Source organism: Tenrec ecaudatus, chromosome 1 (genome assembly GCF_050624435.1).
Source record: "Tenrec ecaudatus isolate mTenEca1 chromosome 1, mTenEca1.hap1, whole genome shotgun sequence".
NCBI classification, from domain to species: Eukaryota; Metazoa; Chordata; class Mammalia; order Afrosoricida; family Tenrecidae; genus Tenrec; species Tenrec ecaudatus.
In genome coordinates, this window is record NC_134530.1 from 56,351,809 (window position 1) to 56,423,603 (window position 71,795).

Consider the following 71,795-nt stretch of genomic DNA (forward strand, 5'->3'; position numbering starts at 1 on the left):
TCACGCTCTTGACCGCACAGGACCGCCGAGGACAGCTCCCATTTGCAGGTCATGCGCCCGCGTAAACTGCCTGGGCGACTTCATTTTTCACTCACTAGTATCAGGGCTTCAGGCGCAGATTTCTGAGCCAAACAAGCTGGGGAGCTGGGCCCAAGTGCCAGCATTTCAGCACTCACTGCGTGACCTCTAGGATTCGGTTCCTCATCTGCAAGTTGGGGATGAGAATAGCACCAAGCTCAGCGAGCACTGGCAGGAGGAATTGAGATCATGCCTACAAAGGGCTTAGCATGAAGTCTGGCACGTGGGAAATGCACACTACGTCGTCCTGGGCTGCCTGCCCGAGTCCTTCCCTGCCTCTGGCTCAAACCGGTCCCCTTCTGCGGGGTTTGGCTCAGCCTCCTTCAGGAAGCCACCCTCCTCTAGTTGTGTAACCATCTCCTTGTTTCTCTCTTAACTCTTACAGCCATGGTCTATGTTGCACAATTCAGTGCATTCAATTGAGCTGGGTAGTTGTTGATTGCCTCCCTAGAATCCAGAATGCACCCCTTTCCCCAAAACCTAGATGCCCATTGGGAATCCACATGGTTTCAGGGAAGCTAATTCTTTCTATTTCTTCCACCGTCTACAATTCCATTCAAAGATTAGTTGTATGATCTAGGCTAAGCCAGTAACCAACCCCTGGCTATACTGGCAAGCTCGTTTATAGGCCTGTGATCTTCTTCAGTCCAGAGTGAAGATCCTGCCTTGTGGGGTGGATTCGCTCTCGCTCTAGATGCTGTGGAGTGCAAGTGTGAGGTCTGTAACTGCTACTGTCGCTTCCTACCACAAGAGAGGCCAGTCTGAGGATGACACAGAGTCAGGGAGGAGCAGTCCTCAGCAAACCAGGCCAGATGGCCAGGATCCTGCTAGATTTTGCAGTTACATCAGCCAAAAATTTTTCCCATTATAGCTGAACAAGTTTAAGTTTGGATTTCTGTTATCGGGAACTAAAAGCATCCTAGTTCAAATATCATCTAGCTAATTTTTTGTCAAGAGCTAAACATTCATTTATATATTGATTATATCCCTGTTACATACAATGGTCACTCATCTAAGTTGAAAAAAAATTTTGAAAGACAACTACCCGGTCGGCCAACTGAAAGAGATTCATCTTTATGTTCATGCCAAAGAAAGGTGACCCCACAGCAAATAGAAATTATCCAACAATATCATTACTATCACATGCAAGTCAAGTCTTGCTGAAGATCATTCAAACACCAGTGTCATAGAACATCCGGAGGGAACCGCCAGAAACTGCAGCTGCGTTCAGATGAGACACACAATGAGGTGTCGAACACCGGAAAGGTGTCGACCTGTGTCTTATGCAAGGACTAGGCAAAGGCATTCAACTGTGTAGAGGAGAATAAATGATGTGTAACATTGCAAAGAATGGGAATTCCAGGTTCACAGAGAACCTGTATACATCAGCAAGAGGCAATTGTCCCAACAGAACAGGGGATATTGGATGGTTTAAAACCAGGGTTGCATAGTTAAACCATATTTGTTCAGTCTGTATGCTGAGGAGCTGCACTATCTGAAGAAGAACATGGCATCGGGATCGAAGGGAGAGTCATGAACATCCTGTGAGGCGCAAGTGACACGGCCAGGCTTGCGGAAAGTGAAGCACTTACTGATGAAGGTCAAGGACGACAGCCTTGAGGATGGATTGCACCTCAACGTAAAGCAAACACCAATCTTCACCACTGGACCAATAAGCAATATCACGGTAAACGGGGAAATGTTGAATGGTAAGGATTTCATTTTACTTAGATCTACAATGAACACTCATGGAAGCAACAGCCAGGAAACCCGACAATGTGTTGCACTGGGGAGAGCTGCTGAATGCACTCTCTAAAGAGAGCGCAAAGATGCTACACGGAGCACTGACCAGCACCTGCGCCAAGCCAGGCCGCTTTCAGTTACCTCGTGCGCACGTGAAAGCGAGACAAGGGAGAAGCGAGACAAAGAAGAACGGGTGCCTTTCCACTGTGGTGGTGGCGCAGAATACGGAGTGTTCATGGACTGCCCGAGAATGAACAGATCTGTGTGCAAAGAGTACAGCCAGAAGACGCCTTGGAAACAAGGGTGGTGAGATGTATTTTGGACGAGTTATTAGGCGGAACCAGTCCTTGGAGAAGGGCACAAGGTTTGGACAAGTAGGGAGTTGGCAAAAAAAGAAGACCATCAACATGAAATGGGCTCAAACACAGCAGTGGTGCTCGGGCCCAGGCAATGTTTCGTCCTGTTGTAACTAAGGTCACTAAGAGTCTGAGCCAACTTGACGGCACTTAACAACAACAAGCTCAGCACTGTGCTAGGGACGCAGCAAGGACTAGCACTGATGGTCTTCCTCTGCGCGGTGTACAGTCTGGGAGAAAACACTAGGATGAAACCAACGCCTGCTTTAGGAGTTGGCTCTGATGTGACCCGCTGCCACCACCGTCCAGTTGATTCTGACTCACAGTCAACCAGCTCACTGCCCTTGAAGCCAGCCCCGCTCATAGTGACCCCACAGGACAGAGCAGAACGGCCCCTGTGGGATTCTGAGACTTTCAACTGTCTGTGGGAGTGGAAAGTCTCATCTTTCTCCCGCAGTGGCCCTACAAGGGGGTTCTGAGGTTTTGTAAGTACTCACGGAAGCACTTTCCATCTCCTCCCGAGGAAGGGCTGGTGGGTTTGAACTGACGACCTTGAAGCTAGCATTCCAACACTTATCTGACATGCCACCATGGCTGCTTTTCCTGGTGGTCTGGTGGGTACTCATTATTTAACTGGTTCAGCATCTGGATTGGACAGGGTTCTCTAGAGAGACAAACCAGATTGCTAGTAATTATATATAAATATATTTATAAACATAGATATATAATTCAAGAAATGAACCGTTAAATTATATACAGATAGATAATACAAGAAATTAACAGTTAAATTATAAAGCAGTGAGACACTAGCAGTCCTTCAAGGCTTGAGAGCCGCCAGTTGCCAGTCCCCTTCTGTAGAGAGAGCTGGGCTATATATACCCAGGCAGCAAACAGCAAGGCAGGTCCCCAACTGTCATCAACTGTCAGTTCCCAGCTCCAGAGATGAACATTCCAATCGTGTGGGCTTAAAGGGACCTCAACTTACAGCGACACAGTCCACAGGCTAGGCATCCCACAGGTAGTGTACCCCTTTAAACTGAGGCACAGAACAAGCAAGGTGAGGCTCACCGAGCCATTTATCCCTCTGCCCTTCAGTTAATCCTACTTGTGTTTATCGGCCAGGCTGGCACAATAAACTAGAGCAGCATCCACCCCCGCTCCCCACCCACTTTGGGTAGGAACTCTGACAATTCTTTAGGAGAGCTCTGCTCGCCTGCTATCAGCCCATGCGGTTATTGGGCAACTCAGACCCCATCCAGACGAGGCCAATCAGCCCCTGGTCTCAGACGCTCATGCGATAATGGAATGAGACTTTAGCTGCCAGCTTGACAACCATGTTTTATCTTTCTGTCGGGCCCGCCAGGCCTGTGGGCTCCTGGGCTTCCAAAGAGCGCTCCGGCTAGCCAGTCATGGAGAGGTGACCGCAGGCCCGAGCAATGTCCCCTCCCCTGTCTGGCCCTGCGCAGCCTGCCACAGAGAGGGATGAAAGGGACATGATCCTTTGAGCTCAGTCTGAAAGGAAGAACAGAGGACAGCAGCTCTCACACAGCACAGCCATACCGGGGATGACCCCAGAGGACACAGCCTAACCCCGAGCACGAAGAGTAGTTCTGAAGGCTAGATGACACATATTCAACACTGAAAAATTAGAAATGAAAAATGAAAAACCGCCCATACTTCCACTACTCGGCTATGATTACAGTAAACACTTTTTGATTGAATTGTATGGTTCATGAATTATATGCCAATAAAACTGTTAAAACAAAAGATTGAGACTCATATACATATATATATTGTGAAATATTTATTATTTTTAAAAATCATTTTATTGGGACTCATACAACTCCCATCACAATCCGTACATACATCAATTGAGTAAAGCACCCTTATACATTCGTTGCCCCCATCATTCTCAAAGTTCGCCTTCCGCTTGGGTTCCTGGAATAAGGTTGAGACTCTTAAAAGAAAAAGCCCCAAATGCTAAATGCAATGTGGTATATTAGCTTGGGTTCAAGGTTGGGGATGAGGACATGTGAAAACCAAATGAAGGTAGGAATTTATTTCATAGGAATGCCCCATGTTGTGATAAATGTTATCAGTGAAGATGTTTACATTAGGGAGAAGAAGATGACATAAATGCAGGAATTCTCTAGACTCTTTTGGGGATTTTTATGTAAATATAAAATTGTTCCAAAATAAAGTTTGCTTTTAAAAAGGGACTCTTTCAGTATTGTTTTACAACCTTTTAACCCAATGCTTATCATGAATTTTTTCCTGACTTGAAATGACTTCACATCCCATGAATGAATCATAGCCAGATCTCTTGTTATTAGAAAGTTAGGTTGTTTCCAATTATTATCATTATAAAAAAATGCTGTGCTGAACATCCTTGTGGCTAAATCTTTCTGCACATACCTAGTCGTGACATTAGGAGGCATTACTCACGTGGAATTGCTGGGGATAGCAAGGGGACACTAATGTGCACTCACTGTTTTAAAGCACCTGAGAGATATTAACTGGTCAAGAGAGAGGTATTATTCTTATTCTTATACAAGGTTTTATGTTTCCGAAGTTTTCAATAGATGAGCCAACAAATTCCCATCAAAGACCCTTAACCCACTCTAGTAACCTTGCTGGTGTTTGATGAAAACCTTTCCTGATTTTAAAACATGCAATATACCCTTGTTCTGCTTACACAAATGCTTCTTGATCCATATACAAATTCCACACAAATCTTCTGGAATCCCCGTTCTTTTTTAAGGCTATCCATAGTTTGTTCTGATCCACAGTCATAGGCCTTTGCAGAGTCTAGAAAGCACCAGGAAACATCTTTCTGGTATTCCCTGATTTCAGACACGCTCCATCTGATGTCAGTAATGCTCTCTTGGGCCAGGCCCTCTTCTGAACCCAGTCTGAACCTCTGGAAGCTCCCTGTCAATGTACTGCTACAACCGTTGGATGATCTTCGGCAACATTTTACTTGAGTGTGATATCAATGATATTGTTCTGTAGTTTGAGCATTCTGTTGGGCCACCTTTCTTTGGGATGGGCACAAATGTGGCTCTCCTCCAGCCAATCGGCAAAGTAGCCGTCTTACAAATGTCTTGGCCTAGACGAGGGAGTGCTTGCAGTGCATGTCCGTTGGTGTTCCATCGAGTCTTGGAGCCTTGTCTGAGGAGCCCTGGTGGTGTAGGGTTATGAGTTGGACCGCTCACTGCAAGGTCAGCAGTTCAAAGCCAGGAGCCATCTGAGGGGTCAAGATGGGGCTGTCAACGCCTGTGAAGAGTTATACTCGTGGAAACTCACGGGGCAGTTCTCCCCGTCCTATAGCATCAGCCCAACAGCGGTGAATGAAATGACGTGTTTGGGGGCTAATACTCCAGTGCAGCTCGGACTTCTTCCTTCCTTACCGTTGGTGCTGGCTCATATGCCTGAAACGGTGGAATGTGGCCTGGTTCCTTTTGGCGCAGTGACTCTGTGTGCCTTTCATCTTATTTGGATGCCTCCTGCATCGTCCACTGTTTGGTCCATAGATTCTTTCTAGATGGCAGTTCGAGGCTTGGCTTTTTTCTCCAGTTCTTTCAGCTTAAGCTGTACTGATCATGGTTTTTTTTCTTCTTTTCTCACTCCAGGTCTTTGCCCATTTCATTGCATTTGACGTTGGTTTCTCAGGCTGCCTTTTGGAACTTTCGATTCTATTCTGAAGCTTTCGTTGACTTCATCATTTCTTCCATTTACAGCTTAGCTACTCTGTGATTAAGAGCAAGTTTCAGAGTCTCTTCTGACATCCGCTTTGGTCTTTGCTTTCTTTCCTGTCTTTGAAGTGACTCTTTGCTTTCATGTATGATGTTCATGGTGTCTCCCCCTCAGGTCTTCTGTAATTAGCGCTTACTGCATATCAAGCCTGTTCTTGAGACGTTCTCTAAACCAGCTAGGAGAATACTCAACATTGTCTTTTGGCTTTCGTGGACTTGTTTTCATTTTCTTAAACTTCAGCGTGAACGTCCACTTGAGCAACGTGATGGTCAGTTCCACCGTCGGCCCCTGGCCTGGTTTTAGCTGCTGACACGGAGCTCCTCCATGAGCTCTTACCACACAGGTAGGAAATTTGGTTTCTGTGTATTCCATCTGGAGAAATCCACATATTTTTGTTATTGAAAAAGTATCTGCGGTAAAGTTGCCCTTGGCGTTACAAAATTCTATCAGGCGATCTCCAGCTTCATTGCTATCACCAAGACCATGTTTTCCAACTATCGTTCCTCTTTGTTTCCAACTTTTGCATTCCAGTCACTGATAATTATCAATGTATCTTGATTGCATGTTTGGTCAATTTCAGATCGAAGACCTTAGTAGAATTCTTCCATTTCTTTGTCACTAGCGTTAGTGGTTGGTGCATAAATTTGAATAATGCAAAGCCATTTCTTTTGATTGTGTCATTCCTAGTATCTAAAGCCTATGATTTTTTATTCAAAGTGGCCAGTACCAGTCCATTTTAGCTCACTAACAACTACAATATCGATTTCTATGCGTTCAACTTCATTTTTAATGTCTTCCAATTTTCCTAGATTCATACTTCATAGATTCCATGTTTCAGCTATTAATTAATCTTTGCAACTTAATATTCGAACTTCAGCAAATGAAGGTCCTGAACGAAGGCTTTACTGAGTGTGTGGGAGTGGAGCAGCCCAGAACCTGCTCTCAGCAGAGGCACCTTTTCCTCCTCTTAGCCCACTCTCGTGAGCCTCGGGCTTGGCGGGAGCCTTGACTAGAACGACCTGGTTGGTTGCCAAGCCAGGAGTAGAATCAGCATCCCTGGGGAAGAGCACGCTCGTTGGTACCCTTACCCAGGCGTACACCTGGCATCTCAGGACACGCCCTTGGAAGAACCATCTGTTTTGTTTTAGTACAGTATCCCAAGGAGGGTGGAGCTTGGCACTGGGGAATACGGATAGGTGAAGACACAAACCTAAAGCATCTGGCAGCCACAGTAAGGCCTTCTTTCCCCAGCAAGTGGCCATGAAAAGGAGAAAGGATCATTTATTGAGCACCTACTATTTTTTCAATTTACAGTCTACCGATCCCACCACTTGTTATTACGCCTTTTTTATTGTGAATTGGGTGAAGGTTTACAGAGCAGATGATCAGTTTTACATCCTGTGATTCTTACAGCCTGTTTCATCTCATTCATTGTGATTCCCTCCATGTGACATCACCTGTCCTACCTTCTCCCTCTTCATTCCTCTTTCTTTCCTAACCCTTTCGAACTTACTGCCACCTAGATCTCAAACTGTTCTGTGTGTGTCACCTCCATCATGTTATTGTTCCCCTGAAAGACCAATCATTTGGCTGAAAATTGAGCCAAAGGGGTGAGTTTCCTCCCAGCCCCAAAAGATGACCTACGGCCATAGGTGCAGTGGCCTCACCAGTCTCTATCCAACCCACAAGTCTGTTCTCTTTTACGGTTTTGAGGTTGGCCTCACAGCTTTCTTACTCTATCCCTTTCAGAACACTTGGCAGGTGAAAATCTGGCACTGTCTAGTTCTGGGTTCTGGAGACCTTTGTCCTTGCGGTCCATTCGTCCATTGGACTCTTTAGCTGCGCCTTCAGTGTCCATCACTCTTCCTCCCTCCAAACATGCGTTCTCAACACCCTCACTTTTCACCGAAGTAGGTTGTATACTTTGTGTCCTGTGTGATGTCAATTCCCCCAGACTGGTCCTGAGCCCTCCAGCCCAGTGACTCGCTCTCTCAAGGTGTTTGGTTATGTCTGATAAGTTTTCAAAACTTTGCCTCCTTATGTTCCACTACATTCATGGGTATACAAACAAAAACTCAATTCCACCGAGCTGATGCTGACACATAGCAGAAAAGGTAAATACTCATATGCAAATATCCTGTCAATATATGGATAGACTGGATTCCATCACTCTTCCAGATGGGTTCTATGATCCTCATTTAACAGATTAGTTCTTTGAGGCCCAGAGTTAACTATCACCCCCAAACCCATAGAGAGGTATTGCAAACATGAAGACCTGACCAGGATCGTCTGCCAGCCTATGCGGCTGGGGCACAGAGAACCAGCTTCATGACTGCGATACAGAGCTTACAACATAAATGGAGGGAGTTGCCTCTCTTCAATCCCAGGGCAGCACAGGAATTCAGGGTGGTGTTTGTTTGGCTGGGGGTGTGGGAGAAATGTTGGCACATTGGCTAAGCTAGAAGGGGCCTGCCAACTCTTGGCACACATAGCTTTGTCTCCTGCTCTTCTGGGTTTTCAATATTATCCATGCTCTACCAAAAAAAAAAAAAATCCCTTCTACGGACCCTGTGCTCTGCTTGAAAGCATTTTCAGCCCGATTTCGATTTCCCCAGCTCTCTAGGAGGTTAACCAGTAAGAGCAGTCGTGAGCCCAGGGCCCCTGCTTGGGATGCTCCCCACCTTCTGCCTGGAGCCATGTGGACCCTACATCCTCCCCAAAGCTACCTTCTCTGCAGGTTAACCACCTATATCTCACCATTTGCCCTTTCTTTAAATGCGGCATTTCTTATGTATTGGAATACAGACCTGGTAAATAGGAAGCAGAAGTATCTCTTCGATTGATCCATCTAAGCTCAGAGGAATTTATCCCAAAGGTCTTTAGCTAAGGGGCACTGTACGATGTCATGATTTTCTCCAGAGCTGTTTAACTCCGAAGTGTTGATGGATTCATCAGCCTGAGGGTGACCTGCACAGGATCTGTGCTTACGGCTTGTTTTATTTCCTGACATATCTTTCTGCTCCGTTTGTTCTCTGCTGGAGCACCTCACCCTTGCTGCCTCCTGTCCGGGGCCTTTGGGAGGGAGCCTCCACAGCACCCTGCCCTGGAGGGCCCTCAAGCAGAGCTGGTGCATTCCTGAGGTGTCTAGGCAGCTCAGCGCTCCCCCTGGGATTCTGAATAACACAGCACCATCAGCCAGCACACCCTCTCACCCTCTTGGTGCACTCCTTCCAGAACCACAGGGGGAATTGGGCTCCTCTCACCAGCAGGGAATGTATGCTGCTCCCCCCACCCCACCCCCGAAAAAGCTCTTCTGGATGAAGTGAGCTCCCAAGTCCTTGCCATCGCAGTTAACGGGGGCCATGTTACTTATTTTCCTCTTACTGGGGATGCTTGCAGCTCGTCACAGTCCATACATGGCTTGCGTCAGGCGAATTTGTACAGCTGTTGCCTCCATTCTTTTCTAGACATTTCCGCTCTATTGAGCCCTTGGTATCAGTTCCTCCTCCCCTCCCCCACGCCGTTATTTGTTGGAGCCACAGTAGAGGAAGCCCTGGCAGCAACTGAGAGGGACAGTAAAACGGCCTCATTTGCGGCAGTACTCCCTGCCCAGGGCCTGCCGGTGACAGAGCCCACCTGCGCACCTGGAGACCCCAGTCTAGCCGCCTTTCCGGTACCACTGCTGACGGAGGGGCAGGCACCTTGGCGGCCTCGTGGGCTACAAGTCGGGCTGCTACCCACCAGGCCAGCGGTTTGAAAGCACCAGCTGCTCCCAGGGAGAAAGGAGGCTGCCCATTCCTGTACCGTCATCCTACCGTCTCCGAAACCCACAAGGGCGAGCCTGCCCTGTGCTACTGACTCGATGGCTGTACCGCTGGCTTTTTGGTTGTTGATAGGGGCTGTGGCGCCGTTCTGACTCACTGCAATGCTGTGCCCACAGCAGGACACCCTGCTCGGCCGGCACCATCCTCAGTGGCGATGCCCGAGCCCACCAGCAACGGTCGCAATCCAGCTTGCAGAGGGCCTCTCTCTACCAAGCATGATGTCCTTCTCTAAGGGCCCGCCTCCCCTGATAACATGTCCCAAGTACGTGTCACGCGTGCCTTTTAAAATCTCTCCACTCGTGATCATCACATAATTTCATGTCAACTTGAAGCGCAGGGGCCGATCCGGGCGCAGAGTGATGGCCGCATTTGGAGGTGCTGAGATAAATGGCTCTCGGAGGCGGGTCGCTCTCTCTGCCTTCATCTTGCTGATGGTGAGCCACGCTGAGAGTGTGAGCGCTGGCTATGCGTCCACTGCTGTTAGATCCATAACACTTTGCTGTGACCCTCCTGCACTCTGCACCCGTGCGTGCGGCTGCGTGAGTCTCAACAGGGATTTACGGACTAGTACTGGGCTTGTGGACTTGTGTTGGACTCTTCCCGATATACGATCACTTCTTCATATAAAGCTTTCTTACACATCTATGAGCGTCACTGGGTTTCTCAAGACACCCCGGATCCAAGCCAAGGGTCAGTTAGCACAGCGTGAGCTGGGCTGCGCTGCCAGTCACGCAGGATCCTGCTGCGACTGTCATGCCTGGATCTACGACCCTTAAGTCCACACATGCACCAGGGGTACAACACTGCTTACCTCCACAGGTCACCTGGGAAGAATGAGATGATGTGCGCAGACCCTACCACACAGCAGGCAAGCACATGTTCCTAGAAACAACAACATGCCATTTACGGGTTCTACAGATGTCCAAGGATACTCAGGCTTGTGTGTGGGAGTCCTGCAGACACCAGCTGCCACCCAAGCCTTTTGCTGTGGACCCTGTCAGCATTGGAGCACCCGGAGTCCAGGGAACCTTCAGCACAAGAATCCATGGAGCACCAGTGCTGCCGGCACCCCCAAGGGTAGTACTCCCCTCCATCTACCGACGGAGTGAGTCCTCAGGACGGCAGAGTGGCTGCGGAAATGTCTTTTCCTGCGGTTGTCCACCTCTGAGACTTGTGAGGCTTCCCAAGGTGGCTCTTTGCTCAGTTCTGTTGTCTGCAACGCTTCGTGCACACACCTGGAGCTCCCCCACCCTGACCCGGAAGGGCGCCTCCTGCCTGTCAGGGTGTGCAAGTCACTGTCACTTGAGCCACAGAACGAGGCCACTAGTGTCAGAAACTGTAAGCCCCACCTCTGCCTTTTGTCCGGCTTTAGGAAATTGAGAATTTTATTTCCTGTCCTTACCTGTGGCGCATGAGGTCAGGGGTGCACAGCAGTTGGCGCGCCTGCCCTCCAGGAAAAGCAGCGATTCTTGGTTTACAGGTGAGATTCAAGGTCCACAGAACAGCTGACATCTTCCAGTTAATTACAACCTCCCCCCTTCTTCCTGCACATGCCACCTGCCTCCAACCAGGTCTGGCCAATTATCCCCATCTGGCAGAGGGGTAGCTTTCATGTGGTATTTGAGTAGCACAGGGATGTTAAGGGTCAAACAAGTCATGTTGGCACCTGAAGACGACGCTGCAGATGTGGTGCAGCAGCAGCAGCTGGCCCCGGGCGGACGCTTCTCCAACAGAGGCCCGAAGAGGAGTGGAGGGCCCTTAGTTCCCTCTGGTTTCAGGAAAAAGTCCTTTCTCAGAAACCTCACCAGCAAAGGTATCCACCCCCTCCCCATACCAAAGTGCTTTAGTTTGGTCAGATGATCTCAGCTCACGTTTGCCAGGAGGGTGGATTAAACTAGGGCAGACAGAGAAGCCACCAAAGGTGTTAAAAAGAGGCAGCGGAAAAGCAGCCAAAACTCTGGCTTGGGGATTAGCAGCACTGGCTTTTTGGGGTGTGGACAACTGTCTGTACCCCAGCTGTCCAGCCCGACAGGAAGCAGCTATTTTTACGTGTGATTCAACAACCATTTCCCCAGTCTGTTGGAGCTCCAGACACCAAGCAAAGCCTCTCCTGATAAATGTCACTTGGCAACAGAAGTCTGAGAAAATGGCATTCACAGCCTCCTTTTCCACGAGGGCAGCAGAGGGAACGGCTGTCTGGAAGGTGCCTCGTTGCTGTCGGTCGAGGCTGTGAGCAGGCTCAACTTGTGGGGGCCCCTTGTACCCACAGCAGAAAAGGACCAGGCCTGGGCTCGCGCACTCCTCAGGGTCGGCATGGTGGCACCCGTGATTACCGCCACTCAGTCCAGCGCATTGAGGGTGCTCCTCTCACGGACCCTCTACCAATTGGGATGTCCTTCCCCAGGGATTGATCCCTCTTCGATTCCAAGCACAGTGCTCTCTCCAGCAGATCAAGCCGCTTGAGTGTGGATAAGCTGAAGGTCAAGAGGGCCAAGGCGCACCTTAGGACTCCCTACGCTGATCTCGTTCACAGGCTTTTCCAGTAACCGAGAGAGAGGGCTTTCAAGGCAGGTCCAGAATTCAATGTCATCTTTCCAGCCCAAGTCCCGGGGGGACAGGGAGTGGGGAGAGGAAAAAAGCCACAACAGGGAATACAAACTGTTTACACATTTTATTGACTCGGAGGCAAACATGGCAGCAATTGGTCACTTTGAGAAAGGCACCTCATTGACAACAGTACATCACAGTGCTGTCGTGTGAGCCCAGGCACAGCATGTGAGCACGGAAGACAGTCTTTGGATGATATTGCTCAGGATACTTGCATACACACTAAGAGGGTTTCTTCACACACTGGAGAAGGGCAGAGGGCAGGATCGTGGCGCGTGCTGGATGTCTGGGAGCTAATCCATGACCAGAGCGGGCAGACAGGTCAATCTGTGGACAGCTTGGGGAAGTGAGAGCGTAGTGCCCGCCCCTCCCCACCAGGACTTGAGGCTGGGTCACCCTCCCCATGAACACTCCACCTCTCTCACGCGTGGAGAGGATTTCTGATGTCCTGGCGGGGGAATCGGGTTCAGTAGTCAGTCTCCCCGTGCCACGCGTTAGGGCAGACAGTATAGTAGTTCATTTTTCTGCATTCTTGGCTGGAAGCCATGAGGTTCTGAGATAAAAGCTGACGTCTTAAGGTACTGGCTTTATAAAAAAAATATTGTTACCAGTACTAAGTAACTGAAAACTGGATTCTGTAGAAATTACAATACTGTACCTCTCTATTTCTACCCACACCACCCAATCACAGTTTGTTTTTTAAATTAATTTCCACCTTTATACTTTTACAAACTCCCACTGCTGTGAAGAAGAAACCAGCTCATTACAGTAACATGGCTGCTCTCCCAGACCCTCCTCTGGAGCCCTTGACCACCCTCCCTCTGCCCAGCACCGAAGAGCAGGGGTCACGCAGGGGTGAGGAGCAGCGGTGCAGTCTCGCCTGGCTTCTGTTACTAGGCTGAAATAGAGAGGAGACAAGAGAGAAAATGGGTTTTTAAAAACCAAATCAATTCAGAGAGGGCTGGCATGCATGCCCCAGCAACCAGATGCATTCAACTCTGGTCATTTCTCACCAGGTGAAAGCTCTCCTGCCCGCTGAGGTTAGCACTCTGGAATTAAATGAAGCAGAGATAAAACCCTACCCACCCTGAGAAGGACTTAGTTCTCTTTCCTGGCAGCCCACCACATGTATGTGCACGCGCATGTGGATGAATGACAGGTACTTGAGCAGTAAGCATGCACATTGCAGTAAGCATGCACAAGCAAACACTCAGGGGCCTGTTTAGAGGCCAACTGCCTGCAGCTGTCTTCTGTCCAAGAGTCGACTCCCAGATTCAAGAGGCCGTCCCCATCCAGAGACGGAGTCTAATTCCCTTCAGGCACAGCTGGCAGTTTGTTTACCTTCTTCCCTTGCCCACACCCAGAAGTCACATGACTCCCAGAAACCCCCAGCACCAGACTGTATTTCCATTCAGAATCAGTGGGGTTAGTTTACAGCGAGAGAAATAAGGCAGAAAAGAGCCAGCAGACACGCCCTTGGAGCAGAGAATGAAGAAAGCAAGGAGGCCACGTACCCATGGCCAACTGTGTATGGACAGGAGCAAGCTCTTTGGTAGCCTCCTGGACAGCTGGAGAGCTCAAGTCGGAGGGGGACAGGGCACTTGAGAGTCCGTTCCATCGAGTCAGCAGATGACACTGAGGCAGGTGCATTATTTACTGGACCTGCTACTGGCTCCTAAGGGCAACCCCAGGGTTGCTTTTATGGGGTCTCTCACAGCAGGCTACAAACTCATCTGTCTGCCACACATCAAAGTCAGGACACAACGGCATAGCACGGACTCCAGGAGACGTACTGGCTGGAGCTGAGGGTATGACTAGAAGTTGCTCACTGTCACAGGGCGTGTCTGTGCCACCGCCACCGTAAAGGAAGGCAAGGGGCGAAGCACTGTGTCTGCGAAGGGGTGGATTTGAAAGAGCCCCAATGATTTGGGATTCACATCCTGGAGGCTGGGATTGAACAAATTCTGATCAAAATGAATCCAAGAATACGTTTCCTCCAGACCCCGGCCTTGTTCAATCATTTGGAGATGGAGGCAAACCTGAAAATTCCGACAAACAAACCTGCGCTGCTCTCCTTGAGGAAGGGGATTTGGCTGTTCCGATGACCAGCCCAGGATTCAGATGATCATCTGAATTCAAAAGAACTTTCTACCTGGTTTAATTTTTTGGCCATAATTCTGCTTTCCCACACTGGCCCCAAATGATCAGGACATGGATCTCAAAAAACCTGCAACTTGGCCTGGCTCTCTCTGCGGTGAACCCCCCCACCCCACCCCCCATGATTTCTGCAGCAAGGGATTGTCTCCTTCCGTTTAAGGGGTGATGATGAGGATCCCTGTGCACACACTGAGCCACATGGGTTTCACGGTGGGCTAGCACACTGGTGGAATTTGATTCCAATAACCCAGCACCAAGACCCTTGGCCTTGCCTGCTTTTACGGAATTCTGGGCTTTTTGTCATTGGCTGGTGGGGAAGCAATACGCTGAGGTTTTATCTTAGGATCCTGACAGATTGGGAGCCGAGCCCGGGTGTAGTGGGTTCCACCGCAGTCAGCAGTTAAGAAATCACCAGCTGCTCTGGATGGGAAAGAGGCAGTTTACTGCTCCCATCAAGAAGTAGTCTCAGGAGCCCCAAAGGGCTGTTCTACCCGGCTCTAAAGGGTCGTTATGAGTCAGAACGTACTCGGTGGCAGTGAGCAATAGATACCTGGGCTAACATTAAGCCAAGGGCGTGGCACAATGACCGAAATGGCTGGTAAAGAAACCCAGCTGTAACGTAGCAAGGAGAGCACACACGTACTTAGATGGACACACGGGGGCCACACACACAGGTGAGATGAGAGTTCACACACACCAGGGAAACATCAAATAAGTGCTCCTTTAATCAGTACATCAAATGGTATCCTTGCTGGCCTGAGACAGCCTTCCTGTGCCTGTGCTGTCCCCTCCCGCCACCCCTCCCCCCCCGCAGGGAAAAGAAAAAGAAATGAGTCATTTTCGGACTCGACATTAAATAAACATAACCAAGTCTTTACATGTGGCTTTGGAGAAGGCTGCTAGGATGCTTGCGAACACGACGTCGGGGGTCTGGGAGGCATCGATGGCACAGTGGATGCCCCGTTTCTGGTAGTAGTCCACGAGCGGGGTGGTCTGAGTGTGGTAGGACTCCAGGCGGATCTTCAGGGCCTTCTCGTTGTCATCCGATCGGCGGACCAGAGGCTCCCCAGTGATCTGGAGAGAGGACGAGGGAATGGAAGGCAGGGCCATGAGCAGGCAGCTGAGTCTAGACACACATTTGAGAAGGGACCACTTTGCTCAGGTTTTTCCTGACTCCAAGGTCCACAAGGGGACAGCGAGGATCTGGACCCTCTCCAACAAGGAATCCTGCTAATCTTGGAAGCAGACAGCTGGTCCCGGGAAGCCAGTCTGTCGGAGATTGTAACTGTGAAGAAAGGGGCTCGAGAGCGAGCTGGCAATATCTCTCTCTCGCAGCTCTGTGCTCGGGCGGTTTAGCCTGCAGTAGGAACATGTCCAGGGTCAGCAGCAGGGAGGGAGGCAGAGATCCCGAGGGAGGCGCGGAGGACGCGCTGACATGAGAGCTGCGTGAGCGGCCGTGACCTCAGTACTGAGTGGACTGACTAGCGTGTCACTCACGAATGGTCTCAGAGTGGCAAGTGAAGTGAGAATGCCGAGAAGGGTAGAGCTCTCAATTTTGTAAGATGTGAACAAGCAGAGACGATGACTTTGGGACTTGCACTTAATGAACCACAATAACCTGATGGAGTAAACTTATGGTAAAAATAGATCCAGGAAATTCTTCCCAGTAACCTTAGCTCTTCTTTTTTAAAACCTCACTTCTAAGGAGCATTCTAAGCTGTATTTTTTTCAGACAGCTGTTGGCTCCCGGGTAGATTTAGTATTCTTTGCCAACACCCTAACTCACATGCATCAATTTATCTTGGGTCTTCCTTAGTCACTGTCCCGTTTTTACAGTGAGCATGTAAAATTGTATGAGACCCCACCCTTAAGTTTGTAAAAGGAACCCAAGATGATCACAGAGCTCGGCACTGTGACTCTAGCAAGAGGTTCTGAACCCACAGAGTCCAGCAGAGAAGTTAGATGCTGAGGGGCCTCTTCTGGGACGGACCTGCCCAATCTCTTCAGCATGATCCCACCCCCCCCGTTCTGGGGTTCTAAGCAGGCTTCTCCTCACTAGTTGACCACTTAGGCAACCACAAGGCTGGAGAGAGGGTGCTCTGGAGCGGGGCATTCTGGGCCTTGGGAGGGTTGTCAGCTGGTGTGAAGCAATCAAGCACCTGGGAGCAGGGGCACAGATCAGCCACAGCTGAGGTACTTGGCGGCAGCACAGCTCAGTGTTAAGGTTGTGATGTTGGTGGAAGTAAAGGGAAGATGGATGAAAAAAAGAAAGAAAGAGAGAGAAAGAAAGAGAGAGAGAAAGAAAGAGACATAGCAAAGGAAGAAGAGGGAGGCAGGAACAGAACCTCCCGTCCCGAGTGCACGTACGTCATCTTTCATGGGCTCCTTTGGAGGGTTGAACTCCTCGTGGTAGGAGCGGCCACTCACCGGGTGAATCAGCCTAAAAGACAACAAAGGAACATAAGCCAAGTTGCCTGAAAGTATTGCCCCAGGGTCACCTAGGTGACAAGCAGACAGAGAAAGCAGACTGAAGGGCTTTCACTCAGCAGAGAACTCTGATAAAGGCATTTCTTGCTCATAACAGCTTCTAGGAGAGCTTACACCAGAGTCACTATGTTTTCCACGTGGCCAAACACTGGCTCCGGAGGCCACCCGTGGACACAGCTACCTAATTCAGGGCTCGAGAGAAGGAACTCCGGGGCTGGTCTCACAGTCAGTCATTCGATGGATTTGCTCATTCAGCAAACGGTAAGCGGTTAGTCATTCGGGCTCTAGATCAAAATCCAGTAGCCACAGAGAAATGAGTCAAGACCCTGGTTCACAGGCAGTGCTTAATGAAATGGGAGAACTCGACATCTGTACAAAGTGCTAAATGTGGGTAACAGAGGACAGAGAACTGAACTCTGTTGTCTAACCTTGTTTGGCTGTAAAGCAAGAAAGATGCCACAAGAAGAACACGTGGATGTCCCACACCACCAGCCGCGTAGCACCCCTCTGAGGGCAGACCAACGATACAGGGCCGCCTTCAACAGACCATGGAAGAAGAGCCTGAGGTCCAGCAGTTCTTTGGCAATAGATGTGTAACTGATCTTGGCACCGGCTGAACTGTCTTGGGCAGCACCTCCATGCTCCTGACTGGGAGTGGCCACACCACAGGCTAACCGCAGCTCAGCAGCCAGGGCTCACTTGAGTCCACACCTTTGCCCAATTCTGAGTCAACCAAGGTTTGCTTATTTCCCTGACTGCTGCACTCCTCACGGAGGTCCGTGAGACCAGCGTGTCCCAACTTTCCCACCTCGTGGCACATGCAAAACGCCTCCTTGCACTACAAGCCTACGGGTAACGGGGAGGTTCTCTGCGTCTCCTGGGGAAGCCACCCCCGCTCACACTCTGCTCTGCCCACTGCTCCGGCGGCTGAGGGGTCAATACCTTGGGTTACAGTGGGGCCCTGTGTTGGGAGGCGGATGGTCTGTGTGGCGCCCGGTGGGAGCGGGTGGAGGGTGCGCTGGGGGAGGGTGCCTGTGACTGCCGCCAGGTATGCGAAGCCCGGCCCTTTGCACTCGCGGCTTGGAGGGGCTCCTCTGGTGCAGAGCGGATGCCCACCTCCTTCCTGCCTTTGCTCCCTCCGGGGAGAGCCTGCGTGGAGCCGTCCCCCCCAGGAAGGCAGACTTCGACAGTATATCTTCCCCTCTGCCCATTTCCCTTCTTGGACTTGCCACTGCAGCCTAGAAGAGCGCAGGGCCAGAAGACGCCACGGCCCCTGGTTTCAGCTGCTTCTGCGAGCATCTCCCCCTCCCCAGGCCTTGCCCGCAGAGAACCCAGCTCTGGGGATGTCCCTTACGTCAACTCTCTCTCTGCTTGAGGAGTCTGTGCTCAAAGGGAGGCAAAGAAGGAAAAGATAAAAACCCCGCACTGGAGGCATCTGTGGAATAAAAGGAAGCATAAAATCTACACAAAAGATTAATATAACACGAGGACACCTCCCCATCTTGTGCAACCTTCTATGTAACACCGTGAATGGTTGCTTTGCTGTCTCTTTGGGGAAATACAGTCTTTCAACATGGTCCAATGTTGAATTTCATTTAAAAAGAAATCAAATAAAATATTTTGAAACAAAAACACATTTCCTCTCTAATTAAATCCAAATATTTCTAGAAGGCACAAAGAAGGCAGAAGGAAGATTAGCAAAGACAGACACTACTAGTACAATAACGGCCTTTCAGAACAAACCCAGAGTTTCTGTGTTTCATGTTGACGACCACAGAGAAACTCTTTAGACAAAAACACAAAAGAAAATAACAGTGGTCTTGGCTAAGGTAATTGGACTGTGAGAAATTTTTCCCTTCCATTTCCCAAATTTAATGTAGGTGATTATTTTTATAATTATTAAATGCCCAGAGCAAGAGATGGTAACGCCAACTGAAATCCGATTCAAGAAACCCACAATAGCAATACACATGTAAAGAAATTAGCATGTTTTGGGGTTTGAACTCTGTCTCCCATGCATAAAACAAGCACCATTCCCCCTACTTTACAGAGTAGGAAACAGTCTTTGAAAATTAAGATTTGCCTATAGCCCAAGGTGAAGGCGGCCACACCACAGTTATCCGACTCCACTTGCTGGCACTTCTTATCACAAGCCCGCTCTGTGGCACCACTTCAGCTGCCATCACCAAACAAGCCCAATCCGTGTCGAAACGCCACTGACTCTCCCAGCTAGGTTAGGCAACAGCAGTTCTCTTCATTGGGCAAAGTCTAACAAAACACGAGAAGAAGGCACCTTCTGATTGGAAGTTCAAGAGACAAATACCTTCCTGTGATCCTCCGGATGAGCAGAGAGTCGGGGATACGGAACTCAACCACAGAGTCAAGCTTCTCTCTCCTCTTCACCATGAGGTCGTCGAGCTGTAAGACAGTGTGCGGCCACCTAAGCAAAACCCACCCCTCAAAGGGACGAAGAGCTACAGGGTCAGAGGCGATCTCCATGCACGGCGAGGCAAAAGCTGACACCCACCATCTCGGCCTGCCTCACGGTGCGGGGGAAGCCGTCTAAAAGAAAGCCGTTCTTGCACGACGGGGTCTCCAAATTCTTCTCAATGAGCTCCACCACCATTTCGTCGCTCACCTACAAGCCAAGAACAAAACAGCCGTGGGTTCGTGGGTTCAAATAAATTAGCTGGATGACATTAGAGTGAAAAGTCTGCTTTTACACGACATGATAACGAACCGGCAAGTCTTCCTGGCCCCAGCGAAGCAAATAGCAGCGCAAAGGTGGAGTTCATCCATTTGAAAATCTAGATTCAATGGTTACTTCTGGGGCTGCCTTAGACATCATCTTCCCCCCCCTGAAATTCCATGTCTTAATACTCCAGGTGAGAACAGAGTCTCTGCCTGTCAGCCTCAGAAGCCACCTTCATCCATGTCTTAGGTCTTGAACATTTCTTTTGCCACTAGAATCAATGTCCTACCCATTAGGTAAAGGTTTGTTAGCGATCACCTGTTTTCAAAGTATAAGAAAGGCAGGCTATGACTGAGCGGTCACTAGAGGAAGGCTACGAAAGAATGGGAGTTGGAGGGGATACAGAAAGGCACCAACTGTTCCTGTTGCAGAATTTTGCTTAGGTCCATAGTGATGTGACTATGAGTTTGATCTCTATCTGCTGCCATCATGTGACAACAGAGAAGTTCACGGAAATGGCAAGGGCAGAACCCAGAAATTGAGGAGCCAACCTAACACATCTCTGAACGTCTCTCTAAAAATCCCTGTGAAGGCCCTTTCCTGCTTTCAAATCTTTCAAATCTGGTCATTTTCCTGCCTGAATAGGAAGAAAGGAAGCCAGGTGGCACCCTAATTAAATACAGGGCTGCTAACGGAAATGGTGGTTCGAGTCTCCCCGCTGCTCTGCGTCCATCGAGACGGGCAGTCTGAGAATGCCTGTCCTACAGGATTGCCACGAGTCAGAATGGACTAGGAGGGCTTATTTTTCAGTGAGAAAAGTTTCCTGCCACCATTACAGTGAAGGCTGCCTGACTTGGCAATTAATGTTCTTATCTCCCTGGACCAGCTGTGAACTTAGGGACAAAGTACATGTGAATGCCAGTGTGCCAGTGATAGGTAATCTCACTGCCACATCCTAGTTTTTCTCAGTACAGGATCTTCTGCCAAGACCCAAAGTCCAAAACATCTGGCTTTCTGGATTCACTTGGGGTCTCATGACGACCAAGGGAGAACGAGCAGGCAGGAGGTGGCCGGGCTTCATTGGAACCATCTACAGAATCTCCCAGGCTAATAGGAGGTTCCCAGAGCATGAGGCAAAACCCAGCACCTGCCCCAACCAACACTAAGATAGACAAAGACCAGAGGACCAAGCATAAAGTGACTTCTGAGGGCAATTTCAAAGGCCGAGTCTCAAGATAATTCAGTTACAACTAAGTTTCTGCACTACCGTATTTTCCCACATACAACATGCCTACATAAAGAGCGTGCACACACACACACACACATGCATACACACACACATGCATGGGGGGGCGCTTCAGAAAGCTCTTGGAAAAATTCCATTATCTTTTAATTAAATTTCTCTATTAACTTTTTGAAGCCCCCTCCCATAAACATTAACAAAAGGACACATCGGAAGCTCACATGCAAGGGTGTCGTGCAATTAGCAAACAACAACAACAACAAAAACAAACAATATAGTGCATATACTATTTGCAGAAAAATACAGTAACTAAGATTTACTGGATAACAGATTATACTTGTTCAATTATGCCAACTATCTTGAAACTGTGAGAAAATGCTCTGACACCCTCTGATTGCCAGAGCTTCCTGGTACAGACACAGAGCAGAGAGCACAAAGTAGGTTAAAGCCACTTCTGTGGCTGCCTGAGCATGCTCCTGACAATGTGCGCCTGGCTTCCAGACGGCAGGATGGCAGGATCGTTTGTGTTCTAAAAATGGGATGTATGCCAGCACAAAGGAACCGCAAGAACAGTGAGCAAAATAAGTAAAAATAAGGAGGTGCCATAAATTCCCAAAGCCCATAGAGTCTGCTAGTTTGTCAAAATTAATACCTTCTACAACAGTGGTTCTCAACCTTCCTCAGGCCGCGATCCTTTCATACAGTTCCTCATGTGGTGACTCCCAACCAAAAAATTATTTTCGTTGCTACATTTAACTGGAATTTTGCTATTAAGAATTGTCATGTAATATCTGATATGCAGGAGGTATTTTCATTGTTACAAATTGAACATAATTAAAGCATAGTGATACATCAAAAATTATGTAATTACATATAGTGAAACATTTATTTCTAATGACCAGTAATTGAAATTTTGTCTTGAAGCATGGTGCAGCACGGAATCTTCACGCCGGGTGCATCTGCATGTGGGCGGACCTGCCTGGAAGAGGATAGAGGAGCGGGGTCTCAGTTCCTAAGACCATCGGAAATATGTGTTTCCTGATGGTCTTGGGCAACCCTTGTGAAAGGGTCATTTAACCCCCAAAGGGGTTGTGACCCACAGGTTGAGAACTGCTGCTCTAGAGATTCCTGGCTGAGGAACACTTCAAGTGTGGCCAGTGGGACTGAGAAACTGCTTATTAAAATTACTTTAAATCAGTAGAACTAGTTACACGTGGCTGGTGACAGCATACACGCAAGCATGAAGGATTATCTGCACTCATTGGCATTCCCGAACCTACCAGTTTTCCGGCATCCATTGTTGCCTTTAGCTTTTTCCCCAGCTCTGAGCCAGAAGCTACCATAGCTCTCAGCATGTCCCCAGTAGCCAGATGACAGACACAGAAGTTTTCAGCCAGCCTGGGAGCCTGTGGAGAGAGTGAGAAACCAAGAACAGGTCACTTTTCGGGTCCTGTGTGAACACGGTCCCGCCACTTGCTGGTCATGTGGATTCGGGCAGACTTATTTCCTTGCCTGTGACCCAGGCTAACTACCTTACACTGTGTTCTAACAACAGCGGCCACAGGGCGACAGTAAGAGTCCCTTACATGGTGCACACAGGAAGCCACTATAAAAAAGAGCTGGTATCATTAATTCCACTAGACACACTAGCAACACCCAAGCCTGCTTCCCACTGTAAATGGTAATAAAAGTAAGAGCAGCAATACGGCACATGGGTGCTGTGATGCCTGAAGGCTTAATGTATGAGGGGGCTTCAAAGAGTCCATGGAGAATGGAATGATAATGGAGGTGTCCATGAGCACTCGGCACAATGTCTGGCACATCACATGGGCTGAATGAATATGCACCGAAGACACGCAAGTGTGATGGTCTCATATGAAACCACGCAAGTGTGATGGTCTCATATGAAACCACTGGGTCGGGCTCGGCGGAAGCAGGGTGGAGCTGCAGGCACCTGAGTTCACCTGCAGGCGGACCTGACCCCCCGCCACGCAGCACCACTATCATGGTGCAATCACTTAACCTCTCAGGGGCTCGGTTTCTTCATCTGTTTAAAATTCAGGCCAAAAGGTTCCACATAAAAAATACCTGGCAAATAATAAATACTTAAACATTAGTTTTAGGGGGCAGTGTGGTCTTTTGGTTAAAGATACGCTGATCCCAATTACAAGACAATGCGGCTGAGAAAAGTTACTTCACCTTGTTAAGTTTCAAATTTCCTCAGTAAAACAGAGATGGGAACATGGGACCCACACCACTGCTCTGATGGGAAGGCGACACGGGACTGGCCACATACAGGGCCTGCCGTGTAGTCAACTCTCAGCAAGTGACCCCTGCCCTAACTCCACAGTCATTCATGCCGAAAGAAAACACCTTGAATGCTTCCTCTACAGGTCCTGCTGGCAGCCAGGGAAACGTGGCTGGAAAGACACACGCTGTGCTCAAAGAGCTCGGTTTGGTGGATCACACACCAGAGTACAGGATGAGAAGAGGACACTGGTCAGTTCAACCTCGTTTGCAGGGGCAAGACATCACAGCACCCATGGCACCTTTCACATTCAAACTGTTTTATAGAGTAAGTCTGGACCCCTGCTCCAACCAATTTGTTGGAAGTTTTCATTGGTGTGCGTTGAGTTGATTCTGACTCAGTGACCCAATATAACACAGCAGAGTTACTAAGCCTTTCTCCAGCAGAGCTGCCAGTGGGTTTGAACTGGTAACTTGCAGATGCCAGCCAAATGAGTGCTTAACCACTGAGCCACAGGTACCAAAAAGAGGTTTAAGTAGGTGGGCTTGTTAGATCTCTCTGGAGATAAGAGTTGCACCTCGGCCCTTGGCTCCGCATGAGAAAGAATTCACGCGGAAGCCTGGCTTGTGATCTAAGTGAGTTTAATGAGAGTTAGAAGGCTCAGTGCAGCACATTCTTTTTTGTGATTTGTGGACGGATGATTCAGTTCGTAGGAAAATGAGACCCTGGAGAATCGAGCGGTCAAAGTTGGCACTTGGGAACACCAGGGAAGGTTCCGGTCCTCCGGCTAACAACCCTCTTCTAGACACGGGAATGACGTCTGTTTGTTGTGGAAATCAGCTCTGGAGAGCAGTGCAGTGTGGAGCTCAGGTTTGCTTACGGGGGGAAAAAAATCAAAACCAAATCCATCGAGTCGATGCCGACTCACAGCAGCACGATAGGGCAGTACAGAACTGTCCCATGAGCTTCTGACACTGTGTCTCTTTACAGGCGTACAAAGTGCTCTTTCTCCAGAGAAGCGGCTCGTGGTTTTAAACTGCAGATCTTATGGTTTGTAGCCCAAAGCATAACTACCATACCAGAAAGGCTGACCCAAACACCTCCGTGAAGGGCTGTTAGCACAGAACCTACTTGTTTTATTTTTATCACCCCCAAACTGCACGACTCTCATGCGATGTTCCAGGTGACTGAAGACACTGATCAATAAAAATGCCTGGCAAGACTAAAGCCCAACTTCCTCTTCCCCTCCCGCTGGCTGCCTGCAGGTCAATGTGGTTGGCTGCAGCTTATAAAGTGGAGTCAGAGAGCTCTGTAGCTGAAGCCTGGCTAAAGCACTCAAGAGCGGTGTGACCTTGGGCTAGTGACTTCTCAGTCTCAGGTGCCTCACCAATCAAGTGGGGATAATGTCATTTCAGACAGGAGCAGCTATTCCGCATATGAACAACCTTCTCTCAGGGTCTTCCTTCCATCACTTAATCTGCAAACGAGGCCGATGAAATAAAGCTTATGCTTTAAAGCAGCAGTTCTCCAACTCTAGCATTAAATGAATTAACTGGGGACCCTGCTAAGCCGCAGATAGGGGTTCCAGAGTTCCGGAGGAGGTGCTGAGCATGTCGAGCAGCTGTCCACGGAGGTTTGGATGAGCCACACTTTGCCATGGGCATTAGTCTAGGCAACCACGCAGCTGCTGCTAGGCCTGCTCGCCATGACCTATGTGAGCCACGGGGAGTCCCAGGGAGTGGGGAGCTTTCGGAGGGAGGGAGCAGAAATGGCAAAACCAAGAAACAACACAGTGGGTTTGGTGGCTCTCAAATGTCAGGGTACTCTAACAGTCATGTGGGGCACTTGCTAACAAGACAGATGGCACATTCACCCATCAGCTTATGGCCGGTGGTTCTAATGCGCAGGGCCTGAGAAGCCCGGGGCAGGGAGCGGAATGGGTGCTGCGGTGGTACACGCCCTTGGGTTGGGAACTGGGACCTGCTGTTTGTTCATTGTCACTGAACAAGTACCTTAGCCTTCCCCTGGCTTCAGTTTCTTCATGCGTAGAGCTGGGAATGCTTACTTTTAAAGCTCCTGTAGGGATTTAATCTAATTATGTATGCAAAAACTTCCATTACATCACCTGGCAGTTAGAAATGGAGGCAAGTTAGTCATTGAGGCAGGAATTAACCCCAAACACTATCCATTTTCTCATCCTGCCATTATCTTTCTACCTCCTGTCTTTCCCATTCCCGATGCAGCTGTAACCAGCTCTTAAAAAATATCCCTGGACATGCCACCCCTGCCCCTGGTCCCCCTCACATTCAGTGGCTCTTGACGTCTTCACAGTGCAATGGAGGAAAAGTCCCCTCCACAATCTACTTACTGCCTACACATCTCAATCTCGGAATTTACACTCCCGGGTCCCTTACCGCTGCCAGGAGTCAGAAAGGGCTGATGAGTGGTTTCCGCTTTTGCTGCTCCCTAGGTGGGGGAGGTGGTTAACAACTCCCGGTGGAAGCTCCGCGTCCACTCGGACATCTTGGAGGAAAATGGGATGATCTTCCCAAAGCAGCCACTGAAACCCTAAGCACAGTGCAGCTCGCACAGGCAGACGTGGGGGTGTCACGAGGCTGCTCAACTCCACGGCACATGGCTCCAGGCCACCCTATGTACCCCTGCACCGCCAGACACGCCGCTCTCTGTAAGGTCCCCAAACACGTATGTAACACACGTGTCCCTTCAAACACCTTAGCCCCGACTTCTCTCAGGGCAGGAACGGTTCCCCATGGCCTCAACATTCCTCTTCTCTGTCACCAAGTGTTAAGCCTATCTTTCCCACCTCGGCAATCTCGCCAGCTACAGGCCTTCTTTCCCCGAGGAGGACGCCCATCAACATTTGCTAAGCCTGACTGTTTGCATCACTTACAGTGTTCAGTATGCATAATACATAAGTCTTTGAGGTAGAATCTATTTTTATCTCCATTTTACAGACTAAATACAGAGGCGAAGTCACCCAAAATTCTACAGCTAGAAACAAGAGAGCTGGGAATCACATGGACTGTCAGGCACCAGCTTTCATCCACAATCGAAGCTACCCACAGAGCCTTCATGTGCCACCGGCAGGGAGCACAAGGAGGGCGGCCCTGTGCTGGACATGCCGTTTCTTGATACGGATGTGAGCTATACATGTGTGTCTACGCTGTCAGAGTTCATCACTTACGGTATTTGCACCGCGCTTCAAAGACGAAGTTAAAAAAATAAAGTCACAGAAACCTTTATTATGTTCTTTGTCCCATTGATTGACAGCTGCCACTGGCACAGACCCAGGGCAAGGATGCAATCAAAGGGTTTTTTCTCAGCACCAGCTACCAAATCCTGGCCCCACAGCCTGGGGAAGGACCTGTGAAAGTGCTTGAAATCTCACTATTCTAATTTCAGCTCTGCCCCTGACCTTACCACACAACCTTGTAGGTCAATGATTCTTTGAGATGGTTTCCTCATCTACAAACCAGGGATATCATCAACCTCATTGGGCAGATAAGAGGATGACTGGAGGACACGCAACAAATCTGCGTTCTTGTTCTACGGGTGCGTGGCTGTAACTCTGACTCATGGCACCCCTAAGTGTCGGGGAGACTCAATGCCAAAGGGCTCTCAGTGGCCGATCTTTCAGAAGCAGGTCACCAGGCTTTCTCTGGCATCTGAGTGGATTAGAACCACCAACCTTTCAATTAATAGCTAAGCAGTTAGCTCTCTGCCACCAAGGGACTTACTTGGCTTTTGTTCAGGTGCTGACCTATCGCAGCACCTCCAGTGCCCACGGCACCCTACGTTACTAGGTAGTTTTCCACTCTCCAATGAGAGCAGTCAGCAACAGAGGAAGTGGCCACACAGCCGAGCCACTCTGCCCTTGCTGCTGACTTTGTGTATGTACACTGGCTTCCACTTCTTTATCAGTAAAAAGGAATGGCTATCAAGCCATGCGAACCTGGCGGGGTGGGAGGGTGAGGGGTCGAGACTATGCTGCGATTACTGCTCTCTGCATCTGCAGCACCAAACGTGTCTCGTGAAACACGCATAAGGTAGGCCAAAGCTCCAACCTGGCCAGCACAGAGCTGCAGACAGAGCAGGAGCTTAGGAGTCACTCCAATGGAACATCAAATGCCCACGCTGCCAATTACCGGCAACTTTGACCTCAGTCTCCCCAACTGCAAATGAGGACAAACAAGTGTGGGCCTCACAAAGTTGTTGCGGGTACCGGAGGCATAACTGAACGAAGAAGACCTGCAACATGGAAGCTGACTAACCAGGGGGCTTGGCCTTTAAGAATGGGCATTAAAATGGGTACAGAGAAGACAATGTGAGCAAGTCCTGGCAGAAAAAAAACACAAAACACATTCTGGCTTGGTTTGGGCAGGAACAATCTAATACCAAAAGCAGACCGGGGAATAAGTTTAATTAATTTAACAAAACCAAGAGTTCTAGATGTTCCAACAGTGTCATGTCTAAAGCAAAGGCAGGCATATGTACAAACGTTATTCCTGGCCAAAGGGGAGAAGTTTAGAGGCGGAGTCAAGATGGTGTCCAGGTAGAATCACCTGCCCAGCACTCCTGCTGTCCAACCAAAAACTTAAGAGAGAGATACGGGAAGCAAGCTCGAGGGGAAATCAGTGGCTCGGATGAGGGGTTGGGGGGGGCAGGCGGGTGCGGGGGTGGTGAGCAAACAATGCCACAGACTGGAGAACCACCAGGGAATTAAAATCCACAATGAGGAGGACGTACAGATCCTGGGGGTGCTGGAGCAACAGCAATCTGAGAGGAATTACTAAGAGGCAGAAGAAGGACGAGAGTGATGGTGGGGCAGGAGGAAGGTAAAAGGAAACAGAGGAAAGATCTAGGAAGCAAAACTATGACTAGAGGTACAAACATAGGTGTGTACATATATAAATACATTAATTCATAAAAATAGAGGTATTGGTCTATGTACTCATATTTATATGTGTGGGATATAGAGAATTTTCCACACCTTTGCCTCCCCCAAATACATGCCAAACCTAAAAGGCTTGTTTGCCAGCACATGGTGGGAGGTCAGATGCTTAGAGATAGTGTCTGTAGGAACTCAGTGAGCAGAGCAACCAGACACCGTAGGTGGGCTCACTCCCTGCTGTTAAGGGCAGGGGATTCCTTTCCATAGAAAGCTCAGCATAAACCAAGTCTCCAGCTCAAGGACAATCAAGGTTGGGCTGCCATCATGAATCTAGGATGCGCCCAGCTTGTCATATGTGTACCCTTAATCCCTCCTCTTCCTATAGGGTGTACACCCCTAGATCCTCCTCCTCCCATTACTGTATCACCAATAGTACAACCCCTTCCTGTGACATATGTCTTTACCTGTAATCAGGGGGCTTGCATGCCCCCAAAGATATGTAAGCCTTGGTTAGAAATAAATCGCTTTCTCTCCTCTGGCCCTCTCTCCTCTCCTCCAGTTCCATCTCTCCTCCGCCACGCTGTGCGCAGACCTGGCTGGTGAGATCATGGCCGTCCAGGAGGTGAGCATGCTATCATGAAATGAGTCTGATTACTTCATTTTACTCTATCCTATCTCTCTTATTTTCTATAACTTTACTATCTTTATATATTATAGCTGTACAATTGCACTTACTGGACCCGTGATTATCTGTTAGGGGCTGGAATACACTGATGTAGTGGACGGACTTTGGGCGTCTGCTCAAGCCCTCCCTCAACCCAAGAATACTTTGTTCTAACAACCTGGCATTCTGTGATGCTCATCCTCCCGGCACAATCACTGAAGACAAAATGGGTACACAAGCAAATGTGGTAAAGAAAGCTGATGGTACCTGGCTATCAAAAGATATAGCACCTTGGGTCTTAAAGGCTTAAAGTTAAACAAGCAGCCATCTAGCTCAGAAGCAACAAGCCCACATAGAAGAAACACACCAGAGCTTGTGTATCACGAAGTGTCAAGGGGATCTGGTAACAGGCATTAGAATATTCAAAACAAACAAAAACCATATTGTTGAGAATGAGGGATGTCGGAGCAAAGACCCCAAATCCATGTGTAAGTAATGGGACATCCCCTCACAGAAGGAACATAAAGAAAGGATGAATCAACCAGGGTGCAGTATAGCACTGATGAAACACACAGTACTCCTCTGGTTCCTTGAGGCTTCCTACCGCCCACTACCATGACCCCAGTCCTGCCTTTCAATGTGGGCTAGACTGGAGCATGTACAGAGGTGCAGATAAAGAGATAAGAGCTCACGACACCACCGAATCCAGGAACAGAAGTAGCACTACCAGGAGGGTAGGGGGAGAGGAGGGGAGGAAGGGAGAACAGATCCAGATGATGAGCGCATTCCTTTCCTCCCAGGGGAACAAACAAATGGGGGAAAGGAGACAATGGTTGGTGTAACATGAAAATAATTTATAATTTATCAAGGGGTCACAAGGGGGAGAGGGGGTAAAAGAGGAGCTGATGTCAAAGGCTCAAATAGAAAGTAAATATCTAGAAATAATGATGACTACCTATGTACAAATATGCTTGATACAATTGATGCATGGATTGTTATAAAAACTGTCAGCCCCTAATAAAGTGATCTACTTTTTTTTAAAATGAGAAAGTTTAAAGGAAAATGATGACTCCAGTCACGCCATCATAAAACACATCAATACTGCATCACACAGGCATAAAAGGCGGTAGGAGTGGGAAGAGAACACTCATCACTGGCACCAATTCCAGGTGAGAGATTCTACATCACGGCCTGCAAACATCTGTCACTGGGGGCCAGGCAGGCAAGGCCCGGGTCCAGTCACAGGCACCAAGGGCGTAGATGGGCCCCTCCAAACAACAGCGGCACTCAGAGGCAGAGGACGGCTACCTCAGTGGCCCAGCACTGCCAGATGGAGGGCTTCGCAAGAGGAACTGTACTTAGTTAGGTGCCACCACGTTGGTGCCGGCCCACAGCAACCCCACGCACAACAGCCGCAACACCGCCCCGTTCCGCACCATCCTCACAAGGTTCCCCGTGGCAGCCGCCGTGTCAATCCGTCCACTGCCGCTCGCCCGGACTGGTCTCTCCAGACAACATGTTCAAAGGCTGGCCATCCTGTCTCTAAGGAAGGAATGCCCTGGCTGCATTTCCTCCCCCACAGATCTGTCTGTCCTTCTGGCAGTCGGTGGTACTTTCAACATTCTTCGCCAGCGCCCAAAATCAAACACATTGATTCTTCTATGGTCTTCCGAGTCAATGTCTAAGGTTCACATGCTTACGAGGCAACTGAAATAGCATGGCTCCGGCCAGGCGCACTTCAGTTCTCAAGCTAACCTCCCTGCTTTAAACACTGGTCTTGAGCAACACCTTTGCCCGATGCAACGCGCAGTTTGGTATCTCGACCACTGCTTTCCAGGGCACGAGAAAACCCTTGAGTCCAGCCGTTTCTCCATTGATCATGATGTCACCCACTGCTCTGGCTGTGAGGGTTTTTGTCTTCTTCACGTTGTCATCCACACTGAAGGCTGCGATCTGGATCTTCATCGGCAAGGGCTTCCAGTCCTCTCACTGTCAGCCAGCGAGGTCGTGTCATCTGCACATCGCAGGATGGTGATAAGCCTTCCTCCACCCTGATGCCACGCTCTTCTTCACATATCCAGCTTCTCTGATGAGTTGCTCAGCACACAGATTGAACAAGTATGGCGAGAGGATCCAACCCTGACACACACCTTTCTCGATTAAAAATAAGCATCATCTTATTGGGGCTCATACAGCTCTTATCACAATCCATCCATCCATCGTGTCAAGCTCATGTGTACATTTGCCATCATTTTCAAAACATTTTCTTTCTACTTCAGCCCTTGGTATCAGCTAATTTCCCACCTCCCTCCCTCAATGACTCCCTTCACCCCTTTTCTCTTCTCCATTCCCCGGGAAGGGGTTATAGGTAAATCATTGTGATTGGTTCCCCTATTCTCCCCAGCTTCCCCTTACCCTACTGGTATGGCTACTCTCAATATTGGCCCTGAGGGGGTTATCTGTCCTGGACTCCCTGTTTCCAGCTCTTATCTGTACCCATGTACATGCTCTGGCCAAGCCAGATTTGTAAGGCAGAAATGGGGTCACGATAGTGGGGGAGGAGGAAGTATTAAAGAACTAGAGGAAAGTTGTATGTTTCATCAGTGCTACACTGCACCCTGATTGGCTCGTCTCCTCCCCGAAACCCTTTTGTACGGGGATGTCCAGATGCCTAGACGGGCTTTGGGTCTCCACTCTGCACTCCCCACTCATTCACATTGATATGATTTTTTGTTCTGGGTCTTTGATGCCTGATACCCGATCCTATCGACACCTCAGGTTGGTGTGCTTCTTCCATGTGGGCTTAGTTATTTCTCAGCTGCGTGTCTATCTTCAAGCCATTAAGACCCAAGACACTATATCTTTTGATAGTCAGCATCAGTTTTCTTCACATTTGCTTATGCACCCGCTTTGTCTTCAGGGATCCTGTCAGCAAGGTGAGCACCATAGAATGCCAGATTATTAGAACAAAGTGTCCTTGCATTGAGGGAGTACTTGAGTAGAGACCCAATGTCCATCTGCTACCTTAATACTAAGCCTATAAATATATGTACGTAGATCTATTTCCCTATCGTATATGCCTGTATTTAGACCTCTCTAAATGTGCTTTGTCTCCTAGTTCTTTCCTCTATTTCCTTTTACTTTCCTCTTGTCCCTCAATCATGCTCAGTCTTCATTTGGGTTTCAGTAATTCCTCTCACTTACATTGCCCTTGATCAAGCCCTACCAGGCCTCCTTCACCCTCCTTGCTATAGATTTTGGATCACTTGTTGTTCTCTTGTTCCTGGGGTTGTTAACACCCACTTCCTTTCCCCACCTCCCCCTCTCCCATGTTCCTCCAGAACCATTGGTCCTGCTGATTTCTCCTCTGGCTTGTTTATCCCACCTATCTTATCTAGACAGACATGTAGAGACAATAAGCACAAAAACAAGACAGCAAAATAAAGCAACAAAAGAAAACAAAACAAAAAGCCAACTGACCAAAAAAAAAGTCTATAATCAGTTCAAGGGCTGTTTGTTGACCTTAGGAGTGTTTTCCATCAAGTCTGATGGGATACCACGCACTGGCCCCCTCAGTCTATTTTTGGTATTCCCTGGGGACTTGTTGCTCTGTTCCCCTTGCCCTTAGTGTTTCACCTTGGTGTGGTGGGGTCAAATGAGCCCAATTCCTGCATTGTGTCTCCAGTGTCATTCCCCATAGCACTGTGGGTCAGTGAGGGACGTCGCGTCTCGTGGTGGGGCCAGCCCTATGGCCCTCTCTGTGCATTGGCTGCTCTGAGCAGGAATAGCTTCCTCGGTGCTTGGTGGGCCAGGATGTGCTCCACTCTCTCTCCCTCCCCCTTCGTTTCCTCCTGTATGCTCTGATCTTATGTGTCCCTCTCCCTGAGCTACCTTTCCTGATTTTAAACCATGCAATATTCCCTTGTTCTGTCTGCATAACTGCCTCTCGATCCACTTACAATTCCGAATGAGCACAGTGAAATGTTCTTGAATTTCTATTAGTCTCAAGGCTCTCCATGGTTTGTCATGATCAGGGCAGCCTGAACTCCTCCCTGCCGCACCACTGCTTCTTGCTCACGAGCCACCTCCTGACATGGTGGAATGTTCACTAGTTCTTTTTGGTATGGTGGACTTGTATATTCCTTCTTCTGTTGATGCTTCCTGCATCATTCAAACTTCCGTCCGTCTTTCAACATTGCTTGGTTTATGTTGATTTGAATTTTTTCTTGCGTTCTTTCAGTTTAAGATATGATGAGCATTTTCTTCCTTCTTAGTTTTCTAACTCCAGGTCTTTGCATATTTCGTTGTAATTTTTGACTCTGTCATATTGAGTTGCCTTTTGAAATTTTCCGTTCAGCACTTTGACTTCATCATTTTTACCCTGTAGCTTTGGATTTCTAAGTGAAATCTCACAATTGCAAAACACTCTGTGGCCAACTAAATATTCTGATAACTGATAACAAAGCAACCATTTATCCTGCCCTTTCTGTACACACCATACTACTGGATAACTAAACAGTAAATAAGGAGACGTTTCTCTTCATAACAGAAATAGTAATAAGGATAAGTATTCCGGCTGATAGGGAGTGGGGGAGAAAAAAGTAATATAATTAGAATGCCACCTATCAAAAGAGATAGTGTCTGGGGTCTTAAAGGCTTGAAGGTGAACAAGCGGCCATCTAGCTCAGAAGCAACAAAGCCCACATGGAAGAAGCACACCAGCCTGTGTGATCACAGAGTGTCGAACGGATCAGGCATCAAAGAACAAAAAAACTTACCATAGTGAATGAGGGGGTAGTGTGGAGTAGAGAACCGAAGCCTATTTGTAGGCAACTGGACATCCCCTTACAGAAGGGTCTCAGGGAGAAGACGAGCCAGATGTAGCAACGAAGAAAAATAAAACGAAGCAAAATATAACTTTACTCTAGTTCCTAAATGCTTCCTCCCCCTCCCCGACTATGATGATCCCAATTCTACCTTGCAAGTCTGGCTAGACCAGAGGATGTTCACTGGTACAGATAGGAACCAGAAACACAGGGAAGCCCGGGCAGTTGATCCCTTCAGGACCAGGGGTGTGACTGGAGATACTGGGAGCGCAGAGAGAGAGTGGGTTGGAAAGGGAGAACCTATTACAAGGATCTACATGTGACCTCCTCCCTGGGGAACGGACAACAGAAAAGTGGGTGAAGGGAGACATTGGACAGGGAAAGATATGACAAAATAATAATTTATAAATTATCAAGGGTTCATGAGGGAGGGAGGAGGGGAAAAATGAGGAGCTGATGCCAGGGGCTTAAGTGGAGAGCAAATGTTTTGAGAATGATGAGGGCAATGAATGTACAAATGTGCTTTACACAATTGATGCATGTGTGGATTGTGATGAGTCGTATGAGCCTCTAATAAAATGATTTAAAACATTAGAATGCCACCATTCATCACCACTAATGAAATAATGGTTTTAGGACTGAGAACTCAACTTCCTTGTCATCGAGTTGCTTCTGACTCAGAGAGACCCTATAGAGCAGTGGTTCTCAACCTGTGGGCCATGACCTCTCACAGGGGTCGCCCGATTCATAACAGTAGCAAAATGACAGTTACGAAGTAACGACGAAAATCATGTTCTGGCTGGGGGTTCACCACCACATGGGGAGCCTCATGAAAGGGCCGCTGCGTGAGGAAGGTGAGCAGCACTGCTCCTTTGGGTTTCCGAGGCTGACTGTTGTAGAAACACAGGAAGTCTCCTGTTTCTCCCAGGAGCCACTGACGGGGGCGAACTGCTGACCTAAGGCTGTGAGCTTACCTAGCCCAAAACGTGAACCTAAACCTGGTTAAGTACAGGCCAATGACCTATTTACAGGAAATGAGAGAGGACAGAGAAGAGTGTGAAGTAATACATCAAGATATCAATCAGAAATTCCCAGAGTACAGAACCCTTTCAGGGTAAACAACCCAGTTTCTTCAAATAGTTCTCAGACAAATGCAATCCAAGGGGAACAGGGAATAAATTAGGACAACAAGTACTTACTCACTTATGCCAGTAAATTTCAAAAACAGCTATTTGGCCAAGTGACTGGAAGAGATTCTTATTTGTACCCAAAAAAGTGTCCGCTTAGCTTGACTCATGGCGACCCCACGTACAAAGGACTGAAGTACAGTCTAGCCCTGCCCCATTCCCATGACCAGTTAGGATCCCACCACTAAGATCCACGGGTTTCCACAGACTGATATTGGAAGTAGATCACCAGACCTTTCTTCCTAGCCTGTCACACAGCATGGGAGATGTTAAAATCTGTTGCTTCCATTCACAAATGGGTGATAACTGCTTATGAGGTACCCTGACTAGGAATCAACACTCGGTCATGGGCACGGAGACAGGAATTCTACCACTCAACTATCATGACCTCCTATTAAAACTATTAGAAACTGTTAGGAGATACCATGCTTATGTTAAAGCCTTTTAGAAACACACAAATGTACAATTTGTATCTGAAAGCTGCTTTATAATAATGTCATGGAACACGAATGGGAAAGGAATGAGCACCGGTGGGCGGCTGTTGGGCAGTGTGCCTGCGGGTTACAGGCAGCTGCGGGCTGCCGCTTTGCAACCTCTGTTGCGACTGTTAATTCCATAGAGCCACAATGACCAGTCTTCCTACCATAGCGACAGCAGAAAGCTTATGTAGGTTAAGAAGTAGTTTGCTTACATGTTAATCTTCCTGCAAGTTCTAGTTCTAATCACATCTCCTTTACTACCCAAGGTCTCTCTAGCCAAATCCCAGCATACACACACCCTAATAAATGCTAATTTCTCAAAGCTTCTCGAACGAGTCACTCTCTGTACAGAAATATTTGAGGGTGTGGACATAGGTAATTTATACACACATATAACAATCTCCCAATATCCATGTGAACTTTATGATAGACTATGAAGGCAAGGATTTTATCAGCCTTGCTCACTTTACTGTCTCCAGTGCAGGTGCTCGCAGTGAGTAAGGTTAGTATTATGCCCATTTTTCAGAGCCCACAGGTTCAGAGGTTAAATAACTCGCTAGACTACAAAGCCCTTTGCTGCCCTAGTTTCAGGATTGGGAGGGGTTGTTACTAATTTCACAACTAATGAAATTATTAACTTTAAAATAAGCTGCGGGTGGGGGTGGGGGGTGCATCTGAGCCACTCTATCAATTCTTGGTCACTCACAGCAAAAGGCTGGCAGACATTTGAGATTAAACATCCCCCAGCTGCTTAAATATTAGCTCAGAGCAATCATTTTTGGGGTTCATTGACTCTCTGTGGCTCCAGAGTCTAGAGTCCACGAGAATATGAAATTCTGTTCTCAATCTGACCCTTTTGATCCAGATTCTTCAATGGAATCATTGGTCAAAATGTTTGGTCATGATGACTGGGCACCATCCCCTCCTGATTTCATGGCAAAGGAGGCAGTTGCTCATGGAAGCAATCCCTAGTTCCTTCCGCCTCTCATGCTTCCTCTGTTGACCCCGGTGAGCAGGGACGATATGGAAGGTCACTTACCTACACCAGTATTCAAATTCACGAATACCAAAGATGAAGAAATGGAAGATGTGCCAACTTCTGCAACCTGAAGTTGATCAAACATGCACTCAAAAGCATTGATAATTGCTGGTGATTGGAATACAAAAATTAGAAATTAAGAAGGATATAGTTGGAAAATACAGCAGAGATTGTATGATAGAATTCTGCAAAATCAATGACTTAGTCCCTGGGAACACTTTTTGTCAATAATTACAAAATGGAGATGATACACATGGATCTTTCCAGATGAAATACGCAGGAATTAGACGGACGTTGGAGAGGCTCATTCTCAGGGGTCAGAACAAGGCTTGGGGCTGGCTGAGGAGCAAACCATCAAGTGCTCATATGCATGTACAAGTTGAAGCTGAAGGAAAAATAAAGTCCACAAGAGGCAAAATACAACCTTGAATTTATCCCACCTGAAATCAGTAACAGATGGGATGCATTGAACACTAATGATTGAAGATCAGACAAGTTGTAGAAGAAAGAAAGAGCAAGATTAAAAAGTTAAAGAAAAGACCAGAGCGGATGCAAAGAGACTGTGAATCCTCCTTTTGAACAGAGTAGCCAAAGCGAAAAGAAACAATGAAGTAAAAGTGCTGAATACATGACGTCAAAGGGCAGCTCAAGATAAAGTAGTGTACTGAAATGTGCAAAGACCTGCAGTGAAGAGAGCCATCAAAAGGGAAAAACACGCTTGGTATTGCTCACTGAAAGAACTGAGAATTCAATTTATTGAATGATACAGGACAAAGAAGGTAGACCACAGTTACTGTGCCAGAAATAATTGGACGACGTTCAACCATTTCCGGAGGAAGCGTATGACCAGGCAGCAGTGGAACTGAAGGAAGAATTCCAAGCTGCACTAAAGGCACTGACCACACAAGGCTCCAGGAACTGAAGGGCTACCAGCTGAGGTGCTTCCACCCATGGACTCGACACTGCAAGCTCTAGCAGGTACGTGAAAGCACCCGCTATCTACGCCAAGGGATTTGAAAGGCAGCTATTAGGCCAACTGAATGGAAGAGATCCCTATTTGTGCCCAATCCAAAGAAAGATGATACAACAGAATGTGGAAATGATCAAACATTATCGTAAAACTGCTGCAGCAGCACATCACCAGGGGGCTGTCAGAATGTCAAGCTGGATTCAGAAGAGGACACAGAATGAGATATGTCAATGCTGATATCAATCAGATGGATCTTGGCTGAAAGCAGAAAATCTGTGTTTCATTGTCTATATAGAGGCATTCAACGGTGTGAATGATAGCAAATGACGGCTAACATTAAGAATGGGAATTCTAGAACATTTAACTGCTCATGCAGGACCTGTACACACCGTATGAGGCAGTCATTTGAACGAATAGGTGTTACTGTATGCTTTAAAATCAGGAAAGGTTGTATCAGAGTTGTATCCTTTCACCACACTTGGTCAATCTTTATGCTGAGTAATTAATTAACGAAGCTGCATGTGAAGCTATAGGAAGAACACATCAGGACCAGAGGAAGACTCATTAATAACCTGCAATGTCCAGGTGACACAACCGTGCTTGCTGAAAGGGAAGAGGACTTAAAGCACTTCCTGATGAAGACCAAAGACGTCTTCAGGATGAACTACGCCTCCACATAAAGACGACGAAAACCTTTCCAACAGGACCAACAAGCCTCAGCACAGTAAATGACAAAGGTACTGAAGTTGTCGAGGATTTTATTTTACTTGGACCTGCAATCAGCATTCATGGAAGCAAGAGTAAAGAAGTCAACATACAATTTTCCTCTTGTTCTTGAATGCTTTCTCACCCCCACTATCATGATCCCAATTCTACCTTCCAAATCTGGCTGGACCGGAGGATGTACACGGGCACATATAGGAACTGGAAACACAGGGAATCCAGGGTGGATGATCCCTTCAGGACCAGTGGTGAGAGTGGCGATACTGGGAGGGTTGGTTGAAAAGGGAGAACCAATTACAAGGATCTACATATAACCTCTTCCCTGGGGGACGGACAGCGGAAAAGTGGGTGAAGGGAGACGCCGGGCAGTGTAAGATATGACAAAATAATAATTTATAAGTTATCAAGGGTTCATAGGAGAGGAGGGAGCGGGGAGGGAGGGGAAAAATGAGGAACGGATACCAAGGGCTCAAGTAGAAAGCAAATGTTTTGAGAATGATGAGGGAAACAAATGTACAAAAGTGGTTCACACAATGGATGGATGGATGAATTGTGATAAGACTTGTACAAGCCCCCAATAAAATGATTTTAAAAAAAGAGCAAATAAGTCTAATGACATATTCCGTCTGGCAAATCACTTGCAAAAAAGAGTTAACAAGTTAAGAAACAAAGATGTCACTCTGAGGGTTAAGGTGCACCTGACTCAAACCATGGAATTTCCCATCGTCTTCTCTACATGAGAAAGCTGGACAACTAACAGTCTTGGTGAAGAATACGGAATAGACCGTGGACTTCCAGAAGAACGAATACATCAGTGTTGGAAGTACAGCCTAAGGAATGATAGTAAGGCTTCTTCTCACATACTTTTAACAGCAACAGGCTGCACGTCACCTAGCTACTGAGAGTGGCAGCAACAAGAGAGAGTAATCATGCCAGTATCCCAGAGGGCAAGGCGACCGATGAACTTGAGGAAGAATAAGTCTTGGCTATGGAAAGAAAAAGTAGTTCTTTCTGACCTTGTAGTTCCCAGAGGCAAAAACAAAGTCACAACATCTCCTAGACCTCTCCCTCTCCCCCCATCATCTCCCACATGAATCTCATTTACCTACTTACAGCATGCCAACAAGTAAGTCTTGGGCCAGGGGCCACCACAATGGCTAAAGAATCTGTTGTCTGCCTCGTCTTTGCTGGCTTGCCAGGAAAAGAAGACTGGGCACAGGGAGGTTCCCAGCTTCTTTCATTTGGAGGCTTGGTTTTCAGAATTTCCCTCTTGAGAACCTAGTAACAGGGTGCATGGCCTGGGGACAATGTCAAACCCAAGGCAAGAAAGGGACATCCACACTCCATAACCTTTGGACTTCCAATTCCTAAATAAGGCAGTAAATTCTGGCCTGCTTGAGCAGAATCAACTTTTGACTCCAATATTCCAGAGCCTCATGCCTCGAAATGTCCCAAACTCCATAAACGTGGAGGCCGGCCAGTGTGCGCAGCGAGCTGGTCACCACCCCTAGCTTTGGGCTCTCCCATCCTCCTCCCTTACTGGGCTCCCACAGGTCAGACTTGACTCCTCTCAGCAAGCGCGGGCCAGCTCCCAATCCTCCCTCCGCCAGCCATTAATCATTAAAAAGTGCCCCCCTACCCCTGGTGCCTGGACTGTAACCCCGATTCCGGACAATCCACCCCCAGCACGTGGGGAATCTGGGCCACAAGGCTTCCTGCCTCCACTCAAACCTGTAATTCAGGAGCCCAGGACGGCCCCTTTACCAGCGCTAATCTCTCAGCCTCTAACTCCGGAATCAACTCTCGGAGCACCCCCGAGCAACACCTCGACCTTGGATCCCTTAAGAACCCCAATCCTGAGTCAAGCATCCCCCAATTCGGATTGTGAAGCTTTGCCCAAATCCTCACTAGAACCCGAGCCATCAACTGCAGCTGCCCACGGGGCCTCGGCCTGCAGACCCCCGGCTCTTCGCCGCGCGCCGGGCCAGCTTTCCTTAGCTCAGGCGACCCTGACCTTGCCTCGTGGCTTCCGCCCCCGGGCCCAGGTCTGCCGCTCACCTGGGTGCCCTTGCCAGCCCCGGGTGGCCCCAGCAGCACGGCCCGGATGCCTTTAGGATACTCTTGGGCCGGTTCGTCGGCTGGAACGTTGGGAGCCATGTCCGGCGAGACCTTCGGCTACCTGTCGATCCCACCCTTCACGGGTCCAGCGCGTCCAGGCGAGCGTTACACGCACGCCACGCACGCCCAGCTCGCCGCGCGCTCATTGGCCCGTCTCCACGTCCGTCATCCGGCTCTGCCCGCCCCCGAGAACGACGGACACTTCGCTTAACCAATCACTCGGCTACGTTTTGTCAGCCTGCTTTTGATTGGCCAGAATTCGTAAAAGAGTAAGGAAGGGGCGGTCCGGCACGGATCGAGGGGAGCAGTGTGCTCGCCGAACAAGCGACCCGTGTGTAGAGGCGGCGGGAAAGAGTGAGAAAAGCCCGGGCGTTGAGCGCTGCCAGTTCCGGAGTTGTGTGAAATGTGTGGTGGGAGAATAAATGAGTAGTAATCACGTTGAGAAGGGAAATTGGCAATATGCATTAAACGCCCTTTGGGCTAGCCATATGTTCACCAAGCAGGTCACAAATTTCATTTAGAAGAAACTCCTAATTTTGTTCCCAAACACGCCACAAAGCTGTCGAGAGCAAGGCTGCGGGGGGACCATGGTGGAATGGTGCTGACGTTGGGTTGCGCTCTGCAGTTCCAAACAGCCATCCTCTTCTCCCCCAAACAGTTACAGTCTTGGAAATTAGGAGGCAGGCACACCCCCGTAGATATATAAGCCGTGGTTAGCAATAAATCGTTCTCTTTCTCCCTAAATGCCCACCTTCCACATCCTGACAGGGACCACCAAGCGGAGCTGAGGTGATCAGGCTACCATGAAATGTGTCTGACTCCTTTATTACATCTCTCTTCTCTCTTATTCTCTGTGACTTTACTATAATCTTTGCTTGTTATCTCTGTACATTTGCGCCTACCAGACCCGTGATGATTTGTTAGAGGCTGACTCCCTTGACACCCTCCCCCTCCTGTTATTGCTACTCTCATTATTGGTCCTGAGGGGTTCATCTGTCTTGGATTCCCTGTGTTTCCTGCTCTTGTCTGTACCTGTGTACATGCTCTAGTGAAGCCGGATTTGTAAGGATGTGTACATGCTCTAGTTAAGCCGGAATTGGGGTCATGATAGTGGGAGGAAGCATTTAAGAACTAGAGGAAAGTTGTGTTTCAACAGTGCTATACTACACCCTGACTGGCTTATCTCTTCCTTGTGACCCTTCTGTAAGGGGATGTCCAGTTGCCTACAGATTAGCTTTGGGTCTCCACTCTGCACACCCCCCCAATTAACATTGATATGATTTTTTTTTGTTCTGGGTCTTTGATGCCTGATCCCATCAATACCTCATGATTACACAGGCTGGTGTGCTTCTTCCATGTGGACTTTGTTGCTTCTCAGCTAGATGGCCCCTTGTTTATCTTCAAGTCTTTAAGACCTTAGATGCAATATCTTTTGATAGCCGGGCACCATCAGCTTTCTTCACCACATTTGCTTATGCACCCATTTTGTCTTCAGTGATCGTGTCGGGAAGGTGAGCATCATGGAAAGCTAGGTTATTAGAACAAAGTGTTCTTGGGTTGAAGGAGTACTTGAGTAGAGGCCCAATGTCTGTCTGCTACATTAATACTTAATATATAACCATATGTACATAGATCTATTTCCCTATCAGTATATATATATATATATTTACATATGTACTTGCCTGTATTTAGACCTCTAAAAATGTGCTATGCCTCCTAGTTCTTTCCTCTGTTTCAAAAAAGATTGTTTTAAAAGAAGCAATGACGCTGTCTTAGAAAGGGAAATGGTTTCAAAAGCATTTGAGTGTGTGAAAGTTTCGGCTACTCCCCCTATGAAGCAATTAGTGAGGCACTGGCAAGATCAGCCTCAAGGGCCTCTTTACCGCTTTTATGAAGAACATGATTATGGAACAATGTGTCCTTACAGGCTCAGTCACCTCATTTTGTACAGTCTGTAGGGTCGCTATGAGTCGCAACTCCCTGGCAGTGAGTTTGGTTTTGGAGTGATGAATTGTTTTATTCTTTCAATTGTGGTCTGTACTATTTTATCACACAGAGTGAGTTAACATTTATTTCTCATCTCCACACTGGATTTTTACAAGATGCCTGCTTGTTCCAGTATCCTACCAATAACCTTGAAGGAGGAAGAGGTTTCTATACTTTTTTTCTTTCCCCATCTCAGAAAGGTAATGGAGCCCTAAAACTATGCATTGGCCAGCCACCAACCATACAGTGACAGTCACAATTCAGGCTAGGGATACGATCAAGTGCCCTAGAGAACACAGGGCTTGTTGAGGGTGGGCTGGGGAGCAAATATATAAAGGTGTGGTAGCCTTTATGTGACGCAAGTGAACTTCAATTCAATAAATCAAGGTTTTATTGAAGTTTACTGTTTGCAGAGCACCAGGTGAGGTCTATCAGATCTAAAGGTAGCCTTCCCCTCCCACCTCCAATCCCTATGGTGTTTCTGACCAGTTATGCAGCCCTACCCCCAATGTAAGATTTTTTTCCCCCAGTGTAAGATTTATCTAGTCAATTAAAACATTATTCTGGGCTTTGGGGCCATAGACACCATAACAGGAGTGTTGACAGGAAAGGAAGAAGTGCTTCATTTAAATCAGCAGTATTAATTTTTAATAACTGCTGCCATGGACTTATAATTGAAGTCTTTGGGTAAACTTGACAAAAAGATGTGAGCCCAGCCACTGCTGTGCAGGAGAAAGATATGGCAGTCTGCTTCTGTAGAGGTTCTCAACTCAGACTACCATCGAGCCAGTGCTGACTTAGAGCAACTGCCTGTGCGGTTCTGAGATAGTAACAGTTGACGGGAGTACAAGCTCAGCCTTCCCCATGGAGCTGATAACGTTACTTTTTTTGGTAATAAAATACATTTTCATAAGATATACAAGAATCACATTGTTGGTCTGTCTGAATAGGACAGGCTGGATGAACTATCTGGAGGAAAAACAACGGGACCGACAGTTCCGGGGGGACTTGGGGTGGGGGGGGGTAGGGGGGGTAAGGAAGTGGTGTTAACAAACCCAGGGACAAGGGAAAAACATGGGACCCCAAATGGTAGAGAAGGGGGAGTGGCAGGCCTGGTGGGAAATGATCAAGGGTAAGGTTGCTTAGAGAAGAGGTGTACTCTAGCCCAGGCGGCGATGAAGCATGGTAGTAGGGCAGGAGGAAGGTCAAGGGAGATGGAGGAAAGAGCTAGGAGTCAAAGGGCATTCATGGAGGTCTAGACAAAGACATGTACATGCAAATATATATAGGAGGATGGGGAAATAGATCTATGTGTCTATATTTATAGGTCAAGTATTAAGGTGGCGGAAGGACCTCGGGCCTCTACTCAAACACTCCCTCAATGCATGAATACCTTCTTTTATTAAATTGGAACTCTATGATGCTCACTCTCCCGACACAACGGCTGGAGCCAAAGTGGGTGAACAAGTAAATGTGGTGAAGAAAGCTGATGGTGCCCGGCTATCAAAAGAGATAGTGACTGGGGTCTTAAAGGCTTGAAGATAAACAAGCGGCCATCTAGCTCAGAAACAACAAAGTCCACATGGAAGAACACACCAGCCTGTGTGATCGAGTGGTCCCAAAGGGATCAGTTACCAGGCATCAAAGAACAAAAAATCATATCATTGACTGCACACCTCCATGATAGGATCGCTGAAGACAAATGGGTGCATAAGCAAATGTGGTGAAGAAAGCTGATGGTGCCCGGCTATCAAAAGAGATAGTGTCTGGGGTCTTAAAGGCTTGAAGGTGAACAAGCAGCCATCTAGCTCAGAAGCAAATAAGCCCACATGGAAGAAGCACACCGGCCAGTGCGATCACGAGGTGCCCAAGGGACCAGGTATAAGGCATCATGCAAAAAAAAAAAGATATAAGTGTGTGTATGTATGTGTATATGTATATATGTATGTGTATATATGTATATATATATCATATTAAATGAAGGGGGAAGTGCAGAGTGGAGACCCAAGGCCCAAGTGTCGACCAATGGAGATCCCCTCATAGAGGGGTTTAGGAGAGGAGATGGGTTAATTAGGGTGTGAGGTAGTATCGATGAAGAACACAGCTTTCCCCCAGATCCTGGATGCTTCCTCCCCCAACTACCATGATCCGAATTCTACCTGGCAGGGCTGGATAGGACAGAGGCTGTACACTGGTACATATGAGGGCTGGAGGTACAGGGAATCCAGGGTGGATGATACCTTCAGGACCAAGGGTGTGAGGGACGATGCTGGGAGAGTGGAGGGTGAGTGGGTTGGAAAGGGGGAAATGATTACAAGGATCCACATGTGACCTCTTCCCTGGGAGAGGGACAGCAGAGAAGGGGGGAAGGGAGACTCCGGATAGGGCAAGATATGACAAAATAACGATGTATAAATTACCAAGGGCATATGAGGGAGGGGGGAATGGGGAGGGAAGGGGGAAAAAAAAGAGGACCTGATGCAAGGGGCTTAAGTGGAGAGCAAATGCCTTGAGAATGATTGGGGCAGGGAATGTATGGATGTGCTTTATACAATTGATGTATGTATATGTATGGATTGTGGTAAGAGTTGTTTGAGTCCCTAATAAAATGTAAAAGAAGAAAAGAGAAAAAAATGATTAGGGCAAAGACTGTACAGATGTGCTTTTTACAATTGATGTATGTATATGTATGAACTGTGAAAAGAATTGTATCAGCCCCAATAAATTGTTAAAATAAAAAAAAAGGAAAAAAAAAGAATCACATTGTTGTTAGTAGGTTCTATTGAGTTGGTTCAGACTCAGAGTGTATGAAACATTATCTTGTCTGTGCCAGCCTGGAAGGAGCTCTGGTGTCATGCTGCTGATGGTTTTGAACTACCGACCATGCGGATTGAAGCCCAATGCATAACTACACCACCAGGGCTTCATCTGTAAACCATCTTGGAAACCTTCATAGTTACCCACTTATGCCCCACCAGATGGCAGCTTCCCACTAAACCCTAGAGGCAGAAAATGACCTTGCGCAAGGTCACATGACTAGCTTGAGGTTGTGTTGAGCCTTGAGTCTAGGTCTGACTGACTAGTGTCTGGCACTGGCAGGAAATAAAATAGGTTATTCCTGCTGACATGAAGCTGTTAGCCTAGCTAGATTACAGCAAGACTCAAGAGGGATCACGGAGGTCTTCGTAGACGAGAAGATCTTGAAGAATGAGGAGCGTTTGGCATTGGAGAAGGTTGTGGTTTTGACTCTGAGGGAACATTCAGACAAACTCTCAGAGGCTAGAGTGAGCACGATGTGCTGTGGACTTTATTTTAGTGGGGTTTGGTAAATCAGGCTGTCTGAGTTGTATCCCATCCCCCAAAGAGATATATTGAAGTCCTAACTCCAGGTACCTCCTTTGAAAATGGAAATAGGGTCTTTAAAGATGTTATCAGTTAATAAGAAGTCATACTAGAGTAGGGCGAATCCAATATGAGTGGTATCTTTACAAAAGAGAAGAGATACTGATATAGTTAAAGCTTATTGTGCCAACCTGGCCGATAAATACATGTGGGGTTAATTGAAGGGTCGAGAGATAAATGGCTTGATGAGCCTCACCTTTCTAGTTCTCAGGTCTCTTGATTTCTGATGGTCGGACCAGGTGAAGCTGCCTTAACCAGTTCCCTGCTTCAGCAAGGGTCACTACCTGCAAGACATCCCCAAGGAGAAGCCACATGGACCTACCTTGATACAGCCCTGGGTGCTGGAGTAGCTATGTGGAGACCCCTGCCAGTGCTGAGGTGCTTACACGTTCACTGATTCGGCTTTCCTCCTGCAGTTGTCAGCATTGTTGCAAGTGTTTTGTGAGATGGAGGAGGACTTTGTGGATCGGTGTCAGACATATGGGTTGATGTTGGACTTGTGGGCTTGGGCAGCATTGGGTTGGGATGTTTTCTTGATGTGCACTTACCCTTTATATAAAACTCTCTTTTATCCATATGAGTTTCTGTGGATTTGCTTCTCTAATGTGCCCAGACTAACACAGATCCAGAGAGATACATAGACATCACTGTGTGATGAGAAAAGCAGGGATTGTAGCTACAAGCCAAGAAATGACTGGAGCTAACAGAACGATGATGGCAGAGTTTGGCCTGCTGACACGGAATTCAGACTTTCGGCATTAGACCTGTGAGACAATACATTTCTCTTCTTATAAGCACCCAGTTGCAGGACTTTGTTATGGCAATTCAAGGAAGTCATGACAGTGGAGCATGACCAGATGCATATCCTACAAGTACATTTTCAGGATGGACTGGCGAAAAGAGAAAAAGGTAATGTACGCAACAAGTTAGCAAGTATTTATGGGACAATTTTATGGTAGACAGGAGGCCTGGTGGCACTGTGGTTACGTGTTGGGCTTCAATCCCCAAGGTCAGCAGTTGAAAACTACCAGCCGCTCTTTAGGAGAAAGGTGGGATTTTTCTATCACCATAAAGAGTCACAGTCTCGGAAATCCACATGCAGACTATTATAGTAGCTACCTCACACGTAGGTTGTTGGGAGAAATAAATGAGATCATACATATAAAGTGCTTATCACAGTGCTTGGTTCATTCAAAACAAAACCTGTTGCTGTGGAGTCGGTGCCAACTCATTAGTGACCTTATAGGACAGAGCAGGACTGCCCTGCAGGGGTTCCAAGGCTCCCCAATATTACAGAAGCATGCTTCTTCCAAGAAGCACACCAGCCTGTGTGATCATGAGGTGTCGATAGGATCAGATATCAGGCATCAAAGACCCAGAACAAAAAATCATATAAATGTGAATGAGGGGAAGTGCAGAGTGGAGACCCAAAGCCCATCTGTAGGCAATTGGACATCCCCTTACAGAAGAGTTGTGAGGAGGAGACGAGCCAGTCAGAGTGCAGTGTCGCACCAATGAAACATACAACTTTCCTCTAGTTCTTTAATATAACCCCCACCTCCTGACTATCATGATACCTTACAAATCCGCTAGACCAGAGGATGTACACTGGTACAGATAGTAAATAGAAACACAGGGAATCCAGGACAGTTAGTTTCAGTTAGTTGTTTGTTTTACAATTTTGACTTCAGGGATCCCTCATAGGACATTCTCTCCTGGGTTCCATCATGTGTTACAGTGGCCACACTTAGCTCACTGTCATGACCATAGGACTTTTAAAAATCATTTTATTAGGGACTCATACAACTCTCATCACAATCCATACATACATCAATTGTATAAAGTACATTTGTACATTCATTGCCCTCATCATTCTCAAAACATTTGCTCTCCACGTAAGCCCCTGGCATCAGATCCTCATTTTTGCCCCTCCCTCCCCAGTCCCCCCTCCCTCATAAGCCCTTGATAATTTATAAATTATTATTTTGTCATATCTTGCACTGTCCAACATCTCCCTTCACCCACTTTTCTGTTGTCTGTGCCCCAGGGAGGAGGTTATATATAGATCCTTGTAATCAGTTCCCCCTTTCCAACCCACCCTCCCTCCACCCTCCCAGTATCTCTACTCACACCACTGGTCTTGAAGGGATCATTTGCTCTGGATTCCCTGTGTTTTCAGTTCCTATCTGTACCAGTGTACATCCTCTGTTCTAGCCATATTTTTAAGGTAGAATTGGGATCATGATAGTGGGGGGGGGGCGGGAGAAGCATTTAGGAACCAGAGGAAAGTTGTATGTTTCATCATTGCTACACTGCACCCTGACTGGCTCATCTCCTCTCCATGATCCTTCCATAAGGAAATGTCCAGTTGCCTGCAGATGGGCTTTGGGTCTCCAACCCGCACTACCCCTCATTCACAATGATATGGTTTTTTGTTCTGATTGTGATCTCACAGGCTGGTGTGCTTCTTCCATGTGGGCTTTGTTGCTTCTGAGCTAGATGGCTGCTTGTTTACTTTCAAGCCATTAAGACCCCAGACGCTATATCTTCTGATATGGGCACCATCAGCTTTGTCTTCAGCGATTGTGTCGGGAAGGTGAGCATCATGGAATGCCAGTTTAATAGAACCAAGTATTCTTGCATTGAGGGAGTACTTGAATGGAGGCCCAATGTCCATCTGCTACCTTAATACTAAACCTATAAATATATGCACATAGATCTATTTCTCCATCCTCATATATAACTATATTTACATTTGTACATGCCTGTATTTAGACCTCTATAAATGCCCTTTAACTCCTAGATCTTAACTCTATTTCCTTTTACTTTTCTCTTGTCCCATTGTTATGCTCAGCCTTCATTTGGGTTACAGTAATTCCTCTCGGTTAAATTACCCTTGGTCATGCCCCTGCCAAGCCTCCTATAACCTCCTCACCACCGATTTGGATCACTTGTTCCCTGTGCCTGGGTTTGTTAACACCACTTCCTCTCCCACCCCCCTCACCCATGTCCCCCCGGAACTGTTGGTCTCATTGTTTTCTCCTTCAGATTGTTCATCCAGCCATCTTATTTAGACAAACCTGCAGAGATAATAACATGCACAAAAACAAGACAGAGCAAAACCAAGCAACAAAAGAAAACAACAACAACAAGCCAATGACAAAATAAAACACAACAAAAAGAAAAACTTGTAGTTAGTTCAAGGACTGTTTGTTGGCCTTTAGGCATGTTTTCCAGTCAACTCTGATGGGTGCCAAGCTCTGACCCTTAAGTCTATTTTTGGCATTCCCTGGGGACTTTGTTACTCTGTCCCCCTTGCTGTTCTGTTGCATGCCCTTAGTGTTTTGCCTCTATGTGGTGGGATCAGATTGGACGGAATTCCTACACTGTGTCTCCAGTGTTGTCCCCTGTAGGGCTAGGGGTCAGTGAGGGATGTCATGCCTCATAGTGTGGCTGGCCATATGGTCTTCTCTGTGGATTGGCTGCTCTGAGTGGGAATATCGTCCTCATGGATTGGTGGTCCAGGATGTGGTCCACTCTCTCTTCCTCCCCCTTCATTTGCTCCCATGTGCTCTGATCAGACATGTCCCTCTCCTGGAGCTGCAGATTCGGTGCCGTCCTCTGAAATAAATTCTTCTGGGGGCAGGGGCAGATGTCTGTATAGTTGGGATTGGGGCCGGCCCCTCAGACCTCTCCACTGGTTCTGACCATAGGACGTTTTAAGGGAAAGAAAAACTTACAGTTCAGGATCAAATCAACGTGGAAGGAACAGATACAGCTCAGGAGACAGAATGCAATTTGTCAACTAGGACAGCTTCCAAGCTCTTGGCTCCTTCTCTGCTTTGCCCACAGGCAAGGGACTCTTGTGCTCAGCCTCTGACCTGCTTGGCTCTTTTTTCTTTTTAACCCTGATAAGTACTTGGAGGCATCTTCTTCCATTAAGAAGCCCATTATAGCCTTTGCTCCTGCAGCCATGTGCTGCCTCCAATGTGATACTTCTCTGTCTTCTGGGTCTAGGAGGTTCTCAACACGGGGATCCCAGAGCTCAGGCTTTCCCTTCAGCCTCTATGGGATTACCTCTTGTAAGCCTAGCATGTAAGCACTTTATTGGTTTAGTCCCTATCCATTCAATTTTAGTAGGATTTTTAAAAAGAATCATTTTATTGGGGGCTCTTACAGCTGTTATAGCAATACATATATCAATTGTATCAAGCACATTTGTATGTATGTTGCCATCATTATTTTCAAAACATTTTCTTTCTACTTGAGCCCTTGGTATCACCTCCTGTTTTTCTCCCTCCCATCCCCTTCCAACTTTGTGAACCCTTGATAAATTATTATTTTCATATCTTACACTATGTGCTGTCTCCCTTCAACCATGTTTCTGTTGTTCATCCCCCTTGGATGGTGGGGGGCGTTATACATTGATCATTTTGATTGGTTCCCTCTTTCTTCCCCTTCTACCTCCAATTTCCCCTCACCCTCATGGTATCACTACTCCCATTACTGTTCCTGCAGGGTTTATCTTTCCTGGATTCCGTGTGTCAAGAGCTCTTATCTGTACCAGTGCACATGCTCCGGTCTAACTGGATCTGTAAGATAGAACTAGGGTCATGATAATGGGGGGTGGGAAGCATTAAAAAATTGAGGGATGTTGTATGTTTTGTGGGTGCTACACTGCACCCTGGCTGACTCATTCTTTCCTTGTGACCCTTCTGTGAGAGGATGCCCAATTGCCTACGGCTTTGGATCTCCATTCTGAACCCCCTCATTTACACTGATATGATAGTGTGTTTTGGACCTTCTCATGCCTGATACCTAATTTCTTCGACACCTCATGATCACACAGACTGGTGTGCTTCTTCCATGTGGGCTTTGTTGCTTCCCTGCTAGATGGCCACTTGTTTAACCTCAAGCCTTTAATAGCCGGGCACCATAAGCTTTATTCACCACATGTTCTTATGTATTCATTTTGTCTTCAGCAATCGTATTTGGAAGGTTGGGATTTTTACATTCCTTATTTTCATGGTCCCTTCCAGTCATTGGAATTATAGGACCAAGGCTAGAAAAGCTATATCAAAAGAGAAAACCATTGCCTCGCAGCAAGGAAACAGATTCCCCACTAGAAGCTCCAGAAGGAACACAACCCTGCAGACACGTTGCTTTTCATCTCCTAAGACACATTTTGGATTTCAGACCTCCAGAATTGTAAGATAATAAGTTTGTTTTAACTCACTAAGATTGATTACAGCAGCAATAGGAAACGAACATGAGGGGGCTGTTTTGGGGTACAAAAGACCCCAAATCTCAAATGTAATTTAAGGAGAATATTGATTAAATCTTAAACAGGAAAAAGACCAGACAAAGACATTATCCAGGTGAGGGAGACCAATCAGCATGAGGTCATAATGGCACCCAAGGGTTCAGGAACTTACAAAGGTCACGGGAGGGTAAAAGAAACTTGCAAAAACATGAGCGGCAGTAGATCAAAGCATCACAGTTAACAGGTGGGACAACAGACGAGGAATTATGATGGGGACATGTACATGATGTTAGATAGAAAAACATACAAGATTAGTCCAAGGCCTTCCAACCAAGGAGTCAGGGCCTGACTCAGGACTACCAATAAGCCAGTCCCTGTCAAGGGCACACCCAGGCAACCCCTGATGGGACACTGCTCCTCCCAGGTTAGTAAGAGGAGATGGAGGAATTCCATTCTCCAACACTCTTGATGTCGGGTGCCGTTGAGTTGCTTTTGACTCACAGTGCCCTAGTGCACAACAGAACGAAACACTGCCTGGTCCTGCGCCACCCTCACCGTTGTTCCTGTGCCTGAGCCCAAGTTTGCAGCCACGGTGTCCATCTATCTCCTTGAGGGCCTTCCTCTTTTTCGCTGGCCTCCCGTTTTATGAAGCATGATGTCCTTCTCCAGGGACTAGGCTCTCCTGACAGTATGTTCAAGGTACATAAGACGAAGTCTTGGAATCCTTGCCTCTAAGGATACTCTACCTGAGGGCAAGACTGTTCGCATTCCTCATTAATGATCGAAAGGAAATTAGTGGATGCTTAATCTTCTGGAGGCCTCTGCAAATGGATTTTGGGCCTTTGCTGTCATCCAGAGTTTTCTGCAAACCTGATGCTCAGAATTTAAGCTCTAATACAGCTTCAAAAAGTTCATGGAATTCCAACTCTTGAATTTATATTATGTGAATTTTATGCCAATAATATGTTTTTAAAAAACAAACAAACAAGTAAATGTAAAAATATATAAAACTAGGAAAAAACAGTTTATGGAAACTTCCATTTAGGGAACATTGAGTTTATGTTAATGATGGTGGAATAATTTGGAAAAAGATATTATTCAGGATTGCACAACATGAAGAGAATAATCAATGGCACTGAATTCTATCTGTAGAAGTTGTTGAACTGGGGAGTGTTTTGTTGTGTATGCTTTTGCCACAATGTAAAATAATAATTATATGAACAATAATGAATATAAGGGAGAAGTTCTAGACTTGATTGTGGTGATAATTGTGAAACTCTCCTTGCTATGATTGAGTTATTGAATTGTATGACAGGTGGATGAAGTGCTAGCACAACTGTTAAAAAAAGAAAAATTTCATTGTCTTATACAACTTTAGTTAATATTTTATTTAGTTAACAATTATTTAACATTGTGAATTAGATTAAGGTTTAAGAGGAAGTCAGTTTTCTATTCAGTAATTCAGACACATTTGTTTCATGTGATTCATTGTAATCCCACAATGTAATATCTCATCCCTCTTCCACTCTGTTTTCTGTTTCCATTCCCTCTCCTTTCCTATCCCTTCTGGACTTTGTTCTTGGACGAATTCTACCTATTTGATCTCAAGGAGTTGATTCTTATGTGCCTGGTATTGAGGTTGGTGCTGGGGACCCAATGGGGTGCAGGTAAGAAAGCCAGTGGTTAAACGACCTTGTGCCGGATGCAAGGCTGCAGTGGAACACACTCGAGGGACATCTAAATGAGATTAAACTATTAGGGTGAGGAGGATTTGCCTAGAGGAGAGGGAGGGGAAGGGGATTCCCAAATAAAGGCCTGGAGGCAAGTTTGGGGAAATGTTGATACCTAGCTTAGAAACACCTCTCTTGTATAGTGAAGATCCACCACTGGAAGAGACTTGGGGGAAAGCAGAGCCATGTCTCAACCTACAGAAGCTGAAAGGGCAGACCTTGCTGGCTTTCCTGACACATAAGTAGGCTTGGCCAGTGGGATAGTCCCGCCCGGGACTTTGACTCTTCTGGGAGAGGTGAAAGAGCAGGGATAGCTGGCACCTGTCATTGGGAGGAAGGTGAGAGTCCAACGGCAGTGGCCAGTGGTGGCCGTCCCACACGGGTTTTGTCTGTGACATGTCTTTGGTTGTATTCTTAGCCTACTTACTTTAGGTACCTATCCGCTTTGGGAATTTATAAGCACTCCACCTTATCCAGGCTTCCTGGGTGGCATAACCGGTCCCCAAATTGTCAGTGTGAACCTACATAGAAGCACCTTGGAAGACAGGTCTTGTGACCTGCTTCTTCAACCTCCCCGTCTGGAAAACACTGTGGATCAGTTTTACTTTGTGTCAGAACCAATCCACAGCAAACCACCGCCACCACCAGGTGAGCCACTGATCTCCCTTGACTGCTTTGCTGAGCCACTAAGAACCCCGATTGGCATAGAATGGAGAGTGGGTCAGCTTAGTTACAACGTGAGATGGTAAGAAGGTGAGGAGGTAGCGACCTATGGAAAATTCTTCTAGAGACTTCTGGGGAACACTTCTCTCTTCAGTAAAAAAGAGAGACACCCAGGAGGAAGAGATCTCTTCTCTTCCTTTGGATGTTGAGAGAGGATACCGTGACCTCAAAGGAAGAGCTGAGAGACTCAGTGTGTCTCATGTCACCAGGCTGTTGGATTTAACTAGTTGGGTATCACCTTTCTCCTGATTTCTTGGGATAGGAGAGCAGCCTCTGATGCTTAAGCTGATTTATTGAAGCATTCTGCTGCAACTTGCGGCCAAAAGCGGTCTTATGAGCCAGTCCCCAACAGCATGTAAGATGACTTAGTCTGGAAGCACCAGACACTTGTTCCCATATCCCCTTCCCTGCATCATGGCAACATGCAAGACTTTACTGACAGAAGAGTAGTGCATTAGCTGGAAATCCAACCCACATCTTTCCATGAAAGGTGAACATTCTACCAGGGAACCACCTCTGACCCTATTCACATGACACTGCAAGGTACATAACCCCTCTGGCTTCAGTATCTGCCGGCAAAATGATGATGATGATACTTCCTTCCCACAATCAGAATGAATCTTGAACTCAATATTCCATAGATAATAGATGTTGGCCTAGTAGTCCAGTACCTTGGAGTGAGCACTGCCATGCCCAGGCTTAGTTAGACGGCAACGTATCTTCTGGGTGACACAATGCCAATCACAACACTTAGTGAACTTGGCCTGAACTACTGCTTCCTGACTTGGAGAGAAATGACAGCAGGTGAAGTAAACGAGAGAGCTTCTCAGTATGGGGACTCTAAAAGCTGATCCTAGCCTAAAAAACACACATAGAAGACACAGTTCCCGGCCCTCCTCATAAACAAGGTCTTTGCCAGTCACGGAGGGCAGAAAGGAGCCGGAAGTGAAATGCTGAGCTTCTGTGGGTCACTGAGGAGGGATCCCATCCCCCCCATCCCAGTCCCCAAGCCCACGGCCAGAGAGTCAATTCTGACTCATCGTGAGTCTAGGGGGCTCCCCTTCTGGGCTTCCAAGACTGTAACTCTTTTTTTTTTCATGTACTGTAATTATTATTTTTAATGATGACCAAGGATACACAACAAAATATTCTCCAATAATTCAGCACCATGGAGTATGTTCTTCGTGTTGTACAACCTTATCCTTTTCCAGATTATTCCACCACCATTAACATAAACCCTAAGCAACAACTCTTTCTCCTTCACCCATGGGAACCAGTGGACAAGTTTGGTTTCTTCCTTTTTCTTTTTTTTAAAGTAGTTTTTCATTCACATACCATATACTTCCATAGTTACATTGCTTTTAAAGAGTATATATAGATATATGTATATATGTATGTATGTATATATATATATATATATATATATATATATATATATATATATATCTCACAATCAGTTCTAATGCTCTCTCCCAACTCCTATATTCGTTGTTTACTCTCCATGTCCAATGCATGATAAACCATTGCATCCGTTATTGCCAAGCTGTAGCTCTGTGTGGGATCAGAAAGCCTCTTCTTTCTCCCATGGATCAGCTGGTGGTTTCAAACTGCCAACCTTGCTTTTAGCAGCCCAACACATAACCCACTATGTTATCAGGGCTTCTTATCCCAACCGCTGGAGACCTCTAATCTACTTTCTGTTCCTGTGAACCCTGCCGAGATCATTCATATAAATCAGATTACACAATAGCTGTCATTTTGTGCCTGGCTTATTTTGCTTAGCATAATATTTTCAAGGTTCATCCACGTAGTAACATATATTAGAACTCCATTCCTTTTTATGGCTGAGTAATATCACCCTAAGAGGCTATGCCACATTTTATTTCCCTGTTCACTGCTGATAGGCATTTCAGTTGGTTCCATGTTTTAGGCTCCTGTGAATTTTGCTGCTGGAAACATTCATGTACACGTGTCAGGTTGAGACCCTGATGTCAAGCCATTTTCCACCTAGGAGTTGAGTTGCTGGGTCATATGGTAATTACACATTTAACTTAAAAAATCATTCTTTTGGGGGCTCATAGAACTCTTATCACAATCCACATATCCATCCAATGTGTCCAGCACATTTGTACATTTGTTGCCATCATCATTCTCAAACATTTACTTTCTACTTGAGCCCTTGGTATCAGCTCCTCATTTTTCCCCTCGCTCCCTCATGAACCCTTGATAATTTATAAATTATTTTTATTTTTCATGTCTTACACTGTCTGACATCTCCTGAGTTAGTTAGTTTATTGTGCCAACCTGGCTGATAAACACATGTGGGGTTAATTGAAGGGCGGAGGGATAAATGGCTCAGCGAGCCTTGCCTTTCTAGTTCTCAGGTCTCTTGCTTTGTGATGGTCGGACCAGGGTGCAGCTGCCTTAGCAGTTCCCAGCTTCAGCTGGCAAGGCTGGCTTCCTGCAAGACATCCTCAAGGGGAAGCCACATGGACCTACCCTGATGCAGCCCTGGGTGCTGGAGCAGCCGTGTGAAGACCCCTGCCAGAGCTGAGATGCTTACACATTCACTTTCCTCCTGCATTCGGCGTCATTGCATCTGCTTTGTGAGATGGAGGAGGACTTTGTGGATTGGTGTTGGACATATGGGTTAATGGGTTAATGTTGGACTTGTGGGCTTGGGCAGCACTGGGTTGGGATGTCTTCTTGATGCACACTTAACCTTTATATAAAACTCTCTCTTATACATGAGTTTCTGTGGATTTGTTTCTCTAAAGTATACAGACTAATACATCTCCCTTCACCCACTTTTCTGTTGTCCATCCTCCAGGGAGGAGGTTATATGTAGATCCTTGTAATTGGTTCCCCTTTTCTACCCCACCTTGCCCTTCACCCTCCTGGTATTGCCATTTTCACCACTGGTCCTAAAGGGATCATCTGTCCTGGATTCCCTGTGAGGTAGTTTATTGTGCCAACCTGGCCAATAAACACATGTGGGGTTAATTGAAGGGCACAGAGATAAATGGCTCAGTGAGCCTCGCCTTTCAAGTTCTTGGGTCTCTTGCTTTCTGATGGTTGGACCAGGGTGCAGCTGCCTTAGCCAGTTCCTTAAATCAGCTGGCAAGGCTCACTTCCTGTAAGACATCCCTGAGGAGAAGTCATATGGACTGACCCCGATGCAGCCCTGGGTGTTGGAGCAGCCGTGTAGAGACCCCTGCCAGCGTTGAGATGCTTACACATTCACTGATTCGGCTTTCCTCCTGCAGTGGGTGTCATTGCGTGTGTTTTGTGAGATGGAGGAGGACTTTGTGGATTGGTGCCGGACATATGGGTTAACGTTGGACTTGTGGGCTTGGGCAGCACTGGGTTGGGGTGTTTTCTTGATGTGCACTTAGCCTTTACATGAAACTCTTTCTTATCCATATGACTTTTGGTGGATTTGTTTCTCTAATGTACCCAGACTAACACACCCTGTGTTTACAGTTCCTATCTATACCAGTGTACATCCTCTGGTCTAGCCAGATTTGTAAAGTAGAATTGGGATCATGAAGTGGTGGGGGGTTGGAGAAGCATTTAAGAACTAGAGGAAAGTTGTATGTTTCACTGTTGCTATACTGCACCCTGAATGGCTCGTTTCCTCCCCGCAACCCTTCTGTAAGGGGATGTCCAGTTGCCTACAGATGGGCTTTGGGTCCCCAATCTGCACATCCTCTCATTCACATTGATATGATTTTTTTGTTCTTTGATGCCCGATACCTGATCCTATTGACATTTTGTGATCACACAGGCTGGTGTGGTTCTTCCATGTAGATTTTGTTGCTTCTCAGCTAGGTGGTCACTTGCTTACCTTCAAACCTTTACATCTCCAGACACTATATCTTTTGATAGCTGGGCACCATCAGCTTTCTTCACCACATTTGATTATGCACCTATTTAGTTCAGTGTTCATATCGGGAAGGTGAGCACACAATGATATGATTTTTGTTCTTTGAGGCCTGATCCCTGATCTGTGATCCCTTCGACACCTTGTGGTCACACAGGTTGGGTGCTTCTTCCATAGCACGTTTAATTCTCTTTGAGGAACCACCAAACTATTCTTTACAGTGGTGGAACCATTTGACAAGCCCACCAACGCTTTTTGATTTCCATTTTTCTAATAATATCATTTTAGTGGGAGGACAGTTGTATCTCCTTGTGGTCTTGATTGGAATTTTCGTAACAATAAGCAAGCATTGAAGCAGTCCACGAGTAGCTGAATGCTTGGTGGTTTGAGCCTGCCCAGGGATGCCTCAGGAGGCAGACCTGCCAATCTGCTTCCAACAGGGACTAGCTCTGAAAACGTGGATTCTGCACACAGGGGCTGCTGTTCATTCAGAATCAAGCTGGTGGCAAGCAACCACCCTCATAATGTGGAGTTTCTTTTCATGAGCTTGTTGCCCTTTTGTGTATCTTTGACGAGATGTCTGTTCAAGTTCTTTGCCTAATTTAAAAATTGGTTAGTTGTTTTGGTTGTAAGAGCTCTTTATATATTCTGGATACTCTTAATGATCTGCAAATATTCTCTCCATTTCTCCAGGTTCTCTCTTACTTGGTTGCAATAGCTTTGGATGCACAAAACTTCTAAAATTTTGACCAAGGCCCATTTATCTATTTTCTCTTTCATTGCGTGTATTTTGGTGTCATATCTAAGAATACATTGCCAAATCCAAGGCCATGAAGATCTATCCCCTGTTTTGTTTGAAGAGTTTTTGGGTTTAGTGCTTCTGTTTAAGTCTTTGATCCATATTGAGTCAATTTGTGCACATGGTTGTGAATCAAGAGTCTAGATTCCTACTTTTCCCCATAGTTATCAGTTATTCTAGCACCATTTGTTGTAGGTACTGAATAGACTTGGCATCATTGTGAAAAATCAAATGGTGATAGAAGTGTAGGCTTATTTCTGGACTCTCCATTTTTTTCCATGGGTCTATATGTCTACCATTACACCATGTGTTAGGCTTGGTTGACTAGAGAAACAAACCTACAGACACTCATGTGTTTGTAAAAGAGAGCTCTATATCAAAGAGCAATTGTATATTGAGAAAACATCCCAGCCCAGGACAGGTCAAGTCCATAAATCTGATACTAGTTCATAAACCCCTCTTCAAACTCATGCAGCACATGCAATGATGCAAGATGCAGGAAGATCACAGGCCGGTGGGTGCAAAGTCTGGAGGATCTAGAAGGATGGTTCCACACGGCTTGTCAACAGGAAAGTGAAAGCAGAGAAAGAGTGTGTGGCCCGCCTCCAGGGAGAAAGAGAAGAAGTTCCTAGGATCCTCATGAGAAGGTCCTGCCCACAAGGAGGCATCATCAGGCTGTGACATGATTGACAGGCTAGACTCCACCCTACACGTATTTATCAAGTTGACATGAAATCATGTAAGCACCGCACTCCAGTTCCAGACCGTTTTATTATCAGCATTGTATTGAGTTCTGAAATGGGAAAGTGTGGCTCCAACTGTGTTTTTAAAGATTGTTTTGATGCTTCTGGGTCCCTTAACTTTCCATATAAAGTTTAGGGTAAATTTCTCAATTTCTGCAAAGAGTCTGTAGATAAATTGGGGAAATATTGCTATCTTAGCATTAAACTTTCTGATCCATGAACATAGGATGTCTTTTCCAAGTTATTTATTTCTCCCACTTCATCTACATTAGCTTGTGTCTCCCATTCAGTCATTGAGGTACTCTTCTTTCCACAACCTCCAAACAACACTTCTTTTGGTGTGAAAGACACCCCCCCCCCATAGCTTTTTAATTACAATGTTTTTACACAATAGCTGCTCATTTATGACTGACTTATTTTACTCAGTGTAATGTCCTCCCGGAGAAGGACGTCATGTTTGGTAAAGTAGAGGGGCAGTAAAACAGAAGATGGTCTTTGAGGCGCGGGATTGACGCCATGGCTGCAACCATGGGCCCCGGTGTGGTAACAATTGTGAGGAGGGCATCGGGCTGGGCAGTGCCTGCTTCTTGCGTGCATCAGGTTACCAGGGTCAGAACCCACAGGATGGCACCTAACAACAACAACAACAACAACAACAACAACGTCCTGCAGGGTCACCCACATCTTGGCTTGGGTTGGAAATTCGCAGTATTCCACTGTGTGTGTTTCCTGTTGTTTCTTGTTCCCGGGATGCCCAGGCCATTCTAACTAATATGCTCTTCATTGGATCACAGTAAAGAGGCTAAACAGGGGGCAAGAGGCCAAGACTTGCTCAATTTGCCTGGTGAAGATTTGGACTTTTCGGGGCTGTACGCAGTTAGTTTACCAGGAGCCCTGGTGGGGTTGCTAGCCACAAGGTCAGCAGTTTGAAGCCACCAGCTGCTCTGAGGAAGAAAGACAGGGCTTTCTACTCTCATAAACAGCTAGTCTTGGAGATTCACAGTGTAGTTCCATCCTGTCCCATAGGGTCGCAATCAGTCATCATCACCTTGATGGCAGGGACTTCAGTTTGGGTGTATGCATTTGGTTGTCCATGCAGACAGCTCTCTCCTGTCTGTTAGATTATATTCTTTTTTGGCTTCACAACTCTACTGGACCTGGAACCCACTTTCTCTGTCACATGTTTCCTGCCCCTTTGCTACTCAAACCACAAGGTGGATATGTGGTTTTCTAAAACCTAAGTGCAACCCATTTAAGCAAGCTGTCTTTCAGCTACTATTTTGAGGTCATTGTGGCCAAATGTTGATGTCTACCAAAGCCACCAGCCTTCCAAGTAGGGCTTCTGGTGTGAACAGCCACAAATAGACACTTGGTTGGGAAATGCTGCAAATGAGACTGTCTGTGGGGAAATTCTTGTGGGATGAACAAGGAATCTATTGGACAAGGATTATGAGAGCAGAGGGCATTGGGTTGAAGGACTCCCAGAGTAGCATTTATTGAGCACCATCCGTGTCTAAAGCACAGCCAGGACCCCATGGTTCCGGTGCCAGGGGCGCCACAGTAAATGGAAAAGACATCCAAGGGAGTCGAGATCGGCTACTAGAGTGGGTGAGTCAGGCCCGCTGGTTCCTCTAGTCATTCTTTTACCGGACTCACATTTATTGAACTCTCCTGAGACGCTAGTGTCTGGGCATTAAAGGAAAAGACAGGGACTGCCCTTGACTTGCCGAGTGTATAGACATGAGAGAAGTCGACAGGAAAGACTAAATGAACAGAGAGCAGGGACACATAACCTAATCTGGAGGAGGGTTTGGGATGGCTTATCAAGGAAGGGCCCCAGAACGAACTCCTGAAGGGTGAGCAAGAACGGGGCGGCAAAGAAAGCGGAGGGTTTTACAGGGAGAGGAAATCCGTTAAGCCAAGCCCTGAAGGTAGGAGTTGACTCAGTACATGGGGATAACTTCACCTACTTTAGTAGGATTTAAGCATGGGTTTAAACTAAAGAGGGACAAGCAATAAGGTGAGAGACTAAGCCAAAGGGCGAAGTCATGAAGGGCCCTGGATATTGGGCTTAACCAGGAGAGAACCGGAGCCAGATTTTGAGTTGGATATTTATTAGTTAGGGAACAGACTCAGTTATTCTAATAAAGACACCAAGGTAACAATAGCTTACGTAAGACAGAAGTCACTTCTTTCTCACTTGTGTAAACAACTAGGTAGGTGAGTCAGAGTGTGAATGATGGCTCATCAGGAACCCAGACGCCTGCGGGGTGTTTTGGTGTCTTTCACTTTTCTTCTGGTGGCCCACGAGAGCCACAAATGCCTACCATCCAGTGGCAGTTATACAATCCTTTGTCAATTTGAGGAGTAAGAGTGTAGGGGTAGAATCTAGCCTGTCAATCAGCTCATAGCCACTGAGGCCTCTGTGTGGGCGTGGCCTTGCTTCCTTGGTGGCAGTGGACACTTCTCACTCTGTAGACTCCCTTGGAGACTCTCTACTGACAAGGCTTACTTCCTATGAGACATCCCTGAGGAGAAGCTATATGGACCTGCCCTGATGCCGTCCTGGGAACGGGAGGAGCCACATGAGACCCCTGCCAGCGCTGAGATGCTTACAATGCTACTGGATCCAAAGACTTTCTACTCATTTATTTGCCTGTGACCATCCTGCATTCGGGCGTCATTGCAGGTGTTTCCTGAGTCTGAAGAGGGCTTTATAGATTGGTATGAGGCATAGGGGCCAATATTGGACTTATGGACTTGATCTGCACTGGGCTGGGATGTTTTCTCAATATTCAATTGCTCTTGTATATAAATCTTTTTCTTATGCACATTATGAGTTTCTATGGATTTGTTTCTCTAGTCCACCCAGACTGACACACATTCTTGTGCATGTTAGCCAACAGGAAGGAGTAAAGGGGCTGTGGGAGACATGCCCTTGCCTTGAATGCCATAACCCGGAGCTTGCTCACTTCACAATCGCTCACATCACGCTGCCGGAACTTAGTCACAGGCCACAACTAGCTGCCAGGGTGACTGGGAAATGTCATTTCTCTTATTCACAGGCATGGATGAGGGGTCCCCCCAAACAGATTTTTTTTCCGCAAAGCTATGTATTAAATTTTTTTAAACAAAACAATCTTATAACCTTCAAACTACTCTCTATTACACTTAATACATTTGTCAAATCTGTGATTCTGTTCTTGGAAGGATTTTTCAAACTCATCCGTTTGGATGACTGAAGGCACCTCCTACATTTTTTTCTTCACCTCTTCTATGTCTTCAAATCGCTGTCCTTTCATGTTCTTCTGCATTCACAGAAATAAAAAGAAGTTGCACTGAATGAGGTCAGGTGAGTCAAGTGCATGGGGAAAGAGAGGCTTGCTTTTTTTGTGCCCGAAACTGGTACCCTGAGATGACTGTGTAAGCAGGTGCAGTGCCATGGTGACAGAACCAGTTCCCCATCTCCCACAAATCAGGCCTTTTTGGGTCACACACTGTTTTGCAATCTTTTCAGAACCTCTAAATAGAGAGCTTGATTAACAGTTTGACCTGGTAGAATGATCTCCAAATGTACTACGAGTCGACATTTTTGCCTGTCAGCTCAGGAAGTTGACAGACTTCCAGAACGACATCAATGTCATCAATCAACATTTCACCTTTTTTGAAATGAGAAAACCACTCACATACTTGAGTCTCCCCCTACCCCTGCCTTTTCAAGCTGTGTTCAACATCACAACTGTTTTCTGTGGCATCCCCCCCATCCTCGAGCAAGAAACAAAATTTCACAGCCGCATGCTGTTTTCTTAAATTGGCCATCACAAAAATGAGGTTCGAGCGAAACTGTTTTTAGGAAAAAATTCACTGTGACCAGAGAGAACCTTCCTGGGTGACACCACTGGGTGCACTAACTCAGGGTGAATTGCTGGATGCTCACCTATTGGGAAAATGTGTACTGGGGGGGAGGGTACCCCTCATATGAGCTCAGCTAACACGAGAGGCTCTGCTACTAAAGAAAGACAGCGCTGGAGACTGCTAGCATTCTGCAACAAGCTTGTCCGTCTTCTGGAAAGATTTCCCTCAGATCGATAGAGTCTCCAGCCAAGGAAATAATCCACGGGAGAGACACTGAAGCTTGAGACCAGGCAGAGACATCTGGGTGGGAGAACTAGACAAAGGCTGAAGATATTTGGAGGGTGAATGGACAGGACACAGTGACCATTTGGCCACATTTGTAATTAATTGTACTCATTATCGCCAGAGATCATAAATACATTTGTAGAATCAGCTGGGCCTAATTATACAAATACAGAATTGGGCATATTTTCCTCAACACAGAATCCCAGAGCCAGTGCCAGCACAGTGAGTGGCATGCAGCAAGGGCTGAATTAGTATTTGATGAGTGAGTGAATGAATGAATGAGTGGAACGAGGAAGCGCAAAGGCCAATGCTAACGGAGTACAAGTGGCATGGTGTGACCTCTTCCCAAAGGGAGAGGGAGGAGAGCCAACATCAGCATGAGCTTGATTCCACGGAGGCAGCAGTCAGACATGCTACCCCACCCCTCATCTTTTCACCCATTCTGACACCAGCTGCCTTCCCATGGCACTCGTTACTTCAGTGCTGGGTTTGACACTTCATGGCAATGGCCGCTTTTCAATTGCAAGTCTGATTTACGAAGAGCATTACGTCCTAAAAGGGATCAAGACAAAGACCCGCCATCCGGATGAGGGCGGTCGCAATGGTGCTTGAGGACTCCCCTTCGGAAGCCAGCTCAATACAACGACCAAAACACCAAACGCCCGGCCATCCCGTCTGGTTTGATGCATGGTGGCCCTCCAGAGCCGCCCTTGTGGGGTTCTGAGACTGTAACTTGATGGGAGCAGACAGCCTCATCTTTTTCCCTCGGAGAGCTGGTGATTTCAAACTGCTGAACTTGTGGATCGCAGCCCAACGTGTAACCACTATACTACCAGGGCTCAATCTAGTTAAATGAGGCACGGAGAAATGAAAGAGTCAAAACCTCATGACTGGTGGCAGATCAATCCATCACAGTTACAGGCGGGACTAGAGAAACAGGGATAGGGCCATGACTGAGACTCCTACATTATGTTAGATAGAAGAGCTTACGAGATTGGTCCAGGGTCTTCTGACCAAGGCAGTTAGGACGTGACTGATAGGGCATGACTCGTGACTATACGATCCACTGTACTGTCCCTCAGGAGGCCTGGTGGCAGAGTGGTTACCAGTTGGGCAGTGAACACAGGGTCAGCAGTTTGAAACCACTAGCCATTCCTCAAGAAAAAGATGGAGCTTTCTATTCCTGTAAAGAGTTACAGTCTTGGAAACTCACAGGGGCAGTTCTACCCTTTCCTATAGGGCCGCTCTCAGTCAGCGTCGACTTGATGGTGGTGATTTAGTTTTTGGTTTGGTACTGTCCCTCTACTACTGTGATCTCCATCAAGGACACACCTAGGCAAGGCCCTAAAAGAGACTGTTCTCCCTTGGGTTGGCTAGAGAGGGGTGGAGGTAATCTCTCCCATTCTCTCTGCCCCTGTGGGTTTCTGAGACTGTAACTTTGTATGGGGTAGGAAGCCTCATCTTTCTATCATGGTGGGGTTGGTGGTTTGGAACTGCCAACCTTGTGGTTAGCAACCCAACTCATGACCACTGTGCCCCCAGGGATCCCAAGATTATGCACTGTCCTTGGTTAAAGATAAGACTGTCCACTGTCCTTATTAAAGATAAGGAATTCAATGGAAGCTTAGGGTTTTCACTGTCATCCATAGCCTTCTGCAAACAAGGTACACAGAAACCACAGACCATGCTCATGATGATGAGGTTTATTACGGATGTAACAGGCTACAGTTCTGGATCAAGATCAACTTGGGAGTAACAGGAACAAGTCGGGATACAGTTCTTTGATGAGGACACCTTCGTTTCAGGTGCCACCTTCAGTGTTCTAGCTCTTGCTCACGGTCTTCTGGATCTAGGATATTCTCACTGCAGGGACCTGCTCTACTCCTGGCTCTTCTCGATGGTGGCGAGATCCCCCTAGAACCTCGGAGATTGGCTTTCTAGATGCTGACCCGTCCCTACAAGGGTCCCTTGCACCTGTTTTGCATGGTTCCACTCCCACAAATGTTCTGTGCACCCGTTTTTGTTTCATTAGCAAAAATGTCCAATCCCCTTGCTCCTCCACAGCACCTTGATCACATGGTCCCATCCATTCATTTTGTGGGAGCGCCAAGGCCACAGCTAGAAGAGCCATACAATAGCAAATTCCCCACACTGCCAGTGGCTCCTGAACTTAGTTTAATAGAGGAGTATAACATCTCAAAGATCAATAATTTCATTTCTTAAGAATTTCTCCTTGACAGTGGATGGTGTAAAATATGAAAATAATAATAATTTATAATTTATCAAGGGGGTCACACGAGGGTGGAAGAATGGTGGAAGGAGGGAAAAAAGAGGAGCTGATACCAAGGACTCAAGTAGAAAGAGTTTTGAAAATGATGATGGCAGCATACGTACAAATGTGCTTGACACAATTGATGTATGGATTGTTATAAGAGCTGTAAGAGCCCCCAATAAAATGGTTTATATTTTTAAAAATATTCTCCTTACTGTAATCTGTTCTTTCCGCTTTCCTATTGGGCATTTGACCTTCTTGATGACCCTTCCGATCCCAGACTTTTAGTTACTCTGCAGTGTCTGCAGTGTCGTTCTTAATGCCGTGTCTCATTGCAGGCATTCCAAAAGTCAATCTTGCTTTGGAGTCAAAGTCCCAGGAGGTGAGGCTTGTGGCCTGAAGCAGAGAATGGGTGCCATCTGCTCTCTTGTCGCCTCTGCCTCTTTCCTGCCCTCTGCTGGGGGGAAACAGGAAGGAACAAAAAGGACATGTTTCCTTAGGCATCCTTTGATGGCCCTTGGCTGACCTCATCTTCACTGCTTGTAAAGTGGCCTGCTGGTTATTGTCCCCTGGCTCATCACAGCTGTTCAGATCATGAGCTAGAGAAACTGTGTGTGTGAGACACACACACACACACACACACACACACACACACACACACACACAGCTACAGACCATGCTGAAAATGACTTGATCCCAAACAGCTCTGTTCTGCCGGAGGCCTCTGTCTGGCTGCATCCTTCATGGCTCACCTCTTTGCCTGAAGGGCATCCCCATCACATCTGCCCTCTGCAGCTGCTATCTTGGGACCTGCACACATGGGCAGGGCGTCTCCTTGGGCCTTTGTTCTCTAATGCCCTTTCTCTATTGCAGTATCACCTGGGGAAGCCAGGAAGTGCACTGACTTAGCAGACATCAAACGGGGAAGATATTGACTCCTGTTGGCAGCACCTCACACGAGTAATTAGCTAGTCTCTATCGCTGCACAACAAACCACCCTGAACTTCGCGGCACAAAAGAACAACGATTTTATTCTGCTCATGACTCTGGGGGGTCAGAAATTTCAAGCCTGGATGGCTGGTCTCTGCTTCATAGCGGCAGCCTCCAAGCTGGCTCCCAATGACCCCTGCCTCCTGATCCCAATGATCCGCGCCTCTCTGCAGTCTCCTCCTATATTGTATCAGGGCAGCAGCAGCAAACGCATTTCACTTCCAAGTCTGAGTTACAAAAGATATTGTGGCTTCTGCCTCGCTTGCTTAGACTACTCACTCTGGGGAGCAAGGAACTTGGGAATGGATGAGCCTGGAAGGGGATTTTCTAACCCCAGAGCCTTTTAAGCAGTGGATCTCAACCTTCCTAATGCCGCGACTCTTTAATACAGTTCATGTTGTTGGGTTGGACCCCCACCCCAACCATAAAATTATTTTCATTGCTACTTCATCACTGCTATTTTGCTACTGTTATGAATCAGGTGAACCCAGTGAATGGGTCATTTGACCCCCCCCCCCAAAGGGGTTGCGACCCACAGGTTGAGAACTGCTGCTTTAGATGTCTGCAGGGCTGGCTGACAGCCTAGCTGCAACTTTGTGAGAGATCCTGAGTCAGAGGCACCCGGGTAGGCTGCTCCTGTAGCCCAGCCATCGGAAACTGTGGGAGATGATAAATGCTGGTTGTTTAAGCCGGTACATTGGGGAGGACTTGGCGCTGCAGTGAGAGGAACTAATATGTTGTGTGGAGCCTATACTGTGAAGACTTGATGGCTTGGGGGCTGGAAGCACCAGGAGGCTTCTTCACTCAGGTGAGTAGCACCTGAGATGACCCAGCTCAGCTGCGATGGTTGCCTGGAGGTCTTAACTGTGACCTGTCCATGTACTTTGGGCTTCTCACAACATAACAGCTCAGTTCCCAGGGAGCTTGGACAGCGAGCTTTCCAGGAGAGCAAGGAAGAAGTGGCAAGTGTTCTTCAAGGAAGTCATGCCGAGTCACTTTGCTGCTTTCTGCCGGGTGCAAGTGAGTCACCAAGGCCAGCTCAGATTCAAGGGGGGAGGACCATGATTCGTCTTCTTGTGAGAAAGTCACTTTGCAGAAGAGCAAGCAGGGTGGGGGCATATGGCAGCCATCCTGTAAAATGCCATCAACCATACTTGCTACCAGACCCCTACGTCATGCCCTGCACTGTCCTTCAGGGAAGGGGACACGTTGGGTTTTTTTTAAATGAACCCTGCATACTCCCCAGCCCTATAGGTAGGGCTGACTTTGTGGAAATGGAACTTTCTTACTAAGCCCTGCAGGACACCAGCACCCTTGGGCTCATGCCTTTTGTTTCAGCTGTGAAGCCTGGTGTCAGGCCAATCGTACTGATTCTGGGGGACAGAGGGGTGGTCCCATGACACCTGCCCCCATGAGTCACCTGGCCCTGTCTTTCTCCACCAACCACTGCACTTAGGACTGTCCCTGGGTGAACCCTGGCACCCATCCTATGAACTGGGAATGATGATGCTCATTTTATTCAGCAGGAAGTGACCCGACCAAGGTCAACCAGCTGAGAGGTGGCAGAGCAGGGACCCAGTGCTGGTTCAGATCCTTACATCCATTCTCTTCGGGGCTTGGGGTTCTAGAAACCCTGCTGGGTATTAAATTATCAGCCCTAATCTCTTCATGACCTTGCTAAGGGGGGGTCTGGGGGCTGGAGGTGGCACTCACTGTGAAGTAGAGTTTTCAAACTCCTGTCTGAGGGCTGGGCTCATTGTCAAGTGCACTATCTGGGGGGGAGAAGGGGAGGGACAAGAGAGGGTGAGGTCGTTTTCACATCCTTTCTCTGCCAATGGCAGGTCCCGTAGTTGGAGGTCTGGCCCCAGACCGACAGCCGGGCTTGATGCCTCATCAGCATTTGTTGGACTGAAACCTCCTCGCTCTCTTGGAACCAATGCTTGGAAACTCCTCTGAGCTACTAGAGCCCGTGGACACCTGCCTCGGGATGGTTTCCAGGCCCAGTGAACAAGTGTCTAGCCAGTGCTCCTCCTCCGCAGCCCTCCCAATCCCGGCTCTTTCCCCTACTAACTGCAGCCCTCTGCTTCTCAGCTTGCCCAATGCCCAAGTCCCAGGATGTGACAGTCCCTAGTACCCGCCTCTTGCCAGACATTGCACTCATGCTGTTGTTACCTGTCATGAGTTGGATCCAACCCATGGCAACCCTGACGCCTGGGGATTGGCTTCTGGAATGATTACAGCTAAGAAATCTGTACGAGTGAGTCTACTCGGTAACACAGGGCTTACCAGAAGTTAGAATCCACCCAATGGCAATGGGTTTGGTTTGGTGATAGATAGCCTCTAAAATGACCTACCTGACCTACCTCCTCCTGGTCAGCACCAAAAACACTCACCAACCTCACTATTATCGAGTCAATGCTGATTCACAGTGACCCCATAGGACAGGGCAGCACCGCCCCTGTGAGTTTCCAAAACTGAAACTATTTATGGGGGTAGAGAACCCCGTCTTTCTCCCACGTAGTAGCTGGTGGTTTCAAACTGCTGACCTTGCATTTGGCAGTCCAGCTTGCCATCTCTGTCACCAGGGCTCCTGTCTTGGTAGGCACACCCCAGCCGAATTCTCTTGCAGTTGTATCCGATAAGGTAGGAGGGAGCCCTGGTGGTGTTGGTGGTATGTGTTGGGCTGCTAATCAGAGGGCAGCAATCTGAAACCACTAGGGCAGTTCTGAGGGACAATGACAAAGGTTTCTGCTCCCATAGAAACCCACAGGGGCACGCCTACCCTGTTAATGAGTTGGCATCAACTGGATGGCAGTGAGCTATTGTTTACTTTATGAAAGCCACTCCAAGTGGGTCTCTTTCTTCTCCACTCCTTGTTTCCGTCCTCTCTCTGGCCCCTTGTTCTGGAGGAACCATGTCTTGAGTCAGCACAATGGAGAAATCCACGCGGCAAGACGCTGGAGCCTCCTGCCCACAGCTATGTGAGGGAGCTCCAGAGTGGCTCCTTCAGCCCCAGGGAAAGCCTTCAGATGTCTGCAGCCCTAGCCAACCGCTGGACCACAACACGGAGAGACTCGGAGCCTGAACCTCCCCGCTAGGCAGCTCCTGATTCCTAGTCGCTGAAACGGTGTCAAGTAATAAACACAGGTTGGTGGATGCCACTAAGCTTTGGAGCAATTTGTTATGCAGCAATCAATAATGAACACAAGATTTCAACAGAATAAACATGTCCGGGGAAATATTTTAGGAGCTCCTGGCCCTGGTGTCTCTCCCAGGGACCTCAAGTACTGTCTGTGACTCAGATGTCAGGATCCATTTGGGGAGATGAGGAGTCAGCAGCTTTGTCTAGACATCAGGAACTGGTGCTTCCAAAATAGCTACAGCCTCTGCCCACTGAACCAGCCTCCCAAGAGCTACCTACGGCTCCCAGGCCCATGACTGCAGTGCGTAGAAGACTGGAGATGCTCACTCCATGTGTCCACACTGGGAAATGCGCTCAGAGCTCAGAGACAAGTAACAGCCTCTGTTTTTGCAACAGCACTCTCTATGTGGCAGCTGATATGCAAATGTGTAAACATGATGACCCAGTACTTACTGTTTGCTTGTTTCTAAACACTTTTTTATTGTGAATAGTTGGGGATTTACATTTCAGATCATTACTTTTAAAATTATTTCAACAACTTAAACAGCTTAGCAAACCTCCCAACAGCATGTCCCGTCCCTCTCATCTTTCCTTCTCAGCCCTCTTATAGAATATTATCTTCTCCTTTACCCTCGGCTTCCTCTTCCCTCCCTTCCCCTCCCGTCCCCAGTAACCTTCGAAGTCTGGGTTTTTTGGATGTGAAAAAAAGTGCTTTCTCTTGATCCCTCCCCCTTTAGAACAGTGGTCTCATTTTGTGAGGACAGTATTTGTGCCTTTGTGATTGACTAACTCCACTCAGCATAGTGTTTTCCAAATCCATCCAAGTCATGAGGTGCTTCATAGTTCTGAAATATTGAATGATACAGAAAGCATCAAGAGGATGGAAGAATGCATAGTCACTGTATCAAAAAGAACTCGTCAGGATTTAACCACTTGAAGAGGTAGCATCGGATCAAAACCCAATGGTACTGGAGGAAGAAGTCCAAGCTGCACTGAAGGAAGGCGTCAGTGAAAAGCAAGGCTCCAAGAATTGATGGGGCATCAAGGAAATGTTTCTACAAGATGGTGACCCTCTGGGAGCATTTACTTATCTATGCCAAGAAATTTGGAAGACCGCTACCTGGCTAACCAACAGGAAGGGAGCCATATGGGTGTCCTTCCAAAGAAAGGTGACCCAACAGAATTCTCAAATGATCGATGTCATTAATATCACATGAAAATAAAAACTTGCTGAAGATCATTTGACACCGACTGCAGCAGTACATCCATCTGGAGCAGCTAGAAATTCAGGTTGGAGTCAGAAGAAGGTGTGGCCCTACGGATATCATTGCTGATGTTAGATGGATTTTGTCTGAAAGCAGAGATTACCAGAAAGATGTTTATCTCGTCTCTTTGACCTTCTGCCCAGCAAGAGAAAACTTGTAAGCATATTTATCGTTTCCTCTGTGTGGTTGGGAAGGGGGGCTTTAGGATAAGATGATATTCAAGTGAATATTGTTTCCTTATCTGATTCCACCTTCCTGACCACCAGCAACCATCGAGACATAAGCAGTCCACATGATATCAAAATCCACCATACCAACCAAGAAGGTAACATATGTCCCAGTGGGGGAAAAAAATCTGAAAAACAAAAACTCTGTAACAAAAGATTTAAGAGATTTTCAGAAATATGGAACATGTCACACCCTGATTTTTAATTTGGTGTATGATGAAAAAATGATCGGTGAGGGAAAAATATGTGTCAATCAACTGAATTCCAAGACAGATAATAACAGTACAAGTTTTATTGTTTAATAAATAAAATTTAACTCTTCAAAAGAAAGAAAGATGTTTACTTGTCTGTTTTTTAAAAATATCATTTTATTTGGGGCTCTTCCAGCTCTTATAACAATCTATACTACTTGTGTTTTTTGACTATGCAAAAATGTTTGTCTGGATCCTAACAGACTATGGATAACAATGAAAAGAATGGGAATTTCAGAATACTTCCTCGTACTCAATGACTTGGACTTGGTTCAAGAGGCAGTCATTTAACCAGAAAAAGGCACTATTGCAAGGTGTGAAAGCAGAAAAACTATGTGCCGGGGTGGCATCCTTTCACCATATTCCATCTGTGTGCTGAGCAAGCATTCTAAGAAGCAGGACTATTTGAAAACGAACATGGTATCTCTCCTCTCGGTGGAGTCTTGGGACAGCTGGTAGATCGCCTGCCCAGATCACCTTGCACTCAGCCATGGCCTGCGGTCTGGTGGCCAGCAACCTGAACCTCAAGCCCGGAACCTGCCTCCGAGTGCGGGGCCAGGTGGCCCCCGACGCCAAATGCTTCGTGCTGAACTTGGGCAAAGACAACAACAACCTGTGCCTGCACTTCAACCCTCGCTTCGACACCCACAGTGACACCAACACCATCGTGTGTGACAGCAAGGACGCCGGGGCCTGGGGCGCCGAGCACCGGGAGACCAACTTCCCCTTCCAGGCGGGCAGTGTCGCTGAGGTGTGCTTCTCCTTCGACCAAGCCGACCTGAGCATCAAGCAGCCAGACGGACACACATTCAAGTTCCCCAACTGCCTCAACCTGGAGACGATCAACTTCCTGGAGGCCGATGGCAACTT

General features: G+C 47.2%; 1 protein-coding gene, 1 non-coding gene and 1 pseudogene across 4 annotated transcripts; 1 reads left to right on the forward strand and 2 right to left on the reverse strand.

Annotated features, from left to right (window-relative positions):
• Nucleotides 1-12,413: 12,413 nt before the first annotated feature.
• On the reverse strand, nucleotides 12,414-40,220 carry AK2 (adenylate kinase 2). Of its 3 annotated transcripts, XM_075553696.1 has the most exons (7): nucleotides 40,050-40,216; nucleotides 22,224-22,349; nucleotides 19,536-19,646; nucleotides 19,332-19,426; nucleotides 16,889-16,961; nucleotides 15,400-15,595; nucleotides 12,414-13,262 (listed from the first exon to the last, which is right to left on the reverse strand). In XM_075553696.1, exons 1-7 carry the CDS (start codon nucleotides 40,146-40,148, stop codon nucleotides 13,258-13,260), a joined length of 705 nt encoding a protein of 234 aa, XP_075409811.1. In that variant the 5' UTR covers nucleotides 40,149-40,216; the 3' UTR covers nucleotides 12,414-13,257. The 3 variants fall into 3 exon arrangements, with proteins under 3 accessions (XP_075409811.1, XP_075409810.1, XP_075409812.1); XM_075553695.1 differs by lacking the exon at nucleotides 12,414-13,262 and having other exon boundaries at nucleotides 15,229-15,595; nucleotides 40,050-40,218; XM_075553697.1 differs by lacking the exons at nucleotides 12,414-13,262; nucleotides 15,400-15,595; nucleotides 19,332-19,426 and having other exon boundaries at nucleotides 16,890-16,961; nucleotides 40,050-40,220.
• On the reverse strand, nucleotides 26,462-26,591 carry LOC142437784 (small nucleolar RNA SNORA30/SNORA37 family). The gene has a single exon (XR_012782304.1). It is a non-coding gene; the product is annotated as a small nucleolar RNA SNORA30/SNORA37 family (small nucleolar RNA).
• A 31,079-nt stretch (nucleotides 40,221-71,299) lies between the features above and the next one.
• Nucleotides 71,300-71,795, forward strand: part of LOC142434300 (galectin-1 pseudogene) — a 611-nt pseudogene continuing 115 nt past the window's right edge.

Excerpts from the sequence above, each read along its gene's own strand:
- AK2 (XM_075553695.1), bottom strand. The coding sequence starts at position 40,148 with ATGGCTCCCAACGTTCCAGCCGACGAACCGGCCCAAGAGTATCCTAAA. Across the intron at positions 19,427-19,535 it reads CCGTGAGGCAGGCCGAGATG|CTCGACGACCTCATGGTGAA; the intron begins GTGGGTGTCAGC and ends ACTGTCTTACAG. Across the intron at positions 16,962-19,331 it reads ATCCGGAGGATCACAGGAAG|GCTGATTCACCCGGTGAGTG; the intron begins GTATTTGTCTCT and ends GTTGTCTTTTAG.